Raw genomic sequence first — 72,089 nt, forward strand, 5'->3', positions numbered from 1 at the left:
TCTCTGTAAATATTTCATGATTTATGAATACTATTAAGTCTATCCTTTATATTTTCAAAGTTCGTGATTTGTAGCAGTTTTTGTCGCGTAAAACACTTTTACTAAAACGATCATAACTTTTGATCCGTAAATCGGAATTAAGAGATTCAAGCGCCTAAACGATCCTTATAACATTGTATATCTTAAACAAAGGTTATTTCTCAAGAATCTACAGTTTACAACTTCGAGACTTTCTGCAGAAACTTAAAGTTACGGTTTGTTGTTTTTAACGAAGTTACGTTTACGATCGGGGTTTCGTTTATGCTTTAACTATCAACACAACCACCAACAATCATCATATCATCATCAACATAAAAACTCCTCTCAAGAACATCATGTTCTTGAGGCAAAAACAACCAACCTTAAATCTACTTAACTTAATCATCAAGATTTCATAAACAACACTTAGTAAGCTAGGTTTACTAACACCCACTAAATGGATCTTAAACATGAACCTTACATAAAGTTAGGCCAAAGAGTTTTACCTTTCTTGAAATCTTGAGATGTGTTATTGAGGATGGTGGAGGCTTGGAAGTGCTTGGTATGATTTTTGGAACCTAAAACCACCATTAAAATCAAGAAACCAAAGAGAGGTTACTATTCACACTATTCACTAGTGAGTTTCTTCAATTTATTCCACCCATCAAACCTTGATAAAAAGAGATGAAAGATTTTTCTTACCTTAGTTTAGTTGCTAGGAGGCTTGGGAAATAATTGTGGGATTTTACAAGAACTAGAGCTTGGAGTTTTGAATTGCAATTCCTTCTTTTCCTTCAAATAGCCGAATGGAAGAAAAAATGGGGGGTGGGGGGGTATTTATAGCACTTGGTTGCTTCTCTTGGATGAATTCTAGGTTGCTTCTTGGAAGGTGACTTGATATCTTTGCAAGTTGATCTTTATTCTTCCTAGGATAGCTTAGGTTTATTTCTTGTCTCCAAATCCATGGACAAATCTTTGTAGCTTGCTAGCTTACAAGCTAAACTACAAGGTTAGCTTCTTAGCACACTATTTGCTAGCTAGCTTGGTCATCCTAGGGTTAGCTTACTATTTGATGAAGTAACCATGGTTACTTCCTTACCATGATTTAGTTAGTGCATTACGTTTAATTAACCGTTTACGCGTTCGCTCGGTTACTTAAACGTTCTCCGCAATACTTATTCGTAAATGGTTCGCAATGTAATTTTTTTCGTATTTATTCCTTATATTTTTATTTATCCTAATTGAATATAAATCCGTAGGATTTTAATCTCGTAATTATATTGTAATTCTCGTAGTCCTTGATAAGTCGTAATTACGGTTGTTTTTCAAAGTTCGTTTTCTTTGAAAACTAATAGCGTTTACATACACTTATTTGGTACGTATAGTCGTAATATCTATTCCGAAACTCATTTTCTTATGCACTATATAGTGTGGGCTCAAAAGTTTTTCCCGTCTGTCAGGGTTACTATTCATTAAACGTTTTACAGGGTCTCAAAAATTCGAGTTATTACAGTCTTCCCCTCTAACAAGGATTCCGTCCCGGAATCAATTAGAAAAATAAGTGGGGATATCTATTCCTCATGGTGTCTTCAAGTTCCCAATTTGATTCCTCAACATTTTGATTTCTCCACAAGATCCTAACTAGCTTCACCATTTTGTTCCTCAGCACTTGTTCATTCTGGTCCATTATCCTAACTGGCTGCTCGATGTAGGTCAGATCTGGTTGTAAATCTACCTGCTCGTACTCTATTACATGTCGGGCATCGGCATGGTACTTTCTCACATAGATACGTGAAACACGTTGTGTACTTGTTGCAAATTAGGAGGCAAGGCGAGCTCGTAAGCTAGAGGTCATATCCTCCTCAACATTTCAAAGGGTCCTATGAATCTGGGACTCAGCTTCCCTTTCTTTCCAAATCTCATCACTCCTTTCCACGGAGATACCTTCAATAACACCGAATCTCCTACTTCATATTCCCTATCCTTCCTGGCCTGATCGGCGTACTTCTTTTTTCTGTCCTGGGCTGCTTCCAGTCTCTTCCTGATGAGTTTCACCATTTCTCTTGTCTGCTGGACTAACTCTGGTCCTAATAGCTTGTGTTCTCCAACTTCATCCCAACACAGGGGAGAGCGACATCTTCTCCCGTAAAGAGCTTCATACGGGGGCATTCTTATGCTAGCGTGATAGCTATTGTTGTAAGAAAATTCTATCAGGGGTAAGTGATCATCCCAATTTCCTTTGAAGTCGATGGCACATACTCGCAGCATATCTTCTAGGGTCTGTATAGTCCTTTCGCTTTGTCCATCCGTCTGGGGGTGGTAAGCGGTACTCATGTTTAGTCTGGTGCCTACACATTCCTGGAAGCTTCTCCAAAATCAGGAATTAAACCTCGGGTCTCTATCTGACACTATGGCTACAGGAACGCCGTGTCTTATTACAATTTCCTTCAAGTAAATATCTACCAACTTGTCTACGGTGTACCTTTTGTTGATTGGTAGGAAATGTGCGGACTTGGTCAGTCTATCAATGATAACCCATATAGCATCGTGATTGGTCTTTGTCCTAGGTAAGCCTGTCACAAAATCCATGGCTATGTGTTCCCATTTCCATTCCCGAATTTTTAGGGGTTGTAACAGTCCACTAGGTCGCTGGTGTTCCGCCTTCACTCTTTGGCATGTCAAGCACTTGCTAACCCACTCCGCTACTTCTCTCTTCATGTTAGGCCACCAATAATATTCCTTAAGGTCACGGTACATTTTCGTACTTCCTGGGTGGATTGAATATCTAGAGTTGTGCCCTTCATGCAACAGCTCGTCCTTTAATTCTTGCACATTCGGAATCCAAATCTGGGACGCATACCTCATGACCCCTTCCTCATCCTTCTCGCATCTCACTTCCTCACCGGTCAATGTCCATTTTTCCTCGCTCATCTTCTTTTCCTGACATACTCGTATCTTTGTAGTCAGTTCTGGTACTAGCTTAATCTCAAATAATCCTTTCGTTCTCTTACCGGTCATTCTTACGTCGATTTCCATCTTCTCAAATTCCTTAACTAATTCCTCCGATGTCATTATCATTTTGAGTCTTTCCTTCCTACTAAGGGCGTCAGCCACCACATTGGCTTTACCCGGGTGATACAAAATTTCACAGTCGTAGTCCTTTATCAACTCTAACCATCTCCTCTGTCTCATGTTTAGTTCCTTCCGAGTAAAAATATATTTGAGGCTTTTATGGTCAGTGTAGATCTCGTATTTCTCATCGTATAGGTAATGTCTCCAAATTTTTAGGACAAATACTATGGCTGCTAATTCTAGGTCATGCGTAGGGTATCGGCTCTCATACTCCTTCAATTGTCGAGAGGCATACGTTATAACCTTGTCGTGCTGCATTAGTACACATCCTAATCATTTAAGTGATGTGTCGCTGTATATCACAAACTCTCCCTTTCCATCGGGAAGAGCGAGCACTGGTGCTGACACCAGCCTCTTTTTCAGTTCTTGAAAACTCTCTTCACACTTTTCCGTCCATACAAATTTTCTGCCTTCCGGGTAAGTCTAGTCAGTGGACAGGCTATCTTAGCGAAGTCTTGCACGAATCTCCGGTAATAACCTGCTAAACCTACGAAACTCCTAACCTCTGCCGGGGTTGCTGGTCTTTCCCAATTGGATACCGCCTCTATCTTGGCGGGGTCAACTAAAACTCCTTTGCTACTCACCACATGTCCTAAAAACTGAACTTCTCTCAGCCAAAATTCGCACTTCGAAAATTTGGCATACAATTTCTCATTCCTCAAGATTTCTAAGACTATCCTCAAATGTTCCACATGTTCTTGCTATGTCCTTGAGTAGATCAGAATATCATCTATAAAAACTATCACACATATGTCCAGGTACTTTTTTAACACTCTGTTCATCAAATCCATAAAGGCTGCGGGTGCATTGGTTAATCCAAACGACATGACTAAGAACTCATAGTGTCCATACCTAGTGCGAAAAACAGTCTTTGGTATATCTTCCGGTTTGATTTTCAACTGGTGATATCCTGTCCTTAAATCTATTTTGGAAAAATGTACAGCTCCTTTGAGTTGGTCGAATAGGTCGTCAATTCTGGGAAGAGGGTACCTATTCTTTATAGTCAGCTTATTCAGCTCTCGATAGTCTATACATAATCTCATGTTGCCGTCCTTTTTCTTTACGAATAGTACTGGTGCTCCCCATGGTGACACACTGGGCCTTATCATTCCGTTATCTAATAATTCTTGCAGTTGAGAAGCTAGTTCTTTCATCTCAACTGGGGCTAACCTATATGGGGCCTTGGATACGGGTGTCGTTCCTGGTGCTAACTCTATAGCGAATTCGATTTCTCTGTCAGGTGGTAATCCTGGTAAGTTTTCTGGAAATACATCCTCGAATTCGTTTACTATGGGTATGTCCTGTATGTTGGGGACCTCCTTCTGGGTATCTATCACATAAGCCAAATAGGCCTCGTTACCTTTCCTCAACAATCTTTTTGCTTGAAGCATGGTCAAAATTTCTGGTTCTGTCGTTGATCTTTAAACACTACTTCTTTATCATTCTGCACTCTTATCTTAACTCTCTTCTGTTCACAATCTATTTGCGCTCCGTTACGGGATAACCAATCCATTCCTAAGATCACATCAAATTCTCCTAACGCGAATGGTATTAAGTCGACCTCGAAAATCCCCTCTTCTAATTTCAGCTTGCACTTAGGGTATATTTGATTTACAGGGATTATTTCTTTGTTTGCTATTTCCACTTGTAATACCTCACGTAAGGGTATGACATTAAGTTTTAACTTGCTAGCAAACTCTTGAGATATAAAAGACTTGGTTGCTCCAGAATCAAATAGGACATTTGCATGTTCGGAATTTAATAAAAGGGTACCTGCTATCACGTCAGTGTTTCGGACAGCATCCTGAACAGTCATGTTGAAGGTCCTAGCGGCTGGAGGTCGGTTAGATGCATCTCTACTCATTCCTGAGGCTGGGGGCTTCAACGTTGGGCAATCCCACTTCATGTGTCCTACCTTCCCACATTGGAAACACGTTACTTTGGGCCGGGTGCAACTGTTGGCAAGGTGGCCGATTTGGTCACACAGGTAACATCTCAGAGGGGCTCTTGTCTGGTTACACACTCTAAGGTGCCTCTTCTTACAGGTTTGACATTCTGGTATTGGGGCACGTGGTTGGCTATGAAATATTGCCCTAGATTGTTCGCCGCCCTGGCCAATGCTCTCACTTGGGGCCTTTCTGAATCCGGGGCCTCTTGCAGATTGGGACACCGATCCCCTGATGAACATACTTGGAAGACTCCTATTTCCGGTTCCTATTTCTTGGCTTCCTATCTTCCTCTTCCTATTCTCCTTTTCTTTCACAGTCTGCTCACTACCAGCTTCAACAATCGAGGCTTTATGTACTAAGGTGGCATAGTCTGTCAGTTCTAACACTGCTACTCGGTTCTGTATCCATTATTTCAGACCAAGCTGGAACCTTCGCGCTTTCTTTTCTTCAGTATTCACAAACTCAGGCACAAATCTAGACAACTCAGTAAATTTGGCCTCATATTCTGCCACGGTCATCTTATCTTGTTTCAACTCCAGAAACCTAATCTCCATCTGGGTTTCCATAAACCTAGGGAAGTACTTATCTAAGAACAGTCGGGTAAATCTATCCCATAGGATCACAGCATCAGTTTCTAGGTTTCGTTTGGACTCCCACCAATAGTTAGCTTCTCCTTTCAACATATAAGAAGCGAAAATGGTCTTATGTCGTTCCTCAACTCCTAGTATTTCGAAGGACTTTTCTATCTCTTTGAGCCAGGCCCGTGCTTCAACGGGGTCAGCAGATCCTAGAAACTCTAGGGGTTTGAGGGACTTGAAGGCTCTAAAGACAGTAGCTGCAGTCTGTTGGGCAGCAGGGGGCTGTGATGGAATAGGCTATTGGTTCAGATTTGCTCTTAGCAGTTCCATAAATTCATTCACGGGGTTCCCTCCCTGATGGGTATCCTCAACCTCTTCTTCTATATATTCTTCCTCATCATATTCATTATAGTCTATGTCTTCTTCATTTCCCTCATTTACTACTGGGTCACCTCGTTGTTGGTTAATAGACTCTGCGGGCTGTGCCTTGGTTCCTCTTCTACGGGGTGGCATTATTCTGATAAGGAAAATTGGTCACATGATTATGACAGTTAGGTTATTTTATTCATATATAAGCATGTCATTTATTATTTAACAGGTTTTATAAAGTGCATTAATATAGACATCAATTCTTTAATAACTGCTTTGATATATATTCATAAGATCTCCCAATTATATCTTGGGGATGAAACAACTAGCCGAGTTCATACATGCCTGATTACAATCTATCACTGCTAGTTCTAAATACTGAAAGGAAAATACATAAGTCGTGTACCCTGAAAGGCTAGGAACGCTATCTACTACTAGCAATCCTATCAAAATTGGTGACAAATCACTCAGCCTTCTTCAAGGTCTACATCTAGTCACTAATCTCTCAGTCACTATCACTGCGAGTGAGGTCACGCACCCTCCTCATCGCTCCTGCAATCATCATCTATGCATCGACTACCGGGATGTATCCTCTCACTGATGTCATCCTCATCTGAACCCTGGTACGGAGCTCGATCCCATCGATCTCTCTACGGCTATGGCTGGGGAAGCAGCTCTGAAGTCTCCGGGGTATCCTAGTCGGGTAGCTCTCTCAGCTATCAGTGTCTGGCGTAACTCAGCAATGCGGGCAGACGCCGCCGTGATCTCAGCGTTAAGCTGACTCACTACCCAGTCGTGTACGGCTACATGCATGGTCGTCGGTGGTGGTAGAGGTGAGTCTGGGTCGCTAGAGGATATGTTCTGGACCTCATGGAACTGTGCTCGTATCGCATCCTCATCATCGTCATCCGTATAGGACATAGGGCTCTGGATCCCTGGGGGTGGTGTAGGAGAGCGAATAGCCTGGTGTGGGTACATCTCTACATCTCTCCATACTACGCCATTAGCTACGGGGACAAGAAGCTCAATCTCCTCTTCTAGGACATCCTCAGTAGGGTCATTGTCTGAATCATCAATGGGTGGGCTCTCTGGCTCGGGAATAGGGTTATGCTCAGGAATCATCAAATCATCAACAGGGTCAACCTCCCTCCTAGGCTCCACTGGTACCTGACACAATAGGCAAGGTGTTACTAACTTAGAGTTAGAATTCCCTTGAGGGTAAAACAGTCAAGACTACCCGTGTAGCCCGACGACGAACTCGACTTGAGCTCTAATTGATTGTTTTATTATTCTTAGGTCTACATATTTTATATCCTATTATTTCCAAGATTTGATAACCTAAGGCTCTGATACCATTTCTGTGGCGCCCAAAAACCCGGGATTAGGAGTCTCGGAAGCCACACTATCTAAACTCACACAACTCACACAACTCACACTACAATATGTAAATACTCACGCTTTACGACCCCACACTTAACACAAACACACTACAGGTTATTGTCTTGAAAACGAACCATCATTACTAGAGAAATTTTATTACAACCCAAATGTAATTAGTCTTACCGGGGGTGACCTTTTAGTAAGGTTAATCCGTCGGCCGAATATACGCTTCTTATTTCTTATTTTACATAAACCATACTTATAAATAAGCCGAACTATAAACAACTGAAAACTAATCCAGCTTATTCCGACTACCTGAGGTACTGCACCAAACAATTTACGGAACAGCTGGCCATTTCCTACCCGTTTCCTGGCTGTGGTTCTCATGGCAGGCATCTTGATTCACTGTTGTGTTGCGTCAATTTAAGAAAACAAGTGTGAGCTAAGATGCTCAGCATAATAATGTACAGTATGAAAATGACTGTATAATAATATCATATATTATATATATGTTTTATTTAAAAGTAGATTTCTCGGTGTCCCACACCTTCTTATGAGAATAATTCTTTTAAGGGGTTTTTATAACCTGCGAATACCTTAATAGTAATCCCAGCACCTAGGCTTGGGTTACGGTATTGCATATCAATTCCAATTGGAAGATTTTGGACATCTCACAGGAGCCACCGCATACGATGATCAATCGTCCTACGGAAAGTAACCTTCTTTACTAGTAAAAGGACTAATACCGTCATCTCTCGGGTATCACCCTGGCCGCATTCGGGCTACGTGTCCCATTTTCGGGTATACACATACTTCACAAGTTCCTGAGTACACAAAGTACCTTCGCCTGCGGTACCTTTGGTAGCCCATCCAGCACACGTAGTACCAGAGTCTACCCCTCCATTGTCCTTCAACAGAATTCTATCCATCCCGGGAACTTGAACCACATCGAAGTTCCCCATGCGTTTTGCTTATTGATAGAGATAATTTATCTTTTTAGGATATAAGTGTATATATATGTATATACGTACTTCCGAGAATTTCGGAGGAAGTACTAGGGATGTGAGTTGACCGTTGTCAACAGATAATTAATAAGGGGAAAAGTTTCTTCTTGAAACTATATTCAATATAATAATAAGTCGGGATAATATTCACCGACGATCTGAAATTATTCGAATGATACTTCTAAATCAGAAGGTATATCAGGATCTATAATCTTTAAATCAATAACAATCCTTAAATAAATAATCATTAATTAAATAGTAGTCTATAAATAATTAAATGATAATTGATATTCATCATACCTCGAATGAGTTATTCTTTTAAAAGATTTATTTAAATAGTGTTCCTCAACTAGTTTGTGTTTACATAATTAATAATCTATAATGATTAATCGGGTTTGAAATAAATAAACGTTGAAGTATACTACTCCTATAATAAAGGAATACGTATATAATATTTAATATCTGAATCAATAAAATATAGTTGAGGGAATATGCTCATTGGGAAATCATTTTAAAAGTTCGAGGTGTTTTAATGTTTCGTAAGTGGACGATGAGTCCCTTTTAAAACGTACTATTATGGACTTATATCCGTCCTATAATATCTCTGGAACGATTCTCGGGTTTTATCTTAAATCCCGACCGACCCTCGGTCTTCTATCATACATTACGCTTAAAGCGAAATAACATTTCACGATATATACTTATCGTACAACATCGCTATATTATGCGAAAATTCAAAAACTACGTATCATGGAAAACATAGCATTTATGCGATGATAGTAAAACAATCTTTTCACAACATAACAGTAAAATGGAGTTGGGTTTGTACACTTGCCTAGGTATCTCGAGGTGGAGGATGCTCTAGGTTCCGCTCGGAAATCTATAACCATAAACACATTTCATTTCGTTAGGTTCCGTCCTAATTCACGGTAATTCGCACTCATGCGCTACTCATTATACACCCTCTCAACTCATACTACCCTTAACATTTCTTTTAAGTCATAAACACTTTATGGTCACTTCATTTTCCTAAGTATCTTGAGTTCATTCTCATTATCGTTGTCGTCTCCACTTAAGGATTCTTACGGTTTCTACTCGCGCGGTCTCGGCTCCGATATTTTTATAAAATTGAGAAATCATTATTTTCACTTGAAATTTTTATGACAGTTAGGAAACTCCACATGTTACTCTCTGTAAAAATTTCATGATTTATGAATACTTTTATGTCTATCCTTTATATTTTCAAAGTTCGTGATTTGTAACAGTTTTTGTCGCGTAAAACACTTTTACTAAAACGATCATAACTTTTGATCCGTAAATCGGAATTAAGCGATTCAAGCGCCTAAACGATCCTTATAACATTGTCTATCTTAAAAAAAGGTTATTTCTCAAGAATCTTCAGTTTACAACTTCGAGACTTTCTGTAGAAACTTAAAGTTACAGTTTGTTGTTTTTAACGAAGTTACGTTTACGATCGGGGTTTCGTTTATGCCTTAACTATCAACACAACCACCAACAATCATCATATCATCATCAAAATACAAACTCCTCTCAAGAACATCATGTTTTTGAGGCAACAGCAACCAACCTTAAATCTACTTAACTTAATCATCAAGATTTCATAAACAACACTTAGTAAGCTAGGTTTACTAACACCCACTAAATGGATCTTAAACATGAACCTTAAATAAAGTTAGGCCAAATATTTTTACCTTTATTGAAATCTTGAGATGTGTTCTTGAGGATGGTGGAGGCTTGGAAGTGCTTGGTATGATTATTGGAACCTAAAACCGCCATTAAAATCAAGAAACCAAAGAGAAGTTACTATTCACACTATTCACTAGTGAGTTTCTTGAATTTATTCCACCCATCAAACCTTGATAAAAAGAGATGAAAGATTTTTCGTACCTTAGTTTAGTTGCTAGGAGTCTTGGGAAATAATTGTGGGATTTTACAAGAACTAGAGCTTGGAGTTTTGAATTGCAATTCCTTCTTTTCCTTCAAATAGCCGAATGGAAGAAAAAAATGGGGGTGGGGGGGGGGGTATTTATAGCACTTGGTTGCTTCTCTTGGATGAATTCTAGGTTGCTTCTTGGAAGGTGACTTGATATCTTTGCAAGTTGATCATTATTCTTCCTAGGATAGCTTAGGTTTATTCCTTGTCTCCAAATCCATGGACAAATCTTTGTAGCTTGCTAGCTTACAAGCTAAACTACAAGGTTAGCTCCTTAGCACACTATTTGCTAGCTAGCTTGGTCATCCTAGGGTTAGCTTACTATTTGATGAAATAACCATGGTTACTTCCTTACCATGGTTTAGTTAGTGCGTTACGTTTAATTAATCGTTTACGCGTTCGCTCGGTTACTTAAACGTTCTCCGCAATACTTATTCATAAATGGTTCGCAATGTAATTCTTTTCGTATTTATTCCTTATATTTTTATTTATCCTAATTGAATATAAATCCGTAGGATTTTAATCTCGTAATTATATTGTGATTCCCGTAGTCCTTGATAAGTCGTAATTACGGTTGTTTTTCAAAGTTCGTTTTCTTCGAAAACTAATAGCGTTTACATACACTTATTTGGTACGTATAGTCGTAATATCTATTCCGAAACTCATTTTCTTATGCACTATATAGTGTGGGCTCAAAAGTTTTTCCCGTCTATCAGGGTTACTATTCATTAAACGTTTTACAGGGTCTCAAAAATTTGAGTTATTACATAAGTGGATCAGCATTGAACATTCTCTTCCTTCACTGAAAGGGGTAGATCCTTTATTGATCATACACTATCTTCGTGTACAAATTCCTATACCCAGTAGAGCCCTTATAATTGTCCCTAGAGACTAAGAACTAAACCAAAGCATAGTTCAATGTACGCAAGATGACTATGATGAACTCAAGTCTAAGGATACTTGTACAACTATCACTATGTGAACAACTGCTGACACGTGAGTGAACTCCATCAGTTGTTCAGCTGTGTGAGTCATGTTCAGTGAACTTATTCTATAATAAGCACCTACATATTAGCTATAGTGTCACCACACAAATGTCTATGAGAACAGACATCCTTCATAATGAAGCAATCATAGTATGTACCGATCTTTGCGGATTATTAATTACCAGTTAGTAATCCTACGACCAGGAACTATTTAAGTTTTGAGTTATCATCTTTTAGGTCTCATTATTATGATCTCATCACAATCCATAAAAAGCTTTACTCTAAACTGTGGTATATCTTATTTAAACACTTAAAATAGATAGAGCCCATAATAAAAACAAAATAATTCTTTTATTAATATCAATGAAATCAAAACAGATTACATAAAAGTTATTCCTAAATCCTCATACATGATTGGAATTAGGACACATCTCTTTCAATATATACATCATCTTCAAGGCTCCCATATAAGAAAGCGGTTTTGACATCCATGTCAGGTTTCTTCTTAAAAACCCACTTGCATCTTGTAGGTTTTACCCCTTCGAGTGGATCAACTAAAGTCAATACTTTATTTTGATACATGGATTTCATCTCGGATTTCATGGCCTCCAGCCATCTCTCGGAGTCTGGACTATTCATAGAATCTTGGTAGGTGAGAGGCTCATCATTATCCGTAAGCATCACATCACCATCTTGAATCAAGAAAAATCCATAATTTCTCTCAGGCTCATGGTGAATCCTACTAGATCTCAAACAACCCGTGTTTCATGAACAAGATTACTTTCAACATTTTGATGTACATCCTGATCTTGTTCCAACTCTGGTTCAATGTTATCATGTGGTTCTCGATCTTCATCGAGATGTATTGTCCTCCCACTAATTTTCTTAGAAAGTAGTTCTCCCTCAAGAAATACAGTGGTTCGAGCAACTATCACTTTGTTCTCGGAAGGATTATAAAATTTTTACCCTTTAGTCTCACTTGGGTATCTTACAAAATAACATCTACCTAATTTTGGTCCAAGCTTGTCAGAGGCTAAACATTTTTACAAACGCTTCACGTCCCCAAATTTTCATAATTGACATGCTATGACCTTTCTCAATCCATATCTCATATGGACTCTTTTGAACCGCTTTTTGTTAGAACTCGGTTAATTTTTTAGGCAACCGTTTCTAGAGCATAACCCCAAAAACTGATTGGAATATCCGCTTGACTCATCATCGATCACACCATGTCCAATAAGGTACAATTTCTCCTCTCAGAATCTCTATTCCGTTGAGGTGTTTTAGAAAGAGTAAGTTGTGATATAATATCAAACTCCTTCAAAAAACTCTTGAATTTGAGCTTAAGTATTCTCCTTCACGATCTGATCGTAGAACTTTTATACTTTCCCCTATTTGCTTTTCTACTTCAGCCTTATATTCTTTGAACATTTCAAAAGAATCAGATTTGTTCTTATAAGATATACATATCCATATATAATAAAGTCATCAGTAAATGTTATGAAGTAGTAAAAGCCACCATTACCATCATAAACATTCGACCACATACATCATAATGTATAAGTCCTAATCGTTCGGTGACCCTTTCACCTTATCGGATAAAATAAGCTTTCATCATTTTGCCAATGAGACAAGGTTCACATCTTTCGCATGATTCAAAATCAAACATGATCCAAGTTTACATCCATATGTAACTTAGAAATGTGTTTCTCATTAATATGGCTTAATGATAATGCTAGAGGTAATGTTTGATTTGAGTCATCTTAAAAAATATAAATTGTTAACTATTTGTGCAATGTTATAAGCCTTATCATTAAAATAGAATAAATAACTGTTGTTTATTTAATTAAAATAAAAACCTTTCTTGTCCTGACAAGATTGATTTAATGTATCCGCTAAAGGCATACACGTAATAACAATTTATCAAGTTTTCAATCTCGCCTTATGAGCAAAATTATGTATCGAGTTCCTCCAACTAGAGCAAAAAAATTTGCTTCAATTCTATTATGATATCTGAAGCTTGACCATTGCTTGTCTTCTTCTTCATATCTTCCAAACAAGCTCGACAATTTAACTTTCAATCATCCAGTTATTTCCACAGAAGTGACAATCATCTCCTTTAGAAACACCACTATCAGGCTTCAAAAGCCCTTTGGGATTGGACTTTGGTTTGGCACCTAATAAGATCAAATATTCACCTTGCCTGTCCATTATCCTCTCCCATTTGCATTCCATGTATACACCATCAATATGGACGTAGTTAATGCCTTTACCATGTTATTTTCAGCAGTTCTAAACATGCCTACAACTCAGTGGGTATTTTATCTTATTCATTTTATTCACAACAAACTGAGAATAGAAATTGTTCAAAGATTGCTTAATCAAATCAAACTGAGTCTCTAGATCAACCTTGAAACCCAAAATATCAAGGTACGTATACCTATCATCTTTATAACATGTGGTCCAACCGGATATCATTCTCCCATTAATACAAAATTATAGTGCCTTATTATTGTCAAATCTTTCTGACGAGCCTATCATTCAAACATCCTTTAAAGGTGCTCAATCACATCATAAGCATCATTATGGTATTGTTGCTTCTAGAGGTCAGCACTCATAATTGCAAGCATGAGACATGAAATATCAGTCGTGTAATCAATTTGCTTCTGGTAAGCATTTTGTTCAACACATTTTTCATTCTCAGCTTGAAGAAATAAGGGAGGGGATTGAGTGACATCCTTGAACCTGAGGATGATCCTCCAGTTCCCATGTCATTCGAGGAAATTATTTCATATTATCTTGTCCTTCTCAAGGACTATTATATAGAGAAGTTATTTGTGTTATTTGTCATTTGATGTCTACAATATTAAAGTGCATAAAATGAATTAGTGTATAGATAATCATTAAATTATGTTCAAGTGATTATTCATATATATTCACAATATATATCTCCCACTATTTTTATCAAATCAATAGCCCTAACTATTAATTCGAAAAGAATATCTTCTATATCCTTTCTAGTGAGCTAAGATCCATATTTCGCCATGCGTTAGGTCAGTTTTGGCTTTTCTCCTAAAATATGATTATTTAGGTAGATAATATTTGTCAATTATATCAATTATATAACTCTTGAATAGCTTGGTGGAAAAATATTTGTTTAGATTTATCTAATAAATCTCACCAAACTCTATACCTCTAAGTTCACAATCCTATTGTGGTAACTTAGTCAAGTCAAACCCAATAGTCAAAAAGTATCAATATACGTCAATACATCTCCCACAATAGATGGGAGTACTTTATTTTGGCGAAACCACTCCTTATCGATCTAGGGGTTAACGCATTAGACTCATTGGAAGACATCTGATCAACTTAATATTAAATTTAGGGTTTGGTTAATTTTAAAACGATCATGATCACATCATAAATAGATTCATAATTTTTCTTTGAATAAAATACTTTAAATCAATACTCGTCAATAGTTTGATTTCCAGGTAGTGAGGGAGTCACAATGGTCTCTATTAAAACCCACAACCTTACAAGTTCAATGAGCCCGCTTTTGACAAAATTGCCCCATGTCGGAAATAAGGAAGATTAGTATTTTATTCTGTGTTTCATAAAATGAGAATATCATAATCATTTGTTTAATTTTAAATCTTGAATCATTACAGATTTTATCTTGTTTATCAAGCATGGCATGGGTGTCGTATCTAACACATAAATCTTTAATCTAATTAAGTATGGATCATTAAACTACTCTACACCTACATTCGTCATATGAGCATATATATGTAAAGTGAAATAAAGTAAATGTGGTTGGTTATGGCTTCATCCTATGTGATCTTCACCAAGCTAATGATGAAGATGTAGTCACTCTAAGGTGGTAAAATCAATACAAGCTAAATATTACATGTTTTCTTTTTCTTGGGTTTCTTCCTAATATTATTTCCTTAGATGATCTCCATGAAATTGTCCTTTCTTGATCTTTAAGTCTTCATGTCTTGATGTACATTATATTAATAAAATATAAAAAATAATCTAATGAACTTATAAGAAGAACTCGAGTTACATTCGAGATTTAATAATTACAAGATCAAACGACATGCAAGACGTATTTAAAAACCAAAAGCATTAATCTAAAGGTCATAAGCCACCATGCTCAATTAATACTTGAGAACATGTTAAAACTCATAATCTAATCATAACATAGCATACCCATCGTGATCTAATCATAAAAATAAAATATGGAAAAAATTAAAAAAAATCAGAATCAAATTCTGAAACCATCAAATTGTTGTTTACAAGAAGTAAACGACGGCAAATGCCTTAAAGACTAGTCGATGATAGCTTAATCTATCAATTTTGTTCAGACGCTCGATTCCCTATGGAATAGGGTATTCGTTCGCGAAAATCGGACAACAGACCCAAATTTTAGAGAATCTGCGACATCTGATTTAGAATCCGTATCTAATATGATTCTTATAATAAAAGCAAACATAAATTATGTATATATCAGTATACATACAGATTATATAATCATCTTATGATTATACAACTCACATGAATATCGTATATTCAAACTATACATGTACAAATATATTGTATCAACATTAAGATATGGAAAATCATGTACATGCTTGTATATCAAAAAGGGTTAAACACATAAATGAATTAAACACTTTTGCAAGTAGATCTGATGCCATTTAAGGGTTTTGAGGTATAAAACGCAACTGAAAAAATGATTAAAAATGTGAAAAAATCGAAACCCTATACAGAATCCATGCGAAAATAGATATTTAATTCGTAATAAAATTATTTACCCTAAAGAAGCTGTAAGAGTTCATTAATGGAGGATTGATGGAGTTCTAAACCTTTTTTAATCAACACGTATCCCGTTCTCGCGATCTACGCTCCACGATATCAACACGAACGCTTTTCTTGAATGATTGATCTATACTAGCACCCGAAAACTCCATCTCTACCTTTCCTCTTTCTCCTTGAATGACTAGGGTTTTGTAAACCATGTTTTCCTTATATATATATATATCAGCCCTCAAAGAGTTTATATAGAGAGAAGAATGAGTTTTCTAATTATAATCTAATTATAATTAATACTAATATGAAATCCCAATTTATTATTTAATCAAGCCACACTTAATTAATTAATAACTTATTTCGGAATTAATTTAAGTAATTTCTCTATTTTATTTATTTAATTAATTAAGTCATACTTAATTAATATCATAAATAAAATAAATTATTTATTTAATTTAAATTCATAATTTAAATTATTTTTCCTTCAAGCGTTCTTTGTGTGTGACCCTATAGGTTATTATTACATTGGCAATAATTTTAATATCTCATATTAAAATTATAAAAAATGAGCGACATCTAGTAATACATCATTGCTACCCAAGTAATAATAATTAAATCGGTGATTCAATTAAACATTTCGTGATAATGTACAATGTAATATAATCCCTTTAACCAATATTATAGATTAAACTAGAGACATGTAATGTCACATCCTCATCATAGTTTAATCCATGTTTCCTTGATCAATGAGTAGACTATTATATCAAATCAACATTTGAGTGCGGCCGCGCATTTCATAATCTAGGTCACAAAAGAGTCCAATAATATCAGCCTAAAATAGGAGAGTTAAATCCCATCTAGATCATTCATATTTCTCATACGATTCATAATATACCCAATGTTCACATTTATCATTACCCGATCAAGGATAACTTTTAATGGAATCAAAGTATTTTAATTCTCGTATAGAAATATAATGACTTCATCTCTAGGACCATTACATTATTATCACTGTGAGAATAACCTATGACACTATAAACATGTACTATCTCACAACTGGTCAATCGAGCACATGTATTCTAGTCAATCGAGCACCATGTATCTAATACATGTGCCTGTATTTTGACTTTAGTATCATCATACCTATTATCAATGAGATTTGATCATCAGTCAACAAACACATTAGTCTTAATGTATTATTACTGTCCTTTAATAATAAGATTCGACTAGGGACCTTTAAGAATATTGATATTATTCTCATAATCTCATTTCTAAGTCACATACTTAGAAATATAGAATTCATATCATATTCCAAGGACATTTATTAATCTAACATTTATATCACAGTGAATTAAGATATAATAAATTATAAAGGGAATAATCGATAGAACATAAACATTAATAATCCAAATGTCTTAAACTAAAACATTATATTGTTGTCTCTAAGGCACAAACACTAACATAACCATCATACCTTCACACTGAAGCATATATATGGCCCGATATATCATGTGCCCACAAGTGATTTATTGCTTTAATTTTGAAGGGATATCTCACTAGTGTACTATAGAGGATTCTCTTGTCCGTCCATGAGTATTGACAAATCATAAGTTGGAATTGAGTTGTCAATTATCCCTAGTTAATTGTCAATAAGTCACGAGTCTTGCGAGTGTCGATAAATCAAAATTCGGGATTTTATCAAATTTTTTGCCCCCGGTTGATCGTTGATAGGTCACAAGTCTTGTGAGTGTCGATATATCATAAGTCGGGACCTTATCAATTTTTTTGTCTCCAATTAATTATCGATATGCGACGAGGTTAGGATTAGATATGTTTGATGCCCCCAAGTGTTTGACGATTAATGTCTTATTCGGAGTGTATCAAATTTGTTGCCCCTTGTGACCTTTGTTGAGTATTTATTTGGGTTGGATAAATGTTCTAGTCTAAAATGACTTGATTGCACAATGAAATCAAACTACCAAGTTAAATCGTAAGGGGAAAAATTGAACATGTATATCAAGATTAATGAAAGAAATAAATTTTTTATTAAAAAATAGCCAATACAACATATTCAACGATGATAAAAATCCAAATAAATAGTAAAAATACGTACATCCTACATAAATAGATAAATTATTAGCTTATCAATATCAATTTATTTAAATTTATTAATGATGTTGATGCCAATGATAATCTAGGAATAACATTTCATCAAATTAGATTAGTTGGTATATTTTTTTTCTCGATTCTGCAAGTTTCGGATTGTGAATACTTGAGATTTTGTATGGTCCTTCATTTTTAGCTCGACATAAGTTTGTCGGCTCTTTCTTTCCATATTTTATAAATGCACTCGGTAAAGGGTTGCTTCATCATGTTTGGTGTTGTTATTGCACCAACCATCATCATCATACATATTTCTTATGTGATCATTATCATTGTTTCTCATATGGTAATCATCATGCTGATGATGATAATCTTCATTGTCTCTATATTCAGCATTATTGTTACTTCTATGACATATACTAATATTACTTTTTTTTGCCGTCAGGGCCTCCATTATTTCGTCTACCATTGATTCTATGATCATCAACATCACATGATGAATTGCCTCCACAAGGTGGTGATCTTTTCTGTGGTACATTAATTACTTTATGATGCCGATCCCTTGACCTAGATCTCATTCTTCTCAGTGATCAGTATCCTAAAGGTGATCGTCGATAATGTGACCGACCATGTGGCAGTGTTTCTCAGCTTAACTTATCTCGAAGTTGGCGTCATTCATTTGCAAGTTTTTGTTAATGATCTTTCACCTCCCTAATTTTTCTTTGATTTTTTTCATTACGAAACCTTCCAGTCTGACGTTGTCTTGATTCAAATACCTCCCGCTCTGCGTCGCCATACGCTTTATTGATTTCTTATTCCAAACTCCCGGTACCAACATTTTTATTTTCACTTTTATTTTGAATGTTAGATATGTCTCTTATCGCCATGATGATACTTCTTACATCCATAACGTTAGGATGATATTTAACTTGTTGATGATGAAGCACACAAGAAGTTCCCAAATTAATTTTACGGCCATAATTGTCGACGACAATTCGAGTGACCGTGGATTTTTAATCCTGAGAGGTTATGCCGATGATTAAGTTGCTAAATATATTGTAGGTACAAATAGGAGTTTTGTAGGATGTTTGTTGAGCCATTGGCGTGGACAAATACCGAGCTTTAGAAATGTGAAAGCTTGGACAGTTATGAAAATTTAATGGATATTTAACGAATTTTCTTCTTTGTTCTCTAGAAGATCCTCATAATCGGCGCCAAATGTTAAAGACAATTTTTGTGAACTACTAAGTTTCAATATTGAGTTTATTTTCAGGTACTCTGATAGAGATAATAAGAATAAAGATGTAATTATATATACGCATTTAGAGTTTTGGGATTGCTCCTGAGAGTATGTTAATCAATATGATTTTCAGATCACTCTTGACGATTAACCCGAATTTTCAAATCACTCTTGACGATTAACCCAAATTTGACAGATTAAAACAATTTTATCCGATTGTTGATCGATTTTTTTTAAAAATAATTTAAACCCGATTTTCGCTTAATCAGTTATTTTTTTATCGAACAATGATTAATCAACTTTAAAATATAGCAAAAACGAAAAAAAAAGGTTTAAAGTAGCAAAAACGAAAAAAAAAGTGTAAAAAATGGGCCGGGGGGTTAATTAAAAAATAATAGGCGTGTGAACATAATAGCTGCACTAAGTTTAATAACAGAGGCACAAGGGGGCCATGAGTCCATGACACATGAAACATCCTAAACCGCGGATTTAAGTGGGCACAACAAACCCAATTGAATAATAAGCGATACGTCCGGTGAACAAAATGAGTCAGCGTCTGTAGCCTAGGTTGGGGGTCAATCAAAGGCAGCAGGCTCTTCGATCGAGGTATCTCCCTCCCTCCCTCCCTCCGCATCGTAACTTAATTCACCTCAATTTCATCCCTTCTTTATATTTTACATATTTCACTTCATTTGTGTATTTCTGTTACTACTCTCTTTGTTCTTTTTTTGATTCATTATGTTTCTATTGTTTCACCTGTTTATTATTCAATTTGATAATGATTGTGTTCGTTTTGACTTTTTTTTTTCTCTCTCATCAGGATTGATTGTAAATTATATTCATACATAAATTTGTTCTTGCAAGAAGAAGCAGTTGTGATATTAAGATGGATTTAGCTGCTAGTTGCAAGGTATTCCTTTTTTATTTTTTAATTTTTTGTAATTGTATTGACACGTGCAGCACGAGTCAGGTAGTGGTTTTTATGTACTAGTTAAGTTCCTGTGATTTGGTCTGATGATTGCTCAATTGAACTTCATTGAGCCACTTAGCGGAAATCAGCTATTTATGAATAGTGCGTACTTCTTATTGAAAATTAGATGCTGGGTGGCGGAGAGAGTATAATCTTAAATTACGTAATTACGTGGAGATTTATTGTTTTTTTGTGGACAGAGGTGTGCTGGTTGGTGTCATTGTATATTGAGTGTTATATGTTTGGTATAATATGCCAAATTGCGAACATGTTGTTGCTTGCATGCCGGCAGCACTTTAGTTTGTGACGGATACTTCGGAAACTTTGCGGCTGTTTAACTTGTAATATATTGGTGCGTTATGGCCGAACACGGATATGGGTGTCGGACACATGTGTGGATCCAAGTTTCACCCTCTTAGTTTCTAAAAAGTCAAGATTCGTGGATATGGATCCCAAATTGGCACTCTTGCTGAGCTTCAGCATATAACCTTCACATTAGTGAAACTATACCTACTTTTATATACTTTACATATGCATATTAGTGTCTTCTACTAATAAAAAACATATACATAATTGTTTACGTCAAAATAATATCAAAAATTAAAAGGATTCATGGAAATAGTAATCTATGGACATCCCTCTCTAGAAACAATTTGTTGTGGGCCTTGTAAATAATTTTGAACTAGAGTGCTTGAAATTGAAGTGTCTGGCTTTCGTACGATGGATCTGACTCAGAGCATATAACCATGTCATATCTGGTTGACAGAGGGCAAAATTGAAGAATCCGGATAATGGAATCTGTATCTATCCTTAGATTTATTGAATCTAACTTACCTGATATTATTTTTTCGGGGGAGGGACTAAATAGGTATTTCAGTGTGATTCTTTTCTTCTTTTGACATTTCCGGGATGAAATCCATTAAATCGAGATCCTGTTTCATTTATCTCCCCGTTCTATGGTATTTAACTACTCCCTCTGTTTTTTTTATTTGTCGCTTTGACTTTTACACGTATTTCAATGTGCTTTGACCGGCTAGTTAGAAATATGATTTTAAAAATTTTCTTTTTGTGAATTAAAATATAAGTTGTCTACTTTTATTTACAAAAAGAAAATTTTACAAATGATAATTTTAACTAGCCGGTAAGAGCACATTGAAATGTGTGCAAAAGTCAAAGCAACAAATAAAAAAAAACAGAGGGAGTACTTTCTTGCTTCTTCATGGTTCTTATTGCTGCGGATGTGGTTTTATAGTGCTTAATCTACGTTGTGATACTGTGTATTAGATACAGTTTTCAGATAAATTTTATATATTAATAAATGGAATTTTTAAAATTAGTCAGTTTTTTTTGGCAAAGTGTATTTTATGATATAAAATTTTCATATGTTCCTGTGTATCAAATTTCCCTTTTTTTTTCTGACTGATTTTAATATAATTGTACTCTGTTACAGGACAAATTGGCATATTTTCGGATAAAGGAGCTCAAGGATGTCCTGACAAAACTTGGTCTCTCTAAGCAAGGAAAGAAGCAGGTACGGCATTGAGTTGTTTTTTTTGTTTTGTTTTGGCTCACTGTTTTTGCATTGATTATTTAATATCAACTTCTCTTGCGAATTGATGCTGTTAATATATTTCAAGCATCCCCTCTCTCCTTAGTTGCCTATAGACTAGAATATCAAAATTGAGCAAACATGTTTTCCTTAACTCTGTATTTAGTGTGAATTTTTTACATATTCATGTAAAGGAATAGTAGCATACAATTCAAAAAAAAAAAGGCAGGAAGACAAGTAGGATTTGGCCTACAAATAAATTGAAATTTTCCGTTGCTCACAAGTCACAAGTAACTTATTAGGAATCTGTATATAAAAAAAGCCAATTGCATCAATTTATATTAGAAATCTTGTTATTTTTTTGAAAGAATTAAATCTTGTTCATTAAGTATTAACCATATAAGCTTGAAAAATTAAATTAACTATTATTTTAGAAGTATAAAGTTTAAGTCCAAGTAGTCAGTCATGTATATAAAAAGACACTGCCGCATCCCCTACGCACCGCCGCACCGGGTGCGTGGTGCGGGCCTAAGTGCTGCACCCCTGCTTTCCAGTATAGAAGATGAGAGATAGAAACAGAGAGATTAGGCTGATAAATATATAGAGAACAGAATTCAGTTCAGAACTTGCAGGGAAATATATCCACTTTTTTTTTAAAAGAGAAGCAATAAAGAGAGAGTTGTGAAACGTATTTGATAAGGAATGGGAATGAAGAATGCTTATATATGTTATTTATAAGTTTATATGTATTAAGATTAGAGAGGATTAAAATAATTTGTTTGTGTTAAATATGTGGGGCTAGTAGATTATCAATTAAGTAGGTTATTTATAATAAAGCCCAATTGTTATGGGCCTTAGTCCATTAGATTATTTATTAGGGTTTCTATTCCTTATAAAAACATTGTAACCCCCACAGTATTCCATTTTCATATATTTCAAATCGTAACTGTAATCGTCCAATACAACTCCTATTTATACTACTCTGGACATGTAAGTTAGTAAATAGCATAATACCCTTGAAACTAATATTCCTATACTTCCTCTACGATTGTTAGTTTGTTACTACCCTCCATCTTACTAGTACTCCTATCTTGACAACTCCTCGATGCTTAAACCTATGTTATTTGTTATACAGATGACCAGGAAAAGCCTTTCACTTGGAGTTAGTTGTAACAAACCTCTGAGATTACCCATACAAGTTATTTCACCTTTTGAATTACCATGTATGCTCCAGTGTTCCCGTTCTGAAATCATGTACTTGTTTGCAGCCTTTGTTCAGCAAATCTTTGATTGTAAGGGCTCAACATAGACCTCATAGATTAAATGTCCATTCATTTTGTCAGCTAGCTATATATGCTCGACGGTGTAGTCCTTAATGATCACCGATGTTGTTTCTAGTTCTCTTCCATTACATCAAAAATGAATGGTCATTAATCTTGTCAAGCTTGTTCATACTTCATTCATGCTCATGTTTTCACAGTGCACATGTAAAGTATTTCCTAAATTGTACAAGTCCACGGAATTTTGTGTGATTGTTGCAGTAAATTTTAGCCACTATCTTGAGTACGCAGTTCTCCATTGATGTTGAGGCTCATATTATTCTGTCTACTTTATGCCACAAACTTTAAGCATTTGGTTCTGGTAACTAGTTCTGCAAAACATATCAAATGTGTTCATTGTACATAAAATTTCCTTTAGTGGTTATTATCTACAAAATATAAGCTGTCCTGAAGCTCTCGGAGTGTTGCGCCCCTATGCCGGAACTTGTCTTTTGTTTTTCAATATTAGTTGCTATTTTTAGAGGGTAAATCTCTTATCTCGGTCGGGTGATGGCACGAAGAGGTTAACTGTCAAACAATGAGATAAAGAAGGTTATGTGAGCTTTGGGAAGTTGCTGGCTAAAGGGACTTTGACACTCAAGTTAATATGGTGTAGGGATATATATAGAAATTTGTAAAGAAATATTGATGACTGAATATTTAACACTTAGCCTATGTCGAATGGTTGAGAGCCCTTCGTTGGCAGCAGCTGTGGTGGTGATAGGCAAAATGTTTAGCTGCAGGGAGCTTCGAAGCGTAGTTAGAAAGACTATAAAAAAAGTTGGGTCGAAATTTTGGGAAGTGAAATGTATTGAATGTCTCAAGTCCCTACAGACTACAAGTGAGGCCAGGTCTTTTGCTTATTAGTGTTGGCATAGCTTTATTTCCTAACTCTCGGTAATCTTATTCCCGTGTAAGGTCTTTTAGCTGGTTCATGTAGAGTGGTCTCCTTAAAAGTAGGAGACTGGTTTGGCAGGGTAGGGTAACCAACCTGTTGAAGCAAATATTTGGTCCATACATTGTGCCTGAAAATTCCAACCTTCATGTTGGACCAGACATTTTCAGAATGAAGTAAAATTCTTTAACATATTGTACATGTTAAGTTCAAGCCCACCATCTTCAAAACTCTACCTGCAGTTATGTATTGCTTATCAGCTACTACCTGATATCTTGAATTAATTATACATATAATACTAAATTTGTAATTTTGTGTTTAAGGTGGGGTTGTATGCATAAACCGTAACATGCAGTCTCTGATTGTGCATTTGCCCTTCCTTTTCTGCAGGACCTTGTTGATCGGATATTAGCCATATTGTCTGATGATCAAGGTATGAATTCTCTTTTAATCATTTAACAACCATAGTTTGGTGGTCTTCACTCTTGCTTTAATTATTCATTATTACATTTACTGTATATTACGGATAGATATTCCGCCATATTTTAAACTCACTTGTGCCAAATTAAGATTTTAAATTGAGAGTTTTTACCGGGGTACATATGATTGTACTTTCGCTACATAAGAATATCTGGTTTTTTTACTTTGTGTTTATATAAATGTGTGTTTTTATTTTCCCCATTAATATTTTTCTGTGAATAGTGTCTGGAATGTGGGTAAAAAAAAATGCCGTCAGGAAGGAAGAGGTAGCGAAACTCGTAGATGATACTTACAGGTGTGTATGTGTTCCATAATGTGTTACACTAGACCGTATGTCGGTCATTTTCCCTTTTTTGTCACCTCACATCCTTGCAAAACATTTCCCCCTCCCCCTCCAGAAAAATGCAGGTATCTGGGGCAACAACTGACTTAGCATCAAAAGGGCAGGGTGTGTCTGACAGCAGTAATGTAAAATTTAAAGAACCCGAACTTGAAGTTTCTCATAAGATGGATAAGGTTCGATGCTTATGTGGAAGTTCATTACAGGCTGATTCAATGATTAAGGTAATGTCAACTCGTAAACACCTTCTTATATCTTCATAGTAGTTTATCTACCTTCCCCTCCTAGTATACATATCTTTTTTGTTTGCTAGTTACACACACTCGCCTTCTCTATGACAAGGTTCGAACCCTCGACATCCAGTAAAGGGAGCGAGGGAGATACCACTACACCAAGAGGTGTTGGGATAGTATACATATTTTTTAATTTTCAATTGCCATCACTCTTACTTGCAATATTAACATACTGAATATGTTGAATATCTGTCAAAATTCAGAATTTGTTCACGTAGGATGATTCTCGAAATTCATGAGATCACTTATAAATTATAAAACTATATAATTTATGAGGTTTAACTAGGCTAGGTAACTGTTAGTCCTGTATGCTGAGGTGGTTAAATCTAGGGGGTAACTTTATATATCTAAAATCTTTTCTTTGGAACTAAGTGCATCAGTTTTTAATTTTTAAATTGAAAGTCTATTTACTAGAATATACTGACAATATAAAAAAACCAAGCTGATTTATGAGGAAATTATACTAAACAGTGATTTGTGAATAACCTATGTATAAGAGACGGAGTGTACTGAATGCACCACATTCTGCAGTAACTATTGGATGCCAAGAAAATGCTCTATGTTTTGAGTAACATGTTCAGCTTTTCTACTACTGCCACTTGTGTTAATTGTAATTTTAATTACTTTTGATGCAGTGTGAAGATTCTAGATGTAATGTGTGGCAGCACATTGGCTGTGTCCTTATTCCAGATAAAGTTACAGAAGGTGTTATACCAGCCCCACCAGATGTTTTTTACTGTGAACTCTGTAGACTTAATCGTGCAGACCCGTAAGTATTATCTCATTTTTCACATTATAACCTTTTGCGGTGTTGCATGCATTTCGTCCTTCCACATGCTTTTTTATATTGGGCCTGTTTAGTGGTTAGCATTGATGTGTTATTTATTGCAGATTTCAGCTTTTAGTAGATGGTTGCACATTATTTTGTTGCATACCAGGTGGCCTTTTAGTTTTGGCAAGTCTATAGTTTATGTAATCTCTTTGTACATGCTTATACTGCCTGTCCCATCTTATTTAGGTAGTATCCCCCCCCCCCTAAAAAAAAACAATATATCATTATGGATGCTGGTGCATTTGGTTTGGTGCATGCCTGTCTATCTCCTGCTTGCATTGCGTTTGTCTACGTCCACAATCTCTCTCAAATAGGAATTTATGTGAAACATTAAGCAGATGAGTTTCTTTTGAATTATGATTTATAAATTCTAAGCTGTTACTTTGTAATTACCTTCTCAACAATTGAAATCGGCATGCCTCTATTGACATTGGAAGCTATCTGATCGCTGTTGAAGGGAGTATTTAGTAAGGGGTATGGAGGAACATGACCACCCTCTGATATTTTTATCTTCTTTTTTCACCATTAAACTTTTCCACAAAAGGATAGAGACCACCACCACCTCTAGAAACATTGGAAAATTTTAAGAATAATTATTTAAAAATTATCCCGTGTGTTTCCTGTGAAAAGTAGTCTTGGATCAGCCCCTAGGTGTACCCATGTGACGTGTACATTTAGTAATTAAGAAAACCTTTAGCTATTTTTTGGTACCCGCATTTATGCGTGCTTCGGATTTCATATCCCTGTTTCATCAGCTAGTATTTTCGTTTCTTGAATTATTTGCAGCTTCTTGGTGACAATGGCACATCCTTTATATCCCGTGAAGTTGAGTATTGCAAATCGTCCAACAGATGGGTCAGTGATTGTATTTTTCGTACTTATCCTTTATTGTCACTTTGGTAGAATCTATCATTCGTGCCTTGCTCTTCGTGCTAGATTAATATCATGTTCATATTGATGATATTGGATTAATTTAAGAGCGGGAAGTAGGTATGATTTCAATAATAGCAGGTTAAGATTTGACAATGAATCCATTAACTTCAATCAATCTTATATTTGATTATCAAGACCTTTATATATATCTATTTTCGGAGTAGGCATATAAATGTAACTCAGTTAGTCAGCCGACACTATATTCTTTATTATTTATAACTGTGAAGATGTATATTGTTTCTGTTCATATATTATTAGCTACTTAGCTTCCATGCTAGAGGATCAATGTTTCCAGTCAGTAGCTTATCCTTTAAAAGGTTCTGGAGCTTGATGCTGTACTTGTCTTTATGGTCTTGCCTATGTATTTGAAATTACATCTTCATTTGTACGCGGGAGCTTTGTAAAGTTTGGTTGTTCAAAAACATCTCGCCTATGAACCTTTTCTCAATTCATCTAATCTGCGTTGATTCACTCCCTTTATCTTTCCATTTCATGCTTTTCTTTAGGCCCTAAGATTCTGCACTATGTTAGATTCATAGTTCCTATGAAAAGTTCATTTTTAGCTTGTGGTTAGTGGAATAGAATAGCAGTATTTTAGGTGCATAGTTTGTTAATAATAGCAACACTTTTTGTGGGATGCCGGGGCCATTAGCTTGTGTATGTTCTATATCTTTTGCTAAAAAGCTTATCTTTACCAACAAAAACAGAAATTTGTATGCACTCACGGTGCTTGTATGTGGGCATTGTGCATAACTGTATTGCAGAGGTACAATTCAATTTGCTTCATGTGCATTTAACTTGACTTAAATTGCACTTAATTAAATAAGTTGTTTGCAGAACCAATCCAGTACAGAGTATTGAAAAAACATTTCAACTCACTAGAGCGGACAAGGACTTGTTGGCTAAGCCGGAGTATGATGTTCAGGTTTGCTTGACTTGCAGCAGTTATGTTCAGAGGACCTAGTCTTTATTTGAAGTTTATAATTGTTACTAACTATAGTATATACAAATGTGTAGGCATGGTGTATGCTCCTTAATGACAAGGTTTCCTTTAGGTTACAATGGCCACAATATGCAGACCTTCAAGTCAATGGTGCGTGTTTCAACTTCTGGTTTTCTTATATTTTTTGGGGCAGGGGTGTTGCTGTAAGCTCAAGATTGTTGTATTATCTTGATTTTTCCTTAAGAAGTGATATATCTCCAATTTCTAGCTTATGTAGTAATGAGTACATGGGTCCTATTCATGTAATTAGTGACACGATATAGCTGAGGAAGTTGTATTCGTATTTTCTTTTGCAATGGCTTATGTTTAGCAAATTCATGCACTGTCTTCTTTTTTCTTTATCTATAGCTGCATACCTATATCTTTTATTCCCTTCTATTAAAGCCATTTTTCTTCTAACAGGTGTGCCTGTGCGAGCCATAAATAGGCCTGGTTCGCAATTGTTAGGGGCCAATGGTCGTGATGATGGCCCTGTTGTAAGTTTGCCACCTTTCTGTATTGTAGATTATTTAGAGTTTATATATTTTTTTCCGTATAAAGTAGAATCTAGACAATTTTTCTTTGATCTTGTTCTTGTGTCAGTGAAACAAATTTCCAATTTAGTAGTTCTGTGCTACTATTTTTTATATGATCTTTTCATAATGTTCATACTAACTGGTTTTGTCAGATTACACCTTGTACCAGAGATGGGATGAATAAAATCTCCTTGACAGGATGTGATGCTCGGGTCTTCTGTCTGGGTGTCAGAATCATAAAGAGGCGTACAGTTCAACAGGTAGGTCCATAAATTTCCTGATATATTTTTTAATTCACAGCTGTTAATTCTTTATTGTCTACTTGGGTCATTGGCATCTGAAGTTTGGCCCGTCGCAGTAGCTGCTTCTTGTTTTTTCCAAAAATTTTTAACTCATCATGCTACTATTTTGCCTCCAATAAATCTTGTTGCTCAATACTTCTTAGTTTTCTGTGTGCACCATACCCATTTTCTTATCATGTAGCCTTTTCTGTTTCTCCCCTTCATTTTGTGTGTGTGAGTTTGGGAGGGGGGCAGATAGAATAAATGCAAGCTAATTTAGTAACAATATGCTAAAATTACAATTTACCACCCAGTACCTAGTGTTGTTGATTCTAATGTCAGTGAAGTGCAATGCTAACATATAAAATTACAATGTAAGATCCTCTATGGACTCTTGTTGTAATTAATTTTTCCATTTTATGACATTATTGTAATCGCCTTTGAAAAGCCCTTTTTATTTGGAGTATGCTACATTAGGAATTCAGTCTTCTAGTTTGCGAAGAAGTTGCAACTTGCAAGTGTAACTTGACATTCTGTAGTGGGTAGACACGGGGTTATCTTTTTGCTGTTTCACATTTGTCTATCTTGTTTCATTTTCTTATGCCTTTTATTGTGTTCTATAGATTTTGAACCTGATTCCAAAAGAATCTGACGGTGAAATCTTTGAAGATGCCCTCGCCCGTGTGTGTCGATGTGTTGGTGGTGGTGCTGCCACTGAGAATGCCGATAGTGACAGTGATCTGGAAGTTGTTGCAGATTCCATTCCAGTTAGTCTACGTTGTCCAGTAAGTAGCAAGTTCATTTCTGACTAGCTTTTTCATATATAAAACTTCGGTGTCCAGTAAGTAGCAAGTACATTTCTGATACATTATTGCATATACAGATCTTGGTAGTGGTTTTTTCGCAACAAGCTGCATAGAAAAAGTATCACTTCATTGGTTGCCCTGAGAAATTGAGAAAAATTTGCTGCCTTTCAGTTCAATTCAATTTAATGAAAGAGTAAAGATGACGCTATATCAACTGAAATGCTAATATACCTGATATAACTTCTCCTCTCAATTAATCTACTTAGAAATAAAAATACAATAGACTTCGAGATGTCCACTCTCTCCCCAATAATAGAAAAAAAACTGAACTACTAGTTTCTTCTCCCCCCCTTTTTCTTCCCCTTGTTTTTATTCTTCCCCATTTTCCCTTTGCATATTTTTGCTGCTTTGAGGTGATGTGACCAAAATACCCGGGCTTGCGTCTTGCATATGTTTTCATAATTGGGATGGGCTGGTGCATGATAAAATATTCTGCTGATGCTCCCATCTTGGCTCTCACGTAAAAATTTCATAGAAACATCTCTTCATTTATGTTATTTTCCTGTGTTTCTTGTTAAGTGCCAGCATCATGACAGATTGCAAAGCTTGTCAGGATGTATCATTTTTTTGCAAGTTTTATTGAGTTTGCTAGAGTTCACAAGTAAATTTTCCAGTTTGAATTGGCTGGAAGTATATATGTTCGAATAGATGGACTAGATGAACTGTCAACCTGATATTACACTATGATTCATAAGTAATAGAGATAATAGCGTTTAGGTTGCTAGATATTTACCTTAGTAAATGGTAATTAATACAATGAACTTCTCATATTGAAATCAGTTTGCCATGATTATTTGATATGCAAAATATGATGTTTACAGATGAGTGGCTCAAGGATGAAGGTTGCTGGGAGATTTAAGCCTTGTGTACATATGGGCTGCTTTGATCTTGATGTATTTGTTGAAATGAATCAACGGTCTCGAAAGGCAAGCAACTAGTGCGATTATGAATTTTCTTTTCCCTTCTAGCAATTTAATATTTGTTTTCTCTTCAGTGGTGTGCTTATGAGGTTTTACTTTCTGCAGTGGCAATGCCCAATTTGTCTTAAAAACTATTCATTGGAGAATGTTATTATCGACCCTTATTTTAATCGAATTACATCCAAGGTAATATCCTTAATGCATCAATGTATTATCTCATACTTCAATCTTTTAAAAGGTGCACATTTATAGTGATTCTTTTTTGCTATATAAAGATGCGGAGTTGTGGAGAAGATGTTACTGAGATAGAGGTGAAGCCTGATGGTTCTTGGCGTGTGAAGGCAGAAAACGATCGTAGGGGTCTTGGGGACCTTTTCCAATGGCGTTTTCCTAATGGTACTCTCTGTGTACGCACAGATGGCGAAGCTACATCAAATGCAGATACTATTAAGCAGGTCAAACAAGAATGTTATTCCGAAGGTCATACTGGCTTGAAACTTGGAATCAAGAAGAACGTGAATGGGGTTTGGGTAGTTAGCAAACCTGATAATTACTCTGGAAACATACCTCATGAGAATCATGAAAACCGTATTCGTAATGGGATTCCTATAAACAGCAGTGCTACTGGTAGTGGTAGGGATGGTGATGATCCCAGTGTCAATCAGGATGGTGGTGTTAACATTGACTCAGTTTCTCCTAACATCGAGACAGTATTTAATATTCCGGACCCAATTCCTTTCGCACAAGGTGGGGATGCAGAAATAATTGTTTTGAGTGATTCTGACGAAGATAATGAGCTCCTTATTTCTTCTGGTCCTGCGTATCGAAGTAACGAGTCAAATGCTGGCAGAGTTTCATATGAGGTTCCCCTACCAGAAATCCCAACTACTTATCCTGAAGAACCTTCCCTTGGAGCCGGAGGGAGTTCATGCCTGGGCTTATTTGGTACCAACGGAGAAGAATTTGTGCCACCTCTATGGTCTTTAGCTTCTAGCAGCCAGGGAGGCCCTGGATTTCAGTTTTTCGGTTCTGATGCAGATCCTTTAGTTAATATGTCGCATGGTTCCCTTAATTGTCCTCCTCCATTTAATGGTTACAATATACCTGGAGAGACTGCTGTGGGTTCTACCGCTCTTGTTCCCAATTCTTCAGGTCACCTCTCTGCAAGTGAAATAAATGATGGAATGGCTGATAATCCCATTGCATTTGATGGAGATGATCCGTCGCTTCAGTTATTTCTTCCAACCAGGCCTTCTGATGCAGCAACTCAGACTAATGTAAGAGATCAACCAGATGTGTCAAATAACATCTGTCTTGAAGATTGGACTTCTCTTACCCTTGGGGGTTGTGGCAGTGGGGCCCGCGAAGAGCCTGGACACAATGAAGTAAATGCAAGACAGCAATTACCCTTCGAAGAAAGTGCTTTGGATTCATTGGCTGACACAGGTATGTGTATTGAATTTTCTGTTATTTCTATTTATTAGGGGGGGGGGTATTTGTAGTGCCAATCTAAATACTCTTTTTATGGAACTTCGGGTGATGCCAACACTGAGTGGTGTCAATTTGGAGAGCACATCTGATTGATTAATTGATTAAGTATTAGACTAGCGTGCAAATAGATTGAAGCTAGCTCCCTAATCGCCACATGTAAATCTTTGGACTCGAATCACCTCCATTGATCTTTTTTGTCCAATTCTATCTAGTATGTATCTAAAAAAGGGACACTTCCACAAGTAAAACATAATTAAGATCAATGGGAGATGCTTGTTCTCCATTTAAGTAACGAGACCTGACAATTGGTACATGATTAGGACATGATACTTAAAATTAGTGTTAGGGTTTTCCACATTACGTGTTTAGTCTCATAATATGGGTAACGAATATATATGGGCTTGTGCAAATGATTCTTGTTACACCAAAGTGCATGATTTAATATGTTTTTTTGATTATTTATGATATAGTAATTTTTCTTTAAGTAGAGAAAATAAACATTCTTTCAAAGTTATGAAGTTACAATAAATATGTAATACTTGTAATCTTTACCATAATTACTGCGGATCATCAGTTTCCTTTATTTATGGGACTTTCATTCTGCTTCTACATGTAATATTTGAATTATTTAATAAGTTGGATCATGATGGTGATTGGTTCAGGAATACAATATATTTCGTTAACATATTATCATCCACCAGTTATCTAAAGTTATATATTACGCTCTTCTTCTGAAACATGTACCTAACGCCTATTTATTTTTCCATCTGCCTTTGCAGCTTCATTGCTTCTGGGTATGAATGACAATAGATCTAATAATCATATCATGAATGGTAATGGACCCTCCAAGACAAGTCGGGAAAGATCGCAAAGCCCATTCTTGTTTCCCCGTAAACGTCGTTCTGTAAGACCTAGACTCTATTTATCTATCGACTCTGATTCTGAGTGAGGACCTGGTTGTAGGATGATTGTATATTGTAGAGAGACAAACTGAATCACTTTCAAGTACACTCTAGGTTTGATAGACAAACCACCTCTCAACTCGAAGAAGTGGTGATCCACCTATATTTGCTGCACCATTCTTGGACTTGTAAATTTTAGGCCTACAGACAAATTTCACTCTTAGACTCAGCGAGATCTGAGACGCAGAAAGGTGTTCTGGTTGAATCTGTCCAGCAAAGTTGGGCGGGAACTGTGAATTCCGTATACTGGTGAGCTTTAAGCTGTTTTTTTTATCCAGATGTTACTGTCTCATTCATGTTGCCTAATATAGAGTAATCCTACTTATTTCTCTCTACTATGTTTCTTTTCTTGATCTGCAGGTATGGCTTACTCGGGTCTCTTGATTGCTAATTGCATGTAGATATTGGAATACACAGGCTGCTGGATTTAGGTTGTGTTGAGTATAAATTCTTTTGTAGAACTTATAAATTTTCAAATGTTTGTTGTATTAAGTCGTCCCATGATGAACTTGCAAAGAGAAAAAGTTGTTCCATTATGTTATATGTATTGAAATTTGACTAATGAAGTGTCTAAATTAATTTTTTGTTTAATAAATATAATTTACAGATCCTTCAATAATGATTTCTTTATTTGATTTTTAGGCTTTATTGAGTAGTTGGTGCATGAGATATTCGTCTTAGAATAAGAGTGCAGGAGTTTAGAGACAAACTATGATAAATACTTTTATTATATAATTGTTTTTATGTGTTAACAATAAATTGTAATGTAATTGGGTTAGAGATATGTACAAATTACTTTCAGATCAAGAATTTAAAATTTTACTGGGTACAATATTTTGTACCAGTCATTAAAATATAAACACAGTTTCAAAAGCATATTTTTCTATATGAAAATTTATTTGAGCGTGTCCTCAAATTTACAATTCACAGTTGAATACTCTTGCATTATGGTTTGAAACATATATATGTGATCCGTCAGTAACTATGTTAAGGGGCCGTTTGGTATTACTGTTGTAGATAAATATAACATTTTTTTGTTGAAAATCTGAAATCTGTCAGAAAGGTGTTTGGTGAATTTTAAAAGTTACTGTCTGGAAAAACGCTTTTGGCCTAAAAGCTGCAAAAGCATGTCCCCCAAGTTTTTGGAAAAAGTTATTTTTCAGCTTTTGCAGGATTAACAATCAGTTTCACTATAAAACCTTCTCAACAAATATTATTTTTATATATTATATCTCAAAATATGCATAAATTAAAAAAAATTACCAAACAATCATCTAATTTTCCTGATAACACTTTTTTCACCCGCACTTTTTATCACAGCATAACAGTTTTCAACAACACTCCCAAACAGAGCCTAACTGAGATATACTATTTTAAGTTATACAGGGAAAGTAAAGACGGTAGATGTCCTAATACATTCATATATTTGCTGGTCACTTGGAAATGCATAAACGAACTAGCGTTGTACCAAAAGGGCTCGGAGATATTGGATGTTGTAGAATCAACATAAACAACTCTCAACCCATGATAGATTGCTCAAGATAAAACCATTGACAATTTTCTAGGAATTATGACCTAGGCTGACAGGGAGCACAGTTAACACTGATGCAACAAGTTATTCGTTTGTAGGAAGAGGTCATACTAGAGATGTTGGGACCGGTTTTCTGCCGATTTGAACTGACTTCCGCCTGTAAAGAGAAGAATGCGAGGGACGATCCCCTCGATTCACCTCCGGTGTGAGAATAAATTAACTGGTTTATGTGAGTAAATCGGAGTACAAATAGTCTGTGTGATCTGAAGTGTGTGTTGATGAATTAATTATATCGTGTATATAACATGTACCAAGTTAACGGTGCATTCCCAGAGTCTTCGGTTTGTTCCGCTTAGAGGGGAAAGTGGACATTGTGGCTAGGTGACCGCGTCTTCCCTTTTCTTGGACCAGTCTGCGTCCTTGTTATTGGGCTAACCTCTTCTCGGCCCAAATAATGTCTTTATGTCTTCGTCCCAAATACGCAACATGGACCTGAGAGAAGCAGGCCTCTAACATTACCATCATTAACCGCTATATATAAGTACTTTTCCTCCTTGCAGTACCATCATTTAGCCGCTTCTACAAACACCGCAAAAAGACAAATCTCCTTTGTAGCATTACCCTGCAAGCACCAAGAGACGGGAAACAACAAATCCAAACTCCCTCCAAGGCAACATTACCCTGCAAGCACCAAGAGACGGGAAACAACAAATTCAAACTCCCTCCAAGGCCCTACAACGCATCTACTTTCCTGTCTAACAGTAATTTTTCTGTCCCTTTCCCTGCATAATTTCTATTGAATTATTTCATCTTTGCATGGTGGGAGTTGTAACTTTACTATTGATTTAGGACTTGTAATGCATTGTTTAGATATGAAACCCAGTAAGTGAGATGGGTTTAAAGAGGGTACGCGGAGGCATATATGGGTTTGAGCTTTTTTCGGAATATTCAAGCCTTAAAACGCTTTTCGGGAACCGTCCCCTTACATATTACTTTTGACTCTACGAGGGCTATTTGGGGTTTAAAGATGTCATGCAGGTGTGTTACTGGCCTTGAACTGTATTCGGATCGTCCAAGCCCTGGAACATACTTCGGGAGTCGATCCCTTAGCCCTATGTAAACTAGCTTTTCCACCTCTCTTTCGTTGGACCGATCTGGCTTGTTGTACTCGGCCATTCCCTCATTGTTTCTTTTATTCTTATCTAGTAAATACGAGTAAACGGCTAACATTTCCTCATTCTCGAATGCAGGAACATGGATCGGTCCAATGATGAAGCAGGGCCATGGTTTCGATACCATGCGGTTCGGCCCATTTCAACGATATCAATTCCTTTCCCGCAACCAACAACCATACCCAATTAAGGAAGACAGACATAGAAAAATCCTACGAAGAGTATCAGGTCCCTCGAGGGGCTTATCATTTATACATGCCGAAGAGCTCGGATCAAGTTCATGACACCCCTCACGAACCTGCAAGTTGCGAAAATTACGTAGTAGGGATTTCCGAAGCTGCTTTTAAATGCGGCTTCTGTCTCCCCCTCCTGAAGCTGGTAAAGAGTCTCTTCTGGCAAATAAAAATTGCCTTTGCCCAGATGGATCCGAACGGATTCATTCACATGAACAACTTCCAATACCGATGCTTGGAAGCAAAAATCAAGCCTTCGACCCGGTTGTTTTGGTTCCACTACGACTTCCGAAGAAACGCAAAGAGTCCGGGTTTTTATACCATTGGCAGAAGAGCTGGCCGGGGGGGTTGGTGCTTCACCAATTCTAGCAATAAGAAAAGCCACACTTACTGGTGTTACATCTCTGACATTTATTTAGTGGAGTTCGAGGTCTGGCGCGAGGTCGATCCGACTCGATTACTGATGCCCAATCTCGAGCCTGAAGAGGCTACAAATTATGGAATATTCGCGTCTTTGGATGTTCACAAACTACTGTTAACCAGTAATCGGGAGAAATACTGGTTGTTCGCCCTATGGGGTAGTGGTAACATTTTTCTGTCCTTTCTGTAAAATTTATTTATTTTCTTCTTCTGCTATTTTTACTTGTATAGATCAACTGCTTCTTATGACTTCGGGTATTTAACATTTTCCTTGTGTTTTCATTCTTGCAGTGACATGAAGTTTTGGAGAGAAATAGGCGTATAACCGAAGAGAAGCTGGCTCTCAAGAGGGCGGTTGCAGGGACTTCTCATCTCGAGGACGCCGATACCCGAGCGCCCATATTATCTCCTGCTCACTCGCCCACGCCATCTTTGGAGTTAATTGGCAAAAATCGGCCTGATTTCTTGGATACTCTGGACGACCCCCGCAACAGGGTAAGGGCTCATGATGAAAACATTATTGAGACCTATATCCCGAAGTGGGGAGTACTATCTTTGGACTCCATCGTGGCCAGGTCTTCCGAATTGGGCAGGGAAGTTGGGCCCGACCTCTATCGTGGCCTTATGTTGCCAAATGATCAGAGTGTCTATGCTAATGTGGACCTTCTTGAGGCTTCTATCGAGCTTATGGATCGGCTCTCTCTGGTACGTTCTTTCCCTGTACTGTTCTGATATACCCCTTTGTTCCTCTTTAATTTTATCTCTAACTTATACTTTCCCCAAGGATGTTCCTTGGGCGACCGTCATAGCCGACAAGGTCCAGGATGCCCAGATCCGGGTGAAGGCAACGAGCCAGCTTGAAGCCAGGGTCACGAAAGCCGAGGAGGAGCTCGGACGGGAGCATAAGGCTAGGGAAATGTCTGAGGGACAGGCTTCAGTTCTTGTCACTGACAAGCACAACTTGGAAGAGGAGGTGTCCTGGCTTAAGAAGCGTATGGAGCAGAGAAATGCTCAGCTGAAGGCTTCCCTTAAGATGTTCCGTAAGGAAAAGAAAAAGCTGGAGTTGACAAATGAGCGCTGTTTTCAGATGGGCTTCGAAGAAGCAGTTATTTGGGCAAGCGATAAGGGATGAGATTACAAGCTTCTGCTTGATGTTGGCATGGAGGACCCTATCAGAAAAGCTGCCGATGACAAGCCCCTAGTTGTCTCTTCAGACTCAGACGACGACCATTCTGATTGATGTAATATTTTAATTTCTGTAAACTTATTGTCTTCCGCCTGAACTTCTGTAGCCTTAGGGCTTTACTTTGGTTTGCCTTCGGGCCTGCACCATATAAGTTCCTTTTCTTTTATGCATATTTGATTGTCCTTAGTATACTTTTATATTTTATTTATACTTCTTCGACCTCCATTTAGGGCCTTAGTAAGTTTTTGAAAAAGTTACTTTTTCGGCCTTCGTTTTGGGCCTTAGTTTTTTTTTTAAAATATTTTACTTCTTCGGCCTCAATTTGGGCCTTAGTAATTTCTTTGAAAAAGTTACTTCTTCGGGCTCCGTTTTGGGCCTTAGTAATTTTTTTTGAAATATTTTACTTCTTTGGCCTCAATTTGGACCTTAGATTTTTTTTTGAAATATTTTACTTCGTCGGCCTCAGTTTGGGCCTTAGTAATTTTTTTAAAAAATATTTTATTTTTCGGCTTCAATTTGGGCCCAAGTAAATTTTTTTAAAATATTTTACTTCTTCGACCTCAGTTTGGGTCTTAGTAAATTTTTTAAAAATATTTTACTTCTTATGCCTCAATTTGGGCCTTAGAAATTTTGTGAAAAGGTTACTTCTTCGGCCTCTATTTTGGGCCTCCGGTAAATTTTTTGAAATATATTACTTCTTCGGCCTCAAATTGGGCCATAATAATTTTTTTTTAATTTTCTTTACTTCTTCGGCCTCATTTTGAGTCTTAGTAAAATTTTGAACAATTTTAATTACTTCTTTGGCCTCAATCCGGGCCTTAGTAAAATTGTTGATTACCTTCTTGCCTCACAGTTTTAAAGAAAGACGTGTGACAACTTCAGATTTCTAATAAGTTGGCTGATTTCTTGCTCTTATCTGAAGGTCTATAAATATGTCTTTAAAACGTATCAGACGTTCGGTAATTCGCTAAACTAGCCATTTATCATTCAATGCTAAGTATAAATGAAATCGGAAACATGTAAGTTTCATTAAAAAATGGAAATTCATAGAATATCATACATGCTTCACGTTTAGAAAATTCAAATTACAATAATGAATTAAATAACGGAATTAAATAATCTGAAATAGACTAGCAGCGCTTTAGACAAGCTTACTGGAAAAATTTCCAGAGTATAGAGGCATGCCAAGTGTTTTTGATAGGCTCTCCTGTCAAGGTCTTCAGCTTGTATGTTCCTGGCCTGATTACTTCGGCCATCGAGTATGGGCCCTCCCAATTAGGCTGAATCTTTCCTTGTTTAGTAGGCATTGATGTAGCTAACTCCTTTAATATTAGACCGTCGATGAAGAAATTACGTTTTTTCACGTCCGAATCATAGTATTGGACAGCCTGAAGTTGGTACTTGAGATTTCTCTGGTGCGCTGCTTCCCCTTATTCTTCTAGGAGGTCTATGTTGGCTCGCAAACCGACCTCTTTGCTTTCAATGTTAAAAACCTCAGTTCGATAGGAGTCTAGGCCAACTTCAACTGGGAGAAGAACATATGTTCCATAGGCTAGTCTGAAGGGTGTTTCGTTAGTGGACGATTTGGGTGTCGTCTGGTAGGCCAATAAGACCCATAAGACCCATAAGACCCATGGAAACTCTTAAGCCCAAAGGCCTTTGGCTTCTCCCAACCTCTTCTTGATGCCATCAAAGATAATCTTGTTCGCGGTCTCAATCGCCCCATTGCCTTGAGGGTGGGCCACATAGCTAAATTTATGCTAGATTCCGAAGTGGTGCAAGAAAGTTCTAAATTTATTTCTAATAACTGGGTACCATTGTCTGAAACAGACACTTTGGGGATCCCAAACCTCAGTATTACTTGTTCTAGCATAAACTTCTTCGATGCCTCTTCGGTTATGGTGGCCAACGGACGAGCTTCAACCCATTTGGTCATATAGTCGATAGCCATAATACAGTACTTCAACTGTTTAGTACTGGTCGACAGGATCCCCATAATATCTACTGTCCACATGGCGAAAGAGATAGGACTTAGGACCGAAGCCATTTTCTCCGGGGGTTACTTTGGAATAGTGCTGAACAGCTAACATTACCTGCATTTCTTTGCATATTGGTGTGCATTGGCTCTTAGCGTCGGCCAGTAGAATCCTAGTCCGAGAATTTAAAAGGCTAAGGCTCTTCCAGCAAGGTACTCTCCGCGGATGCCTTCATGGACCGTCTCTAGAGCTGGTTTATGCTCTTCAGTATCCAAGCATCAGAGAAGAGGAGAGGAAGTCAAACTTCTGTAAAGTTTCCCATTAATTATTGTGTAACTGACTGCCCTATATCTGACTTTTGTGCCTCTTTTTTACTCAGGGGTAATGTCCCCTTTTTCAGAAAGTCTAGAATTGGTGTCATCCAAGTTATCACTTGATGGGTTTCCATACACTGCTTGTTATCAATTGAAGGAGTCTTCACTTCAGAAAGGTAGATTGAACCAATAAGGCTCTGAGTCTCGGCTGATGCCAAATGGGATAGTACATCGGCTCGACTATTATTTTCCCTGGCAATTTGACTCAACTCAAAAGACTGAAAATATAAAGATAATTCTCATACCTTGGTAGCATAGGCGTGGGTCCAAGGACCCCTCCATTCATATTCCTCCGAAAAGTGCTTTACTACCAGCATAGAATCACCAAACACCCTCAGGTGTTTTGTTTCCAGATTCTTCGCCAAGTTTATCCCAACTAGCAAGGCTTCATACTCGGCCTTATTTTTGGTGAGGGGGAAGTGAACCGAATATCCTGGCATATTTCAAATTCATCGGGAGGGGAGAGAGGACAGGATGAGGCCCGTCCCACACTTCGACCCCGCTACTGAACCATCGACAAAGAGCTTCCATTTCCCTGGTTGCCGAACCAACTGTTCTTCGAGCGTCAAGTCCTCCTGCCCTGACAAAGTGTACTCCTCCATGAAATCAGCCAGGGCTTTTGCTTTAATAGATGTTCTCGACACATAGTCCATATCAATTCGCCTTACTCAATCAACCAGGAGACCACTCTTCCCGGATCCTCTGGTCTTGTCAGATTTTTTTTGAGTGGCTGGTCGGTCACAACTTGCACTGTTCTTCCTTGAAAATAATGTCGCAATTTTTGGGTGGCCCTGACCAACCTATATGAACTTTTCAGCATTGGGATACATGGTTTCAGCATCTTTTAGCATGTGTGATATATAGAAAATAGGGTGGTGGTCATCTTCATGTTCTTTCACCAGGACTGCCCCCAGAATTAGGTCTGAAACAGCGAGATAAAGCTGATGTGCCTCTATCGGATCTGGTCTCATCAATATAGGGGATTTAGTCAAATACTCTTTCACTTGCTCAAAGGCTATCTGGAATTCAGGTCCCCATTCAAAGTTTCTCGAGCCTTTCATTACAGCAAAGAAAGGAAGTGCCTTCTCGGCTGATCTTGATATGAAGTGCCGCCAATCGGCCTATTAGCTTCTAAATGTCCCTAATACATTTCCGGGGCTCCATATCCAACACTGCCTATTTTTTTCTGGGTCGGACTCTATGCCTCGTTCACTTACCATGTATCCCATAAATTTTCCGCTTGCTACCCCAAACGTACACTTTCTCGGATTAATCATCATGTTGTTTTTCCTTAGGGTTTCGAAACATTCTCGGAGATCTTCGACATGATCTCGAAAGTGACTTAACGATCATATCTCCACATAACACTCCATGTTGTGCCCGATTTGTTCTTTAAATACTTTATTGACCATATGATGGCAGGTTACCCCTGCATTCTTCAGGACAAAAGGCATTTTGATGTAAGAATATGTTCCCTTCGACATGATGAAGGTTATCTTCGGGATATCAGCAATGTTCATGGCTATCTGATAGTAGCCCGAAAAGGCGTCAAGAAAGATGATGACTTGGTAGCCATCCGTGGCGTCTATCAATTGATCAATGCTCGGCAAAGGGTAATGGTCTTTTGGACAGGCCTTATTAAGGTCCATGTATTCTGTACACATCCTCCATTTATTGTTTATTTTCTTGACCACTACCACATTAGCGAGCCAGTCAGGGTATTGAATTTTCTCGGTGAACTTGGTTTCTGGAAACTTCTCAACTTCGGCTTCAATAACCTTTTATCTCTCTAAGGCGAAGGTCCTCTTCTTCTTCCTTACGGGGTTAGCCTCAGGCTTCATATTAAGGCAATGCTTAGCCATCTTCGGATTTAACCCGTGCATGTCTTCGGGACCCCATACGAAGATGTCATGGCATTTCCTTACCAATACGATAATTTTCTCTTTCGAGTCAGGTTCTATATTTTTACCGATACGGACCATCTTTCCCGAACATCTAACATAGAGCTCGACCTCTTCCACTTTGGCCGCAGGTTCGACAATTGGGCAAGACAAGTAGGCCCCAAATTTCTCCAACTCAATATTCAACAGTTATTTATTCCCACTTGGTTCAGCTTCCTTGTCTCTGTTAAGATCCTCAAGCATAATAATCCTTGCTGTCTTTTGGTTCCCTCTCATCTCCCCAACCCCTTTTTTCGTGGGGAATTTCAGCTTGCGATGGGGTATGGACTCTATATTTTGCAAGACATTCCTGTATATAACAACACTAAGTCATATTGACCGCCCCTAAGGATAAGTTGTATGATAATGTATATTTGTATTCTGTAACTGTATTCCTCGAGTCCGTAAAAATGTTAAGTAGATTAGACTGAAGGATTTTTCCGTGAACGGCCTTCAAGCTAAGGAATAAACTCTGGAAGAAGAGCAGTTCCTTATCATGCCTCAGAGAGAAGTATAACAGCTTGGATTTGAATAATACCATTCTAGGAAAAATGTTCTAAGTCAGATATTGACAAGTCATAGATCAAGGGATATCGAGAAGTCTGTCGAGAAGTCTGTCGAGAAGTCCAAAATGACTTGTAGAGAAATCCCATGAGATATCGACAAGTCAACCTGCATGCAGAGATCTCAGATATCGACAAGTCAAAATCTTCATGTAGAGAACTAAAGATGTCGACAAGTCAAAATCTTCAATGTAGAGAACTCAAGATATCGACAACTCAAAAATCTTCATATAGAGAACTCAAGATGTCGACAAGTCAAAATCTTCATGTAGAGAACTCAAGATGTCGACAAGTCAAAAGTCCATATAGAGAACTGGAGATGTCGACAAGTCATTCTATATATAAAGAACTAGAGACCTCGACAAGTCATTTATATATGTCGAGATATATTGATAAGTCATTTTACTTATCGATATGTCACTTCTCTACAGAAGAAAAGGAGACCTCGACAACCTATCTCATAATTCAGAATACAGACAAGTTCAAATTCAAGATTATCAGTAAACAAACAATTCATTCACTGAATTGGAAAGACTACAAAAGCAGCTTGAAATATTCAAGATCAAGGGTCAGGAATCACTAGACAAAGGATGGTCATAGAACTACAAGATTCTGCACAGATTTGCTAACACCAGAAAATGAAATAGACAAGATAGCTTTAGAAACAGTGTTAGTACATTTTAGTGCAAGTTTTGTAATCTCGTGCCGTTTGTCTATAAAGCATGCACGGTTCCTTAGTTTAGTTGTAAGAAAACAGATCTAGAAAAATCTTGTATTCTCTCTCAAGATTTATAGTTGAGTTCTTAATTTTAAGAACACAGATTTGTATCAAAACAAATTTGATTAATACAAACAAGTGAGTTTTTGATATCTTGTTCTGTGTGTTTACTATCACACAATTTATCTCTACAAAATTCATATATGCATTGTTCAATTTAAGCCAAATACTTTCAAAAGAGAATTAAAATCCAAAGAAACACATTCACCCCCTTGTGTTATATGTCATTGCACTCAATATCTAATAGATGGTATCAGAGCAAAATATGAAAGTAAACAGATACAGATCTTGGAAGAACGAGTGCTCAGAAAATAAGCAGTATCAAGATACATGTCTTTGACAAGATCAACTACATATTATGGAAGAAGAAAATGATGTTGTTCATAAAGATGGTCAACCCTATGTACATTCAGATTCTAAAAAATGGACCCTTCATTCCTATGAAAAGGGTTCCTGAATGTACAAACGGAGACATGGTCATACCTGCACATTTTGCACCTAAAGATCCCTCAACCTACATAGAGCCTGAAAAAGAAAAAGGTGTCACTAGATAATAACTTACAACTCATATTGATTGAGTCTCTTGATAATGTAATGTACAATAACATTATTAATTGTGAGTCAGCTAAACAAATCTGGGAGAAAATAGAAATATTGTGTGATGGAACAGAAGAGGTTAGATCTAATCAACGAAGGATCTAGATTTCACAGTATGAGGGTTTTATGGCAAACCTAAAGAAAGGCATAACTGAAGGTTTTAAAAGGTTCAATAAATTGATAAATTATTTACAACTGCATGACAAGTATTATGAAGCTAAAGAGGTCAACCTTAAATTCTTGCTCACCCTTCCTGATCACCTGGAACAAAAGATATCTATAATCAGGGAAGGAAGAGATTTAAGCACAATAACATTGGAGGTCTTGTAATTAGGGATGAAAATGTTATAGAGGAAGTTATTGATAGCTAGTTAAGGACATGTTGTTGAAGGATCAAGTTCCTTGGTAGCAAATGACAAAAAAATATCTGAAGATGAACTGGAACCCCAGACTCAAGTTGTTCAAGCTGTTCATCAGAAAAACAAGGAGCCACAAAAGCCAGTCATTTTAGAGCTGGAAGATGATGAATTTTACACTCTTGATGAACTGGATGAAATGGATCAGTCAATGGCTTATCTTGCAAGAAAATTTTCAAACATCAAAGTTAAAAGGCCCAAGTACTGAAGAGTAAAAGCCAAACATCCAATAACAGCAAGTGGAAAGGAAAAACTTAGATTACTGCAACTAGAAAAGGTGGTTACAAGTCAGGATCTGTAGATAGATCAAAGATAAGGTGCTACAACTGTGATGAACTTGGTCACTTTGCCACAAAATGTAAAAAACCAAAGAAGGTGAATAAATACAAGGCTTACTTGGAACTAGAAGCAAAGTATGAAGCACTCTTGAGAAAGCAATAGAGAAAACTTATATTGTAGAAGGAAAAAGTTGGGATGATACAGATGATGAGGATGACTGTGAAGAATATGGAAATTATGCTCTCATGGCTCTAGAGCGAGGAGAATCATCTGGATCCAAATGAGAGGTACCTATTCTAACTACAGTTGATTTAAATGCCACTCAATATAAAGACACTGTTGAGAAAATGAGTGTAAAGATGTTTTATATCCACACAAGCATGATGAAAGCTACTAAAGGAGTAAGTAGGATACAAAAATTAATGAAAAACTTGAGATTGAGAAACATGAGCTAGAACTGTAGCTTGTTAGTTTTGAAACAGTCAAACAAGAAAATGAGCACCTCAAGAACAAGCTTAAGTGTGCTAGAGAAGTAGAGGCGGTGTTGAGAGAAAGAATTGAGAAAAATGATTTTAAGCTCAAATCATTCAAGAATGCATCTCAGTTGATTGGTCAATACCATGAGAAAAAAACCACATATCTATTAGTTTGGAAAATGAGGCATGAACTCTCACAAGAAAACTAAAGCTGATAAAGGAAAATAAATTGAGAACCAAGATGTTTCAGTGATGCTGAAAAGAGTAAATGCACCTTTGTTTAAAGCTTGTGAAGTAAATTTCAGTGAAGTGGAGTTGAAAATCAAGCAAGAAATTGCAGATGAAGACAAAGAGAGGAAAGGTGCAGAATCCACTCCCATAATTGAATGTGAGAAGAAGCCTGTAGTGAATCAAACTACTAAGACACCAACAAAGGAGATCAAGACTGAAAACAATGGGAAAAAGAAAAAGAACAGAAATAGAAAAATAGGTGTAAATAAGAGCAATAATTATGCCTATATTGCAGATGCTCCAAGGAAATAATATAAAAAATATGGCTCAACAAATCACTTAACTCACCTTTGTAAAAAGGCTGTTAGTGAGCCAAAATTTGGAGCATGCATGTACAATGAGGCTCAGGTTGAAGATCCCTAGTCCTTCTGTGATAAGTTTGATTACATTCCTTGCAAAATGAAGGTTATGACAAGCTGTCATAAATTGAGGAAAGATCTTAAGGAAGTCAATCTTGGATCTGCAATTAAAAAGGATAATGCTGATCAAACTATGAATGTTGTTCTTTTTAAATTTTTAAACATAATTTTGTGAAAAAGAAGAAAGTGTCCAACACTGCTTGGGTAACTAAATATACTTAATCATTATTGTGTGCAAGGAAAGAAAAATAAAGTCATATGGATCATTGAAAATGGATGTTCCTGATATATGACGGGTGGTAGAGCCCTGTTATCACAGTTTGAGGAGATGGCTGACTTATTGGTGACTTTTGGAGACAACAACAAGGGATTCACAATGGGATATGGCAAGTTGATTTCTGAAAATATTGTCATTGATGATGTAGCACTAGTTGATGGTCTTGAAGTGAATCTTCTAAGTGTCAGCCAGTTTACAGACAAAGGTTTCAAAGTAATATTTGACAAAGAAGACTGTTCAATCACTAGCAAGAAAACTGGTGAAGTTGCTCTAAAAGGAGCAAGGAAAGGAAGCCTGTTAGTTGCAAACTTAAATTCAGCAAACAAGGATGGATTATGCTGCTTCTACACCAAGGCATCCATTGAGAAAAGCAAACTTTGGCACAAGAAACTCTTTCACCTGAATTACAAAGCAATCAACACCTTGGTGAAAAAGGAATTATTTAGAGACATGCCAACTCTGGAATTTGCTCAAGATGAAGTCTGTGAGCCTTGTCAAAAAGGCAAAATAAAGTGGTCCAGTCACAAGATCAAGACTGTTAATTCAATAAGTGCTCCATTACAACTTATTCACATGGACCTGTTTGGACCTGTTAATGTCTTATCTATATCTAGAAAGAAATATACATTGCTGATGGTGGATGACTACTCAAGATACACTTAGGTTAAATTTATGCATTAAAAGGATGAAACTCCACACATCATCGTTGAACACATAAAAAAAGTTGAGAAGCAGGATGAGGATCAAAATTGCGTTAAAAGGTTAAGAAGTGATAATGGCACAAAACTTAGGAATGCGGCTTTAAGTGAATGCAGCAAAGACAAGGGAATTATTCAAGAGTTCTCAGCTACAAGAACACCTCAACAAAATGGTGTGGTTGAAATGAACAATAGGACTCTAGTTGAGGCTGCAAGAACAATGCTGCAAGATGCCAATTTACCAACTAATTTTTGGGAAGAAGCTGTCAACACTGCATGCTATACTCAAAATAGATATCTAATTAACAAAAACTTTGGCAAGTTACCTTACTCAATTTTTTCAAAAATAAACCCTAATATAAAGCATCTGCATGTGTTTGGAAGCAAATGCTTTGTGCTCAAAGACAACTCTGAAGACGTTGGAAAATTTGACTCTAAAGTATTTGAAGCTATTTTTTGGGATATTCATTGGAAGGAACTGCCTACAGAGTTTATGTGTTAGAGAAAAATAAAATTATGGAAAGCACAGATGTGACCTTTGATGATGACAAATGTCCAGGCTTGGAATGTCTTGATGAAAATGAAGCTGAAGTCCTAAAATTTGAAAATTTAAACATTTATAGTGATTCTCAAGATGAAGCTGAGATCAACACAAACAATAGAAGGAGCAAGAATCAAGTGAACCAGTGAACTGTGAAAATGAAAATTCATCTCATGAAAGAATAACACCTGAATTTGGTGGCACAAACTCAAGAGGAGAAGGAGATGATAGTTCTGTAAGTTATGCCAACTGTAGCACCCCCAAATCCGGGGTCGGGGATCCGGGTTGTCATGTGTTCCATTTCCCTTAATAAAACTTAATCTTAATAAAAAACCAACTACTGCATACTGTGACCCCACAATATACACACACACACCACAAGTTATAGTCTCGTAGATGAATACCAAAAATAAGACAAATCATTTTATTCAACAATTATAAGTCATTACACCTCAAAAGGGTTTCTGAATAAATTTACATATTCTTTGCTATTATTACAATTCATAAATATACTTAAGTCTGGTACATCAAAATTTGAAAGCCTAGCCTATTGGTAGTTCCTACCTCAGCTACAGCGGCATCAACGCCTACAGGAAACTGTGGAACATTTCCTATCCGCTCGCGAATTGAGAGCTTGGTCCTGTTCATTTTGTCTAGTTGTTGTTGTGTGATGAAAGAAGAAAGCAAGGGTGAGTAACAAGCCCACCAAAATAACATGTATATTAATTAACAAGATATGAGTATTCTCATAGTACTCATGAAAGTCATGGTCAAGCAAACATGAACCAAGGTTGATATCTTAATGCGACAAAGTCGTAAAATATTCAGTATATATATACTTTTCAAAATCTTTGAAATCCTCTTCCATGCATAATATACACAAATTTCTAGTTTATAAATGTATAAAAATATCGTTGCAAGGTGATCTCATATATCTAACCTTGTCTCAACGTTTTTCTGAAAATATTTGTCATGCATACGATAATCATTAACTAGATATAAGTTGAAAAGATGAAGTTACAAGATACTCCAATATACTTATATCTTTTTCAAATACTACTTGAACTACCACCATTCAAGGTATAAATAGTTCATCCCGTAGATGTAGCTACAAGACAAAACTTGTATAGAATCAATCTTTGAAATATCATCAAAATGAAATGAAGTTACGAGATACTTCATTTGATGAAAACATCATTTTGAAAACTTGACCCTGCCAACACTCAACAATCGCCCAGCCGTAGCCTTTCTATCGAAGTGCTCTGGATAGTGTTGCAGAAATATCCAAACTGGATGATGAACTCATTACGGGAGTTTGCCGCGCTAGGAAGACCACTCACGATGATCAATCGTAGTAGTGCAACCCCATAGTTTTTTACATATAGAAGAGAACAACGGATTTACTTGTCGACCGAACCGCTGGACTCCTAAGGAATGGACCGTCTTAGCGGAACTTCCGGGCCATTTGGGCCAATATAATAAGGCTGGGCCGGCGCCACTCGACCACTTAAGCCACTCCTAGTTCAGATGAAATCCATGACTCTGAAACGTAAAGCTTGTCCCCCCTTTCCCCAAGTAGAAACTTGTTGATACGGCTCCACCAAGAAGCCGTATCTAGTTGGAAAGGAAAACTCACCGATATTTCCCAATCGATGCCTGTTAATGGATTAAACTCAATCCAAGAATTTTACTTCCCGAGTGTTGGGTAAGTAATCAAAAACTCTTTTATCAAAACAGCAACCTCGTTCCGAATATAAAAATATATCACGGAGTCGGATCCCTCAGATTTTTTAGCGAGTATTCAAGTCCCCTTCGAAAGGAAGATCTTAAATTTGAAAACAAGTTTTGGGATCCGCTCTAACCTTTAAAATCATTTTGAAGACTCAAAAATATTTTTGAAAGCGTCTGGAATAAGGATGATTTGATAGAATAAATCAATGCCAAGATAATCAAAGAATATATGAATATTATGCTATAAATAATATTCCAATAACGAATAGCTTTTATCAAAGCAAATAAAGTAAAATTTTTGAAAATAACTTTCTGAAAATATTTTAGGTAAAAATGATTGACGATATCAATCATTTCTCGACTACTTGGCGAATAACGAAACATTATTCTTTAATAAAATAAAGAATATTATTTAATAAAATAAGCGGAGTCATAAGTCCTTGAATGAATATTCAAACTAATATTCATTAAATAAAATAAGCGGAGTCATAAGTCCTCGAATGAATATTCAGACTAATATTCATTAAATAAAATAAGCGGAGTTATAAGTCCTCGAATGAATATTCAGACTAATATTCATTAAATAAACTAGAAATAAAATAAGTTTCATAAGTAGAAACTCTATTCAAATAATTAAACTAGTCTTTGATCGTAATAGGAATCTTAAATGAATATTTTAAAAAATAATATTCACTTATAATATAAAACTATCGAATAAACATTATTCGATTAATAGTTTTGAAAATTATATATATATATATATAATATACTCGGGAACATCGCCTCCCGGTTTAGAAAAAATATTCAACTCTGGGTCCCCTATATTAAGGGTATACGCAAGTACTGCTTATCTCTAGCATATGTATTATGCAGTTTATAATCAATTGAATCAACAATGAGATATCAATATTACGAAACAGGCATGCATATATATATATATCATATTGACATGCTCCAATATATCGCAAGATTGGCTAATAATAATTATGCACTTATCGCAAGATAATGCATATATATATTTACATCACAACAACAGTATAACGGGTAGAAAACTTGTATGAGTGTTCCGGGGTAGACTTAAGCTTAGAGTGGGTCCGGTAACCTACGAAAAACAACATAAGCCGGAATTAAACCTTGGTCGCTTAAGAAACTAGACTTTACCCACTTAGACCCTAACGTTCGCTTTTGCGCTTAACAATTTACATAAGTCGCTCGAGTACCCTCGGCTCCACCATTTTTATAAAATCAACCATTAAACATTTTAAGGAGACTCTTTCACGAGTACTTTACCAACTTCCTAATACACCTCACATAATTGTTTCGTATTCCAATAGTCTTTTAAAGGCCTTAAACAAGGTCTCAAAGTAAAGCGAGGGGTAAAGGTTCGTTCGCGAAATGCCATTACTTAAAACGGTCATTTCTCCTAAACCGTACATCGGATCTAAGCGAACCACATACCAAAACGAAGCTTACGACACAATATTTCTAAATATGGAAAAGTTACATTTGGTCAGTGAGTTTTCTGATCCGAATTCTAAGAACAAACAGTCTATATGCAAACGGGCGTTACGACGGCTATGTTTATGCGATTTCCAATTTTTACCAATCCAATCAATTCATTTCAACTACAATCCATACAAAAATTCAAGATACAACCCTAGGCTACTGATCTTAGCAAAAATGAGCTCAAGATCCTCAATCCAATTCAATATTATACCATCTCCATAATCAACTAATCTACTTAACAATCAAAGTTCAATTCAAGCTTAATCATTCAAACAACTACTCATCCATTCACAACATCAAGATCCAACCCTAGGCTACTGATCTTAGAAAAAATGATCTCAAGATCCTCAATCCAATTCAATATTATACCATCTACATAATCAACTAATCTACTTAACAATCAAAGTTTAATTCAAGCTTAATCATTCAAACAACTACACATCCTTCCAAACATCCCAAAATTCAAGCAAACAAACTTAGTACTTAAAGGTCCAGAAGTTTTATACCTTTATTTGTGAGGGGAAAGTTTCTAGGAAGCCTTAAAACCTTGATCAATCCTTATACAATCTTGGATCTTACAACCAATCAAGAAAACACAATGTTAGATTTTGAAGTTTCTAAAAGTCCAATTTAAAGAACTATACAAATGAGGGTCTTACCATGCTTATTCTGACTAGACTTGTGAACAAGAGTTGTAGGCCATCTCAATACCTTTCCAAAGAGCTTTAGAACACAATATTTGAGTGAGAATTGAAGGAGATATGACAGTTTGAAGTTTCTGGTATTGTTTTGGCCGGGAGCAAGCTTTCAAGAGGGAGAAATAGTGAAATGCTTCTTGTTTTGCCCATTGATTAATTGTGTGATTATTTTAGGCTTTGGTTAAGTTAACCGTGTTTTAATCAAGGTTAGTTTATATGGCCACAAATGATCCTTGCAAAATATCTCTTTAACCTTGCTTATGCAATGCTTATGCCATCTTGCTTGCATCATCCTTATGCAACATGTCCACTCCTTCTGGTGTGATGATGTCACTTGCTCTTATCCACTTGTCTAATCCCCTTGCTTCTTGTACAATCTTGATTCCTGGTCGCTTATTTATTTTACGGTTTGCTTAACTCTCATCCTCGTTGTTCGTTTGAGGGATCATATCCAGGATCTTATTACTTGGGCTTCCCTTAACCTTTCTTAATATTTTATTTTTCTTTAATGTAAGTCATATGTCATAGACCTATTTGTATATTCGAGGATTCAACTCAACTCAAATAAGAATGTAATAAGTAAATAGTGGATCGACCGTCAAAGAGATCTCGCAAAGTAATATCTGTCAAAGGATTCAGAGACAAGGTTCATCTACAGACTTGAGGAATTAATTCACTGGAAGAAGTTCAAGAAATTGATCATGCCTCAGTGATATAAGTCAAGATTGTGGATTTAATCAAATGACAGAGATCTCGTCAGAGTATCATTAATTACAAGGATTTAATCTGAAGAAAATCAAAGTGTCAGAGTCAAGACATGAAGAAACGTCACGGAAGTTAGTCACTCATGAACCAGACAGTACATCGAGTGTCAACGTTGAAGTGGTGGAATTGATTCATAATTTTCAGTGATTTTCAGAAGGTTTGCAGAAGAATGGTTGCTGCTCAAGACTAGAATTAATTCTCTATTAATTAATTAAGTCATCTAATTTAATTAAGAAAATAAATTATATCTGCGAAGAATAATTTATTTATTAATTGAATTAATTGATTAATTAATTCTGAATTAATTCTAGGAATTTTAGGAATTTTCAGAAGCTTAATTGGATTAAATTCAAGGCTTAAATCAGCAAAACAAATGGAAATGAACTAGCATGACAATCTGGATTGTCATACCGATTGTCATGCTAGGCCATTCTCCATTGTCATACCGAAAGTTACTCTAGGAGGGTAATTGTCTTGCTAGTTCATTCTGATTGTCTTGCTAGTTCATTCAGATTGTCTTGCTAGTTCATTCAATTGTCCTACCGAAAGTCATACAAGCTATAGGATTGTCATGCCAATTCAATTCTATTGTTGTGCTGATTTAAAAAGAAGCAGAAGACTTTTCTTTAAATAATCTCAATCATTATTCAAGAACGAGAGACAGCAGCCGCAGCAAAACATTTTATCTTCATCTGCAGAAATTCAAGATCAATTTCTAGTTTGTTAATGTTAAATCCAAACCACTAGAATTATTTATCTTGTTCTTGTGTATCAATCTAGCGGATTAAAATCCCTAGAACTTAATCTCAAATCGCGTTTAGCATTTGATTCTAATTATTGCAAAAATAGAAAAAGTTCATGTCGAATTTATTCTAGATTTGTGATAATTGATTTGAGATTAATACCTTGTAATCGATACAGTTGTTGTAACACATTTCAAGTTTAATAATATTTTTATTTAACTTGAATTTTGTTTCACATTTTTTTATTCCGCATTTTATTCGATTATTTGGTAACGTTTGTATTCAACCCCCCTTCTACAAACACATTGGGACCCAACAATTGGTATCAGAGCCTTCTGATTAACGAACAAATCAAGATCCTAGACTTTTGTGATTTTTCAACTCCTTGAATTTTTATTTATTCAAAAATTCATAATGACTTCACATAAAGTTGGAACCGTTAAAATTCCACAATTTGATAAAGAGAATTATATCATGTGGAAGAAGAAGATGCTATTATTTTTACAAGTTGCAAATCCCAAATATTCAAACTTGTTAAAGAAGGGTATAAAAACTCCGATGGTTATTGAACCGGAGTTAATAATAGATGGTGTGGTGACTACTGAAGCTAGAACCTATCCAAAAGAGCCTGAAGATTTTACTCCTGCTGAGAAGGAAGAAGCCTCCTTGGATGCCAGCCTTCAATTAATATTAATTGATTCCCTTGATCCCTTGATGAACAGACATGTGATGAACTGTAAAAATTCCAAACACATGTGGGAAACTATTGAGGTGATTAATGAAGGCACAGAGGAAGTTAGGGAGAACAAGTTGGAAATCCTAACCTCTGAATATGAACATTTCAAATCAAATCCAGGAGAAGGAATTACTGAAGTGTTTGAGAGGTACAATGCGTTGATCAACAACCTGAACATCAATGGAAAGTATTATTCAATCAGGGAGGTCAACAAAAAGTTCCTTTTAACACTGCCAGCTCATCTTGAACATAGAATCACTGCCATTAGAGAAGCTAGAGATCTGAATAAGATTTCTTTGGACAGGCTCTATGGAGTGTTAAAAACCTATGAGTTGGAGCAGATTCAACAGAAGGAAGTCTACGGGAAGGATAGAATGGTCAGCACATCTACTGCACTTGTAGCTGAAGGTCAACAACAACAACAATCTCAACAGTTAGAAAGAATGGTACAGTTTTCCAAGGGTGAGGAAAATGAGTTAGTAGCAGAATATGATCCTCCTACTATAAATCAATCAAGTGATGATTTTTATTCCTTGGAAGAGCTGGAGCAATTGGAAGATGAATCAATGGCCCAAATTGTCAAGAGATTCTCCCATGTCAGATTCAAGAGGAATCCCAAGCTTAAGTACAAGTCCAACTACAACAAATTCCAGAAAGGTGGATCTTCATCCTCTAACACCAGCAGTGGTGGATACAAAACAGGGATGGTTGATCGGAGCACCATTAGATGCTATAACTGCAATGAGTTGGAACACTTTGCCACAGAATGTAGAAAGCCAAAGCAAGTAAGAAAGAACTCTGAAAGGGCTTATCTGGCAAAGGGAAGAAGCTGGGATGATACTGACAGTGAAGATGAAGATGAAGGAAATCTTGCTCTTATGGCTATTGATGGAAAAGCTTCATCGTCAAGAATAGAGGTAAAACTTTCTGATGCTGAAATGGTTTATCATCTAAGAGGTAACTTAGATTGTGCACGTCGTGATAATAAACTGTTAAGTTTACAGATCACAGACCTTGAGAAAGAGGTCAATGAATTAAGACTTGTGCACATTAATCAAGACAAATTAAAAGAACAGGTATCTTTTCTAGAGAATAGAGTTGACTGTTATAGAAAACTCGAAACTATTCTCAAAGACAAGATCACCGGTCTTGAGACTAAGGTTAGAGCCTACTTCAATTCTTGTTCGAAGGCTAAAGAGTTCTATAGTAAGCAAGCTGTTAATCAAACATCTGGAATAGGTTATGATTACAATGCTGCTATTGGAGAATTAGGCATAAACTCCCCTCCTCATGTCTGTGCTAAAGGGAGGGAAGTACCACATGTGCTTAAGGGTGTTGATGAACCCCTCTATAAAGCATCAATTGCTGAACCATTTGATGCGACCTCTTCTGTTATTCAAGAAGAAATACGTGCTGAGGATCATGCTTATGAGAAGATTGTTTCCAAGTCAAGTGAGTCGAAAGTTCCAGTCAAAGTTGTGAAAGCAACTGAGACTAACTCAGACACACATGAGTTGGATAACAATAATGCCATGTCTACAAATGCATAAATTGCCTGCTGTCAATCACTCTCATAAAGCATGTGGTGTTGCTAATTGTATGTCTTGTGCTTTTAATATGATGTATGCTTATTTTAATGGTAAGCATGTGTCTAATGATAAGACTACTCCTCGTCAGCATGTGAATAACAAGAAGCATGATAGGTCTAAGACTGCTAGTCCTTCTAAGGCTAGAAAGGAGACATTTGTGCCTAAGCTTAAACAGAAATTTGTTAAGGCTGTTTACAAGGTCAAATGTTCAGTCATTGAGAATGTTGAGACAATTAAAATTAAAAATGTTGTTTTGCCTGATAAAGGACAGTTCTACAAGTATGCCGGGCCCAACCAAGTTTGGGTTCCGAAGAAGGTCTAATCCATTTGAAGTGCAGGGCAGTATACAGGTGTAACCGGTAGTGTGGATTCTTGACAGTGGATCATCAAGACATATGACCGGAGATAGAGCCCTGCTATCAAATGTGGTTGAGAAAGCTGGCCCCCTGATTACCTTTGGAGATAACAGCAAAGGTTTATCTGAGGGATATGGCTGTTTGCAAGCTGGGAATGTTATCATTGTAATTTTGTATATTGTGCTAGGTTATTATCAGGAAGCAGTATCTAACATATAGCACCAGTGACGAGACTTGAGAATATTACGACATATCAGGCACCTGCTGCACATTACACTTGGAATTGTACTCTAGTAAGATGTGTACAAGTGTACTCCTGGTTGGTGAGTTAAAAGAGGAAGTCAGTGCACCACAGTTCATGGACTTTGCAGCTGCAGATCTATTGGACTATGCAATCTCTTCTTCACAATCTCACTTCAGGTTGGTATGAACTAGTATACTGCTCAAGCAATCGTCAACGACATGGTATGGCACTCTAACATAAATTGTAATTTTATATGAACTAGTAGAGTCGTCATATTTATGCAACATAACAATTAGTATCTAAAGTACTTGACAAGTATCGGTCAATGATATGTTGTTAACATTATGTTGCAGATATTTGTAAGCTTTTGACATGAATGAGAATTACTTAGACTTTACACTAAGTGATCAATGTTTTATCAAAAACTCATTCATATTGAAAAACAAAATCAAACTTCTTTCTACATTAGTGATTTCTTATTTCATATAAAATCTTCTGAAATCACTATTGTAAATCATTTTCTCTCTATTACCATATATTCTGTGTTACAGGTTCAGTCTCCAATGACTTTCTTTCATTGACAGTCACGAGGTTGAAAATCCACAACGTCTATCCCAGACTGTAAAGACAAACACAAAAACAGAACCAACCAACACTCTTTTACCACTAAAAGTAGTATGAATGAGCGTGAGGGAGATAGTGCCTAGTGCACCGCATAAGGAAGGTTATGTAGTCAACCCAGTAGCTCTGTCTCCTACATAGATGAGTAGTATTTAAACCGAGACAACTGCTAGCCCCCATACATCTTCTCAAAAAGATGTAATGGCTAAAAAGGCACAAAAACAGTTACTAGATTCATTCTCTCAACAGGGTGCGTCTATTGAATTTTGCCTGTCAGCCAAGGTATCCGATGTAGTGTCACCACTTCAAACATAAACAATTCTTGATGCACAAGGAGAGGTTACACACACAAAGGATGAGTTGACGGAAACAAGAGTTTCGACCATTTTAAGGTCAGATTCGATTGTTCAAGGTTCGTTAGTGGACCAATTGCCTTTACAGGTGTTAGGAGAGGATACTGATCCAAAAGCCATATGTCAGTGGTCAGTATCTACCTCCCCAGGCTTAAATCCCCTGGATGCATCTGCGGATAGTGGATCTGACATAGGTGCAGATCGGCAACTTGTTGACAATGATTCAGATATTACCTGATAAGTCACAAGGAAGTGTCTTCACAGACATTAGAAGGGAACTTTGATCTTTATGCTAAAATCGTTGGATCATTGTTTACCTTCCCAGAATTCAAATCTGGAACCCTAAAAGGGAAACTAGCAACTTGTAGATTATGACTCAGATTTATCTGACGAGTTTAACAAGGATGGGGATTTGTGAACTCCCATTGCACCACCTGTGACCTCCTTTAAGGATGGCTAAGGTGATTTTCCTTGCAGGTACAGCTGGATTATGGAGCTATGAGAGAAGAGTGATACACTTGTGAGAATGAGTGTAAACACGAGTGGAGAGAAGAGTGAAACACATGTGAGGTACACTAAACAGAATCACACACTCACAGTGAGGTAGAAAGAGAAACTACTTGTTATTTCTTTTCCAACCAAGTGAAATATGAGAACTCCTTCAGACGACGGCATACATTCCTTCATTAAGGGGGAGATAAAAGCTTAAGTAATAGTTTGGAGGATTCCTCAACTAAGGGGGAGAAATAGCAGGGAGTAAGAAAAAGATCATATGTACACTACACCACACCATTGTTGTTTGTAACTACGGATCCTATTGTACGGGAGAGGTGGTAAACACAAGGTGATTTTCTAGTAAGGGAGGAAGCTGTTTTCAAAAGGGGAGTACCATTGGCTTTTATCTGCGGATTCTATTGTACGGGAGAGGTGGTAAACGAAGGTGATCTTCTTTAATCAGCTGATTCTCATAGGGGAGAAGCAAGAGAGATATGGGCTTCTCAACAGGAAATGTGGTTGTACAAATGAAGATGAAACTACTTGAAGATATGTTCAGTCTAGAGGAACATCTACTTGGAATCTGGAAAATGTTAAATGTCATCCAGAACTTTTCTCCTATTTACTTTGCATGTATGTTTATATCTTTTTCTTATTTGTTAGTTGAGTTATCCTCTAGGTATTTGTGTGTTATTGTCTAACAAACAAATAGGGGGAGATTGTAAGTCATATGTCATAGACCTATTTGTATATTCGAGGATTCAACTCAACTCAAATAAGAATGTAATAAGTAAATAGTGGATCGACCGTCAAAGAGATCTCGCAAAGTAATATCTGTCAAAGGATTCAGAGACAAGGTTCATCTACAGACTTGAGGAATTAATTCACTGGAAGAAGTTCAAGAAATTGATCATGCCTCAGTGATATAAGTCAAGATTGTGGATTTAATCAAATGACAGAGATCTCGTCAGAGTATCATTAATTACAAGGATTTAATCTGAAGAAAATCAAAGTGTCAGAGTCAAGACATGAAGAAACGTCACGGAAGTTAGTCACTCATGAACCAGACAGTACATCGAGTGTCAACGTTGAAGTGGTGGAATTGATTCATAATTTTCAGTGATTTTCAGAAGGTTTGCAGAAGAATGGTTGCTGCTCAAGACTAGAATTAATTCTCTATTAATTAATTAAGTCATCTAATTTAATTAAGAAAATAAATTATATCTGCGAAGAATAATTTATTTATTAATTGAATTAATTGATTAATTAATTCTGAATTAATTCTAGGAATTTTAGGAATTTTCAGAAGCTTAATTGGATTAAATTCAAGGCTTAAATCAGCAAAACAAATGGAAATGAACTAGCATGACAATCTGGATTGTCATACCGATTGTCATGCTAGGCCATTCTCCATTGTCATACCGAAAGTTACTCTAGGAGGGTAATTGTCTTGCTAGTTCATTCTGATTGTCTTGCTAGTTCATTCAGATTGTCTTGCTAGTTCATTCAATTGTCCTACCGAAAGTCATACAAGCTATAGGATTGTCATGCCAATTCAATTCTATTGTTGTGCTGATTTAAAAAGAAGCAGAAGACTTTTCTTTAAATAATCTCAATCATTATTCAAGAACGAGAGACAGCAGCCGCAGCAAAACATTTTATCTTCATCTGCAGAAATTCAAGATCAATTTCTAGTTTGTTAATGTTAAATCCAAACCACTAGAATTATTTATCTTGTTCTTGTGTATCAATCTAGCGGATTAAAATCCCTAGAACTTAATCTCAAATCGCGTTTAGCATTTGATTCTAATTATTGCAAAAATAGAAAAAGTTCATGTCGAATTTATTCTAGATTTGTGATAATTGATTTGAGATTAATACCTTGTAATCGATACAGTTGTTGTAACACATTTCAAGTTTAATAATATTTTTATTTAACTTGAATTTTGTTTCACATTTTTTTATTCCGCATTTTATTCGATTATTTGGTAACGTTTGTATTCAACCCCCCTTCTACAAACACATTGGGACCCAACATTTAATGATCAGCTCTTATAATCCTTGAATTTAAATTCTTGTAATCATGTTACCTTATACTCAATTCTTTCGAAATCTGGTGGATTTTTGGGAAAATCAAAGTGTCCGGATTCGAATTCTGATGACCTTTACATACAGTCATTTACTTTATGGAATACTAATACGATCTCAGAATTTCCATAACTGTACTCCTATATAGTGTGGTCTGATAATTTCCTTAATCACCATAATCAGAAAAAATTACTATTCATCAGGGTTTAATTTTTTTTCAAAAAATGGGGTTATTACACCAACAATGGGGAAAATGCAAACAACTCTAGTCAACAAGATCACACCAGAAAATGGGATAGGAGTCACACATGTGCTATAATTGGTGATCCAAATGCTGGAGTAAGGACTAGGAGTGCCACTGCAAATGAATGCTTTCATGCATGCTTTATATCTCAAATTGAGCCTAAGAAAACTGAGGAAGCTCTACTTGATCCTGACTAGATAACTGTTATGCAAGAAGAGCTAAACAATTTGAAAGGAATAAAGTTTGGAAATTGAATTCTGCACTAAAGAACATAAGTATCATTGGAACTAAATGGGTGTATAGGAACAAAATGGATGAAAATGGAGTTGTAACAAGAAACAAAGCAATACTGGTTACCAAAGGCTACTCACAAGAAGAAGGAATTGACTATGATGAAACTTTTTCTCCAGTTGCAAGACTTGAAGCAATAAGAATTTTTCTTGGATTTGCTACATATTCAAACTTCAAGGTGTATCAAATAGATGTGAAAAGTGCATTCCCTATTGATGAATTGGAAGAAAAAGTCTATGTGCAACAGCCACCTGGCTTTGAAAATCCAGAGTTTCCAAACTTTATTTATAAACTATTGAAGTCTCTTTATGGATTGAAACAAGCATCTAGAGCATGGTATGGCACACTTTCAGAATTTCTACTCAAACATGGATTCACTAGAGGAACAATTGATAAGAATCCATTCTACAAGCAGCATGGTGATGACATTATCCTAGTTCAAATCTATGTGGATGCTATCATTTTTGGATCTACTAATAAACAACAGTGTCAAAGATTCTCAAGACTCATGCAGAGTGAATATGAGATGAGCATGATGGGAGGGCTAAGTTACTTCCTTGGCCTTCAAGTTAGTCAAAGAAGCGATGACATCTTTATGAGTCAAACCAAGTGTAATAACCCCAATTTTTGGAATTTTTGTAATCCTGATGAATAATAACTTTTTGATGATTGTGCTAAGTATGGAAAATTATCAGACCACACTATATAGGAGTAATGTTATGGAAATTCTGAGATTGTAGTAGTATTCCATAAAGTAAATGAGTGTATGTAACAGTCGTTCGAATTCGAATTCGAACACTTTGGTTTTTCCGAAAAATCCACCAGATACCGAAAGAATTAAGTATAATGGAACATAATTAAAAGGAATTCAATTCAAGGATTATAATAGAGGATCATTAAAAGAATATAAGATATTCATAAGGGCTTAGGGGAACTCTAATGATAAGATCCCAAATATGATCTCTCAAACGATCAACGAGAACGAGAGTTAAGCGAACCGTAAAATAAATAAGCGACCAAGGATCAAACTTATGCAAATAACAAGAAGATTAACCAAACAATTAAGTACTAATCAAGAGGATTAGAACAAGTTGATGTCATCAAGCCACAAGTATTGGACAAGTGGCAAGGAAATGATGCAAGCATGATGAGGTAAGCATTGGAAAAGATATTTATGCAAGATTGATTATAAGCCAAGTGTTTTAATCACTTAAATTAACCAAGGTTAAGCTTAACCAAGTAAATCATCACACAAATACCAAGGAAACCAAGCAAGAAGCATTTCTTCTCCCCCTTTTCATTACTTGCTCTCGCCTTTTCTTAGAAAAGCAAGGAAGGAAAATTCGAAGTCCAAGCTCCACTCAAGCATAAATCTCAAGGATTGTTTCTATGGATTCCACATTTGTAAACTTAGCTATGGTATGATTTTAAGCGCTTGATTCCAAGGGATTCATAGCTTATTAATTCACCAAAGTTTAGGGTGAATAGTGTTTTCAAATTATAACTTTGTGTTTCTTGATTTTATTTGCAAGATCAAGGTTGTATAAGGATAGTCAAGGTTCTTTGAGGCTACCTAGTAACTTTCCACCCTCCAAGAAAGGTATAAAGCTTTACACCCTTTAGTACTATGTTTGAATCTTGAACTTTTGAGATGTTTTGGATGGATGAGTAGTAATTTGAATGATAAGCATGATTTGAGTTTTGATTGTTAAGTAGTTTAGTTGATTTTGGAGATGGTATAAAATTTGATTGGATTGAGATTCTTGAGATTATTTTGACTTTAATCAGTAGCATATATATGAATCTTGAGTTGTTGTTGATTGGTAGTTGGTTTGATGTGAATTGGTATAGTAAAAATTTGGGAATCGCTAAAGTATAGCCTTCATAATGCCCGTTTCTCTAGAAACTGTTTTTGTGTCTAACTTTTGGACCTGTGAACCCAATGTTATGAACTCACCATTTCCATTCTTATATAGGTTATGTTTTAAACTTCGTTTTTATATGTGGTTCACTTTAATACGATTTACGGTGTAGGAGAAACGACCATTTTTAGTAACAACGTTTTATAAATGAACCCCTACCCCTCAAGTAACTTTGAGACCATATTTAAGGCCCCTAAAAGACTAATCAGAACACGAAACAATTATGTAAAGTTTATTAGGAAATTAGTAAAGTGCTCACAAAAGAGTCGCCTTAAATTGTTTAACGGTTAATTTTATAAAAACAGTGGAGCCGAGGGTACTCGAGCGACTAATGTAAATCTTTAAGCATAGAAGCGAGTGTTAGGATATGCATGAGTAAATTTTAGTTTCTTAGGCGACCGAGGATTAATTCCGGCTAATATTGTTGTTCATAGATTACCGGACCCACTTTAAGCTTAAGTCTACCACAAAACACTCAGGCAAGTTTTCTACTTATATTACTGTTGTTGTGATGATATATATATATACACATTCTCTTAAGATAATTGCATGAGTATTGTTAGAAAATCTTGCGATATGTTGTTGTATGTATGTTTTGGGAAGCATGTTGATACGATATATATATATATATATGCATTTATATTTTGAAATCGTGATATTTAATTGTCAAATACAATTGCTTTAAAGTAGAGCTTACGAACTGCATAATACATATGCTAGAGATAAGCAGTATTTGAGTATACCCTTGGTATAGGGAACCCAAAGTTGAACATTTTTCTAAACCGGGAGGCGATATTCCCGAGTATATTATATATATATATATAGTTTTCTATAACTATTAATCGAATAAGGTATATTCGAAAGTTTTGAATAATAATCAAACATTATTTTCGATTATTCAAATAAAGATTTTACTTTCGTATAAGTATATCTTTTGTTAATCATTATTTGTTTTAAGTATTAGTTTCAAAACTTTTACTTCATTTATTTTTTATAAAATCTATTATTTATTGGAATATTATTTAAAGAATAATATACAGATATTCTTCAAATATTTTGGAACTAATTTATTTTATTAAATCATCCTTATCCCAAACATTTTCAAAAATGATTTCAATTCTTCAAAATGATTTTAAAAGTTAGAGCGGATCCCAAAACTTGTTTTCAAATTTCAATTGCAAGAGTTGTTAGGGAAAGGAGTAATCAGACCCAGTGTATCCCTGTGGGGTACACCGATATTATTTGTCAAGAAGAAGGAAGGGAGCGTGAGTCTGGGCATCGACAATCGAGAGCTCAACAAGCTTACAATCAAGAAGAAGTATCCGTTACCTCAAATTGATGATTTGTTTGACCAGTTGAAAGGAGCCAAGTACTTCTCCAAGATTAATTGGAGATCGGGATATCACCAAATAAAGATTAAGCCAGAGGATATACCAAAGACAACTTTCAGAACAAGGTACGGGCATTATGAATTTTAAGGAATATCTTTTGGATTAACCAATGCCCCAAAAACATTTATGGACCTGTTGAACAGAATTTTCAAGGAATACTTGGACAAGTTTGTTATTATGTTTATAGATGATATTTTGATTTATTCAAAGACAGAAGAGGATCATGCAGAACATTTGAGGACAACTTTGTAGATTTTAAGGAAGAAAAAGTTATATGCTAAATTCTCGAAGTGTGAGTTTTGGATACAGGAAGTTCGGTTCTTAGGACACATAGTCAGTAATGAAGGGATCAAAGTGGACCCAGCAAAAATTGAAGCTATTATAAATTGGGAAAGGCCGAAAACACCAATAGAAGTAAGAAGTTTCTTGGGATTAGTGGGATATTATCGGCGATTTGTTCAAAATTTCTCAAAGATTGTAAAACCATTGATAAAGCTTACACGGATGCATGAAAAGTTTATATGGAATGAAAAATATGAGGAAAGCTTTTAGGAATTGAAGTAAAGATTAATTACAACACCGGTTTTGTCACTTCCAGATGACCAAGGGAATTTCGTAATCTATAGCGATGCTTTTCATAAAGGACTAGGATGTGTTCTAATGCAGCACGATAAGGTTATTGCATATGCGTCAAGGCAACTAAAACCACAGGAACAAAAGTATCCTATGTAATATCCGGGATATATCGTGTAATTATTTTTGCAAATAGATAATTATTATGTATGTTCAGTATCTATTCTGTGAATTAATTGTTAAGTGTTAAATGTATTTGGATGTTTAAAAATAATATTAATTGAGTATTTTAATTTTTATATGTCCAAAATAAAATATAGACAATTTTCATATCTTCCTAATTATTTTTATGTTGATTTATGATTTTATAGGAAATATATGGATTTTATAAAATCTTTTTCCGAGTATTTAAAAACTATTTTATACAATCGGGAACCAACCTACGTCATCCGTTTTTACATTTTTATAACCCGAAAATCTTCTGAGAACTCCTTCCTAACCAAATTGCAATATTCCGAGCATTTTCCATGTTTTGACTTTTTCGATCCGGTGTACGGTTTGTCCTGTGCGGGTCCCGGCGCAAAATTTTAGATACATTATTCGTTTCGGTAAATCAATAAAACTCGTATTTTCGATAAACGGGATCTTTTTATTAAACTATCACAATTTTCATCTCGTAATACGTGTAACCAGGCGCCGAGACCAAGACCGCAGTACAAATTGTACTGGTTTGGATAATTATCCCAAATACCGGTACCGTGTGGATCAGTTTTTATAAATAAACGTACCATTTAATATCCGAAACGATCCGACGGGATACCAATTTTTCGTAATTATAAATAACCTTTACCGTATTTTATTCCGTATCAAAAATCATTTGCAGACAGTAATTATATCATTTTCCAGAGAAAATTCATATATTCATAAACCTTTTTGAGAATCAAACAGCAATTCGAAGGTGTTAGTGATCTTTGTTTTCAACGCTCGAGTAACCAAATCAAAGGTCTTGAAGAGTACTATCAGAATCTGTGATTCATACACCTGTAGAATCAAAGGTTTTTTTTTGTAAATTAATTTATTTTCGAATTAGTTTGATTAAAAATATGAATTTTTGTTCGGATGGTTGTTTTAATGATTTGATGATTGCATGTTGTAGAGCTTGTTCTCCTGATGATTTTGATATATTATATGACTCATTTGGAGTTCAATAACATGTTCAAAATTGGGTTTGATTTTCAAATTTTGAAATTAGTGTTTATAACCCGTATGAATGTTCTTAATTGAAATTTAGGGCTTTTTGATTTAGGGGTTATTAGCTGTTATATTATAGTGGGTTGTGTTCCTTATGAAATTGGCAATCGATTGGTATATAGCTCGTTAACAGAGGATTAATGAATCGAAGGGAGTTGTGTTTTTAAGTTTACGTCAAGCTCGCCGGAAACCAGCGAACTTTCCGGCCATTTTCTGGCCAGCTCAGGGGTTATTAATGTGTTTTGATTGCATGAATAGATTCCTGGTTGTCTGTAGATCATATCTGGAGCTTGTGGTGGGGTGAGGATGTCGGGAACGTGTTCTCCGGCATCCAGAGTTTGCCAGAATAGGATTCCTGTTTTAAAAATATTCAAAAATCATATTTTCCATTTATTTTAATTATAAAAATTCGTTTTTAATTTCTGAAAATTCCAAAAATTATTATTTTAATTCCAAAAATTATTTTTTAATTCAAAAATAAATCTAAATTAATTAGTTAATTAATTTCAGTTAATATTTAATTGATTAATTGGTCAATTAATTCGAAAATTAATTGATTAATTGATTTAATTAATTATTAATTAATTATTAATTAATTATTTAATTAGATTTACTTATTTACAAATGATTTAAAAATTCCGAAAAATAGTTTCGAGCTTTAAAATATTATTTTAAATTGTTTTCAAGGCTCTATAATTATTATAAAATTGTTTTGAAGCCAGATTTGGCCAACCGAACCTTGTTTATTACTCTGAAATTGATCCAACGACCCGTTTTAATTCCGAAAAATGTTTTAAAAATCATTTTAAATACCCGAAAGCCTGTTTATAACCCGATGCTTCTTTATAAATGATATATCATTGATTGTTCGACGTGTTATGTGCTATATGTGACTTGTTGGTTGACTGTCGGTCTATATGTTCGGTGTTTATTTGTTTATGGCGTAACATTCAATCCGTTAATCGGATCTGGGTGAAACGAAGGGTAGATAGAAGTATGTTTCGAATAGAATCGTATAAGTTGAGTATTGATAGATGCTTATGATATGTGAGCAGAAGAGGCAAGGCGTAGGAAAGGGAAACAGATATTCGAGGAGTACACAGTTGTGATTGGAAATTAGTGCAGTATAGCAAGCTAGTACCAGGCAAGTGTTCTGAACTTTTTCGAGATATATTGTAGATAATTGATAGTCCTGTTTTATATTGCAAGTGCTTTATAGCACTGAACCCCAAAACCCTGATTCCAGTTATTGATCTTGAGCCGTAAACCTTATTCCTTCTAAACCATTGACTGTTGTATACCCAAATACGAACCACAAATATACGATACTACTCCACAAATACATATAAACTAAATACCAAACACTGAATCAAATTACTTATATATTCAAACCATTGTACCTTATGCTTGAAAGACCAAATCCTTGTAACCCTGAAATATTGATTCCTTTGTTATCCAATTCTTTCATTACCTAACTGTCAAGCTTTAAAATTTCTATATTGATCCTTTGTAAAGATTGAAACCATTTCATTATCGAACATCCAATGTTGTTTATGATTCTGTTTATTGCTTTACATTGTTTATTCTGTTATTATGTTAGAATTGGATAATTTTTATAAAATTGTGGACCGGATTCGTGGTCAGACCTGATTAATGGTCAAGCTAGGCCAATGTGTGCCTTGGATCCAGTAGTTAGAGCAGTGATGTGTGCTTTGCTCGGGGGTTAGTGCGTGACTGATTAGCAGCCTAACCTTGGTTTTTAAATTGAAAATATAATATCCAATTCTAAATCATAATTCATTATTCACTTGATATCATAACCCTTTTCACTTGATGATCATTATTCTCAGTCTTGTCATTGAGACTTGCTGAGCTAGTTAGCTCATTTGTGCAATGTTGTTTATGTTCTTTTCCAGTTAAGAAGGAACCGGTTGGTAGCGAGGATCCCCAGTACAGCACGAGAGCTAGGGGTTCAGGTTGATCGAGTTAAGCTAGTAGGCATCTTTTGAGATAATTTAAGTTTGTAGAAGTTTGTAATAATGCTTAATACTCAGTTTTGAGTTTGAATAGTTAGGATTTGGACGGTTTGTAATATAAATGTGTGTTTGGCTTGTGTGCATACTTTAACTTGTTGCGATCCGTGGTAGTTGGTAAGTAGGGTCACTGTATATTATTATTATCTTTATTATTGTTATAAGCAGGTTATAAATAAGGTATGTGTGTGTGTGGACCCCAAACTTCTGACCCGGGTTTGGAGGGCGCCACATCCAACTCATGATTTGGAGCTAGCAGCCATAGTATTCGCTTTGAAGATTTGGAGACATTATTTATATGGAGAAAAATGTGAGATTTATACAGATCACAAAAGTTTGAAGTACATATTCACACAAAAAGAGCTTAACATGAGACAAAGAAGATGGTTAGAGTTGATTAAGGATTACTATTGCACGATTAACTACCATCCCGGTAAAGCAAATATTGTGGCAGACGCGTTAAGTCGAAAAGAGAAGTTGAATGTGTTATCAGTACCCGAGGAGATATACAAGGAATTTCAGAAATTGGAATTGGATATCAGAGTTTGCAAGCCTGATGAAGCAAAAATGTATAGTATGACTTTCCATCCAGAGTTGTTAGAAAAGATAAGGAAGTGTCAAGAGGAGATAATGGATCACAACATTAATCATTTGGTAGGTGAAGATAGAACGTCGAGAGGTTGAGTGCTACGATATAATAGGTATTAGTATGATTCGCGTCGTGGTTCGAGATTCTTATATTGCGATATGATTCAGATAGCAGCGATGGCCGACTCTTTCATCCCCGTATCAGCTGACCACTCAGAGCCCTCAGTTGGAGTACCATCTTCAGATCCACGTCCTGTTGTTCCACCAGTGTTGGCTATTCTACCTCCACCTGTGTTGCAGCCCGTACCACTGCAGGCTATTCCACCCCCATGCATGAGGCCACCTATCAGAGGACCCCCACCTGCTGATTTAGGCTTCACCGGTCATTCAGTTACAGGAGTACCTTTCCAGTTTTCTTCCTTTCCTGGCCCATATCATCAGTTCGAGGATTGCCTTATGGAGCAGCGATTCCTGCAGGGCCAGATTCAGGAGTTATTACATATCATGCGTACCAGAGAGGTTGGGAGTGGTGAGAGGCGACTTAGAGAGAGGCTCCAGGTGTTTCGTAGAGCAGCTGCTGTAAGGATTGCTGAGGCTACTCATGAGGACATCACCCCTGAGTTTCTAGTGGAGTGGGCTAAGTGGGTTCTAGAGGAGCTTGAGGAGATTGGAGGTCCAGACTTGCCATGAGCCAGAGATCCAGAGATGGAGATGCTGATCAGAGTTGTTATGGTTGTATAGTATGTACAGTAGTGTGTAGTATGTATCAGTAGACTTTTGGGTTGTATTTATAGACTAGATCTGCTGACTAGTGAGTAGGTTGTTGTACCCTTTTGCTTTTGCTTCTGAAGCGTCTTTACGCTTGTACTACCTAAAACTTTTGATCTATATATATCAGTACCTTTTTCCTTTCCAGTATTGTCTTTTACTTTATTGTACCTGTTTTATATTACCTTATTTATTACACCAGTTATACCCCTGTGATACCATGTACCATGTTCCCTTAACTGTTTATATTCTGTAAAGAAGCATGCAATTTACTTAGTTCAACTGTTACAACTGTTTTCAAAAAGAGATATTTTTGTTTTACCAAAACTTTTCTTTTATGCAAAGGATTTAATTTAAAAGCTAAATAAGTTGTTTGATTCTTTACAGAAAATGCCTCCCAGAAGAAATACCCCTACCAACACCTAGAATGAAGAAACCAACAACATTAACAATAACAACCAAGATAATACAAGCCAGCATGTGAACCCAGGACCCATAGACCCAGTAATAGCCCAAATTCTCCAAATCTTGGCCCAACAAACAGTTCACCCGGCACAACAACAACAAAGACAGACCAATCCCCGGGTAACTTTCAAAACTTTTCAGGCAGTAAACCCACCGGAATTCAAGGGTTCCTTAGAACCGATTGAAGCAAATGTTTGGTTAAAGGAAATATAGAAGTCATTTGCCTTGGTGAAAGTGAAGGAAGAATAGAAGGTTGAGTTTGCAAGCTATTATTTGAAGAATGAAGCCACCTATTGGTGGGAAACTGTGAAGATATTGGAAGGAACAGATGTTATTAGTTGGGGGAGGTTTAAGGAATTGTTTTTAGAAAAGTATTTTCCTCAGTTTGTTCAGGATCAGATGGAACTGAAGTTTCTAGAGTTAAAGCAAGGAAATATGTCGGTGGCGGATTATGAAAGTAAGTTTGAAGAGTTGTAAAGGTATGTTCCGTCATATGTGGATACTGACAGGAAGAAGACTAAGAGATTCCATCAGGGTCTGAAGCCATGGATCAGAGGGAAGGTAGCCATTTTTGAGTTGGATACTTATGCAGGAGTTGTACAGAAGGCCATGATTGCAGAGACATAAAGTGAGATGTCACATAAGGAGAAGGAAAGTAAGAAGAGAAAGTCCGAAGGGAATGAAGGTCAGTCACAATTAGGGAAGTTTCCAAATTTTAAGAAAGGCAAGTTTCAGCCAGGGAGAAATTTTAATTTCAAGAGACAAAATACAGGCGACGGAGGCCAGGGCAACTGTCCAACCAATGTGAATCAATCGAGTCAGTTGAGATTAACTTTTCCAGATTGCCAGATATGTGGGAAGAAACATGTAGGAGTTTGTAATAAGTTGAATGTGGTTTGTTTCAAGTGCAATCAGAAAGGGCACTATTCGAGGGAGTGCGAAATCAACCAGCAAGAAAGCCAGCAAGCAAGGATCAGCCTATCCGGAATCCAATAGTGAAGGTTCCAGCCATTGGATTTATGTGCTTCAAATGTGGAAAGCCAGGACATATAGCCAGGGATTGCAAGACACCAGCCCCAGTCATTAATGCATTGAGGATTATGGGATCTACCCCAGCAGTGAATGAGACACCAAGGGCTAGAGTTTTTGATATGTCTGTGAAGGACGCTATCCAGGATACTGATGTCGTGGCAGGTACGCTTAATGTGAATTCTTTATGTGCTATAGTGTTAATAGATTCGGGAGCAACTCGATCGTTTGTTTCTCAAGATTTTGTTAGTAAGTTAAATTGTCCAGTTGTGTATTTAAATGAAATAATGACTGTGGAATTAGCAAATCAAAAGCGTGTATCTGTTAATCAAGTTTGTGGGAATTGTGAGATTGAGATTTCTGGTAGTAAGTTTTGTGTAGATTTGATACCATTTAAGTTAGGAGAATTTAACATTATCTTAGGAATGGATTGGTTATCTAAGCACGATGCCCATATAGATTGTCGAAATAAGAAGGCAATGGTGAAGACGCCAGACGAAAGGATAGTAACGTTTAAGGGCCAGAAGCAAGCAAAGAAGTTCTTAACAATGATTCAAGCCAAGAAGTTACTATGACAAGGATGCGAGCATTTCGTTGTATATGTGATTGATAGACGTCAGGAGCCAGCGAAACTTGAAGATATTCCAGTAGTTAATGAATTTCCAGACGTGTTTCCCGATGAGTTACCAGGACTTCCTCCAGATAGAGAAATTGAGTTTGCAATCGACTTAGCACCTGGAACGGAACCAGTATCCAAGACCCCGTATAAAATGGTGCCCGTTGAAATGAAAGAACTAGCTAAGCAATTGCAAGAGTTGTTAGAGAAGATAAAGAAGTGTCAAGAAGAAGTAATGGATCAGGACATAAATCATTTGGTAGGTGAAGAATTATGCACGCAAAAGGACGATCAAGGTATTCTTAGGTTTTCTTCTAGAATTTGGATTCCACCAGTGATGGAGTTGAAGAATGAAATTTTACAGAAAGCTCATAATTCAAGGTATTCAATCCATCCAGGGAGCACCAAAATGTACATAGATTTAAAGGAAAATAATTGGTGGCCATATATTAAGAGGGAAATTGCGAAATGGGTTAGTAGATGTTATACATGTCAGAGAGTTAAAGCAGAGCATCAGAGACCAAGTGGATTACTACAACCATTGGAGATTCCAGAGTGGAAGTGGGAGCATATTGCCATGGATTTCATAGTTGGATTACCAAGGACAAAAGCTAATCATGATGCCACCTGGGTTATAGTGGATAGACTTACCAAGTCAGCTCATTTTCTGCCTATAAATGAAAGATTTTCACTCGACAAGTTGGTCCATATGTACCTGAAGAAAATTATAGTTCGTCAAGGAGTTCCTGTGTCCATCGTATCTGATCGAGATCCAAGATTTAAAAAAAGATTTTGGAAAAGTTTTCAAGAATGTTTGGGAACGAGACTGAATATGAGTACGACTTACCATCCACAAACGGACGGCCAGAGTGAAAGAACGATCCAGACTGTAACACCCCCAGATCCGGGGTCGGGGATCCGGGTTGTCACGGTCTTTCTTTCCATAATATCACTTCACTTAATTAATAATAAATAACCTCATGCTGTGACCCCACACTAACACACACCACAACCCGTTATAGTCTCAGAGATGAAATTGAAATAAGTACAAGTCTTTGAATCCACAATTTAGAATTATTACAACCCAAAATGATTACTTGATAATTTACAGTTAATTGCCATTATCTGCCACAAGTTATAATTATACATAATTTGATTCTCAAAAGTAGAATGCCTGAACTACAATGGGTCTACCTCTGCAGCTATAGCAGCTACAACATCATCGGGAAGACGCGGGACGCTTCCCACGCGCTTGCGCTGGGTCTGCTGGAGTCTGGCCATCTCTCCTAACTGTTGTTGTGTGATGAAGAAATAAAGCAAGAGTGAGCCTTACAGCTCGCAAGATAATATACATAGTGATAACAATAGTATAAGTATCTGAATGGATACTTAATAGAATCTCTATCGTATGCAAGATAATTACTTACTAGATATAAGTAAAAACAAGGAATGAAGTTACCAATACTTCACCACACTTATATCATTTATAAAGCTACTTGAACTACCACCGTTCAAAGTATTATAAGTTTTAAGAAAAACATCCCATAGATGAGACCACAAGTTAAGACTTGAATAGATTCAATCTTTGAAATATTATTGAATGAAAAGTTATGAGATACTTTATTTAGTCCTGATATATATATATATATCCACATATATATATCTCTGTAAACATTTCCTGGAACCTCTGTTATGTAAAGTATGAACAGAGT

At 36.3% G+C, this 72,089-nt stretch overlaps 1 protein-coding gene across 1 annotated transcript; it reads left to right on the plus strand.

The window, feature by feature from the left end:
* The first annotated feature begins 19,990 nt into the window (after positions 1–19,990).
* On the plus strand, positions 19,991–33,793 carry LOC141666688 (E3 SUMO-protein ligase SIZ1-like). The gene is made up of 18 exons (XM_074472834.1): positions 19,991–20,131; positions 20,346–20,435; positions 21,946–22,026; positions 24,649–24,691; positions 24,961–25,033; positions 25,137–25,302; positions 26,007–26,140; positions 26,990–27,058; positions 27,974–28,061; positions 28,154–28,229; positions 28,542–28,615; positions 28,807–28,914; positions 29,559–29,720; positions 30,623–30,727; positions 30,827–30,907; positions 30,997–32,167; positions 32,992–33,423; positions 33,535–33,793. The coding sequence occupies exons 2-17, from the start codon at positions 20,412–20,414 to the stop codon at positions 33,159–33,161; spliced, it is 2,625 nt and encodes an 874-aa protein (XP_074328935.1). The 5' UTR covers positions 19,991–20,131; positions 20,346–20,411; the 3' UTR covers positions 33,162–33,423; positions 33,535–33,793.
* Positions 33,794–72,089: the final 38,296 nt, after the last annotated feature.

Source organism: Apium graveolens, chromosome 6 (genome assembly GCF_009905375.1).
Source record: "Apium graveolens cultivar Ventura chromosome 6, ASM990537v1, whole genome shotgun sequence".
In the NCBI taxonomy this organism is placed as follows: domain Eukaryota; kingdom Viridiplantae; phylum Streptophyta; class Magnoliopsida; order Apiales; family Apiaceae; genus Apium; species Apium graveolens.

Coding starts and splice junctions, on each gene's coding strand:
- LOC141666688 (XM_074472834.1), top strand. CDS start 20,412: ATGGATTTAGCTGCTAGTTGCAAG. Junction 22,027..24,648: donor CTAAGCAAGGAAAGAAGCAG/GTACGGCATTGA, acceptor CCTTTTCTGCAG/GACCTTGTTGATCGGATATT. Junction 30,728..30,826: donor TGAATCAACGGTCTCGAAAG/GCAAGCAACTAG, acceptor TACTTTCTGCAG/TGGCAATGCCCAATTTGTCT.